Below are 72,089 nucleotides of genomic sequence, written 5' to 3'. Positions count from 1 at the left end.
AAAAATAGCAAAACAATAGAAAGTTGAAATATTCAGCCTAGAAAGTTTTTATTTTTTGGACGGGGCCCCAGTTCAAAGTGAGTAACATGGTATAAATTATTTAGTTTATTAAAAGATGACCCTTAGATCAAGCTGCCAAAGTCCAAATCTATCCTATAGCAATAGGTTATGATGTATTCAAGCAAACCTCAAAGAAGAAGCAATAAGGGATCCCTAACACTACTAATTAACAAAACATACACACACGCACCCCATTTAAAACATGCTATGTATCCCACTCTTCATGGGTCTATCCCATTGTTGATGCATTAAACCACATTAGGGCCATGGTATTAGACGAATTTTGTGAGGTTAGTTAGATAATTTGGACGAGTTTAGTTGTGGAAAGAAGGGAAGCAAATTGCCCAGTGATTGAACACCCACAATTAAAAACTTCTTGAGAGCCACATAAGTTTTAGATCAAGCTGATATTTGTGTTTTCCCTTCATCAAGGTTTATGTGAGCTTATGAACAGGTTGGATGGGAAATAAAACTCACGGTGGGATCTAGGATGGTTTCAATGGTGGGTGCGATTATCCCCACTGTTACCTGTTGTGTGGTCCACTTGAGCTTTGGATCTGCATCATTTTGGGGTTAAGCTATAAAATGATCTGGCAAAAAACTGATGGACAGCGTGGATATAAAACACAAACATCACAGTGGGCCCCACAGGACCTGCCACCAGAGAATCTGCTAGGAGAAAGTACTATATATTAATCTTTTGGTTTTGTTTTTTCATTTGAAAATGATAACTAAAAGACCATCTACCTTGAGCTTGGACCCTTAAATCTCCAATAAGATCTACTTTCCCATATACTGGACGTGTTTAAGTTAAACTCTAAGCATGGTCTAATTGAGCTGAGCCATGGGCGGCTCACCCCACTCCAACCCAAGATCTCCGTGTGCGTTTACCACTGAGCCATGCATTGAGACCCTCAGTAATCACTTTCCTAAAGACTCTTCTAACTAGGAATGATCTGGTGTGGGCTAGTACCTTGTCAAACTCCTAGTTGCTTGTGGACGTGCACAATTCATATGATCAATCTGGACCGCCCATTTGGCCCCACCCACTTTTCATGGCCCGCTTTGCAAAATAATGCGAACGGATGATTCAAACTGTTCAATCAGCCGCATGCAAAAAGGGATGGAAAAGATCATTCATAAAAAGTAATTCTTGCAGAGTAGAGGAAGAAGACCAGACCTAACCTAATTGATGGTCCAGATAGATGTATCCACGTGCAACCTGGTGCATGGCAAGGTTTCCATACACTTCATGGCCCACTAAATCTTTACTCTACTCATTCACCCAAAAAGAGATTAGCAACAATAACTCAAATTAAGAAAAGAGGGTTATTATCTTGTTAAAAAATTGTGGGTGCGCATGAAGAACATATAGTTAGTGGAGTAAAAAAGTGCAAGTGGCTTAAGACCATCAGTTGGTTGAGGTTTCACGTGATAGAACTTTGAACTCAAAAGGAGATTAGAAAAGAGAGACTACGGCAGTAAGATGGTCCACCACCTTCCATGTTCCTCAAGCAAAAAAATGAATGGACGATTTCGCAAAGAGACATAGTCATGGTTGTGACTGGTATTCGCTGTCGCTTATGGCACCACCCAAAAAAAATGAATGGACAACTTAGCAAAAAAGAGGGCACCAATGGAATCAGTGAGTATTAATAACAAGAGCATATATATGTTTTCTTCTTCTTTTTTTTTTCCTCACTCTTTGAAATCTCCCTCAAGCAAGCTTGTTCTAGGTAAGACTCCTTTAACGTTTGTGCAGTTTATTAGTGGCTAGCTAACCATATGAGAGATACCATAAGCATTGGGTTCCATTCTAGATACTATCATACTAGTGGCTTATTGGGGAGACCAACTTTTGCTCTACTCTACATGCTAGAAGCTAAAATGGGAAGACCTCTCTCTCTCTCTCTCTCTGTCCCCAACCATCCATATATTTGAGATAATATGTATGGGTGTCCATGATGATGGTAATGATGGAGACCACAGATGGATGGATGCTTCATTTAGTTACAAATCGATGCGACTAGGCAATAATATGGTACTCCCTAATGTTGATGTTCTTGGAATATGGTTACCAATGATGGACATTGATATTTGCATGGAAATAGCCATCAATTAGAGTTGTTGATATTCTCCCCAATATAGGAAAACCAGTTTAATAATCTAGAGATTAAAGAGCCATTTCTCTCCTCTCTTTCATAAAGAAAAATTAATATAATTTCATAAAATTAATCAACATGGGGCTCTTATTTTTAAGAAAATCTAAGAAGTCGCTGAATGTATTTCTAATCTTAAAATTTTTTTAATTCCTAATTTAAGGACCATAATAATAATAATAATAATAATAATAACCCAAAAGAAAAAACAATATCAAAAGAGAACAGCATGCACAGCTTCATGTACAACTCCTAGTCTTAAAAGGGTTCGTCTCCTCATGGGACCCACAACCTCTCTCAACCACTCTACACATGTGACATGTTTCCGCTAGCATTAGAATTACAAGCCCTTGTCAATTTCCTATATATATATATATATAAACAATAGTAACTTGCTCATATGATGTCAAATTTATGTATTTTTAGCATTGTTGAAAAGATTATTAGATAAGATTTTAAAGTAAAATTTACATTATTTTAATGTTGTTTGATCCTTTAAAAGTGGACACTATGCCAAAATTGTGAATTTGCGATGGATAAGATCCATTGCAAAACCAAATTAACGACGGATTTGGTTCGTCACATGGAACGTCATTGTTTACCACATCACAAAAATTAAACGACAGATGGAATCCGTCGCAAAAATAAAAAATTCATCGTTGAACTTTGGAAAAACCCACCTAATTATTCGCCATTAAATTTTTTTATGATGGATACAGTCCATTGCTGATCTTAGGAGAAGTGACGAACCTCAAATCCATAGTTGAAACGAGTTCCCTAATCTGATTGAAATAAAGGCAAATACAAAGGACTCGCTTGTACAAGTCCATTGCTAAAATTAGAAGGGGTATGAAAGGTTTAGTGTTTGAACCTGTGTGGAGATGGAAGGGATTACGTGTTGTGATCATGAGGATTTGTTGCTGCTTGTGATGATGAGGTTCTGAGTGCAACGAAAGCTAGAGAATAAAAGAACATCACACGCAAGTAAATCATCAATAGTCTTTGATTTAGCTAAATTGCGGTGAAAGTTATTTTTCTATCATTCACCTACTTTGTCAAAAAGATCAGCTCAATGGTACTTGGACCCGAATTGCCTATAACTAGGACATCACACCCAATGAAAAAGTCCTGCATTCGCCCGTCAACTGTAGGCCCACATTTGAAAGGCGCATGTTAGACTTTTTCATTGGGCCATATCGGGCTGGTTAAAGGCAATTCATGTCCATGGAATTTTAGAGAGGTGTGTGCAGCACGAACAGTTTGCTGGGCCAAACGAATGCTCAATGAAACATTGTACTTTCCTCATAAATAAATTCTAAATGTAAGGACAAGTATGTATTTTCATACAAACATTTCCAACTGTTCCTCTCTCACGAGTCACTTTGATATTATGACATTTGTCCTCCTTTTAATAGCCAACAAAGTGGATGGATCAGATCATTCATGAAAAAAGAAATCTAACCATAGATATAGATTTCCCATCTTGTGGGCCCCACTTTTGCTTCCCCATTCCTCTGATCAAGAATCACTTTAATCTGATGAGCATGGCTATTACATCCATGACCAACAAAGTAGATGATCCATATCAATTATGAAAAATGTTTAATTATGGATATGGACTGATTGTCATGTTGGACCCACCTCTGACAGCCCTTTCCTCTTAAAAAATCACTTTGATCTAACAATCTTAACCATCCAATTACAGGCTAACAACATAGACAGTGCATATCTTTATGATAAAATTTTTTCATTCATCGATCAAGAACATCCACTACGGGTCCACCTATGATTATGGATCAAAGATAGGACACATATGCACTTATACATTGTATTATGCAGGCCCCATAACTGTTCAACATGCGCGCGCACGCACACGCGCAGAGAGAGAGAGAGAGAGAGAGAGAGAGAGAGAGTTGCTGAAAAAATAGGTCCAATATTTTCTAAAGGTGAAATGATTATAACCATGTTTTAGAGTCTGGAATAAATAAATACTTCTTTTAGGATTTGGCTACAAAACAGCTAGCTATCTAATGTAGAATCAATCTTCCCAAGAGAAGTACATAATATTTTATTTTTGGGATGTTAAATAATGCATCCAAAGCTTGTAGTTTGTTATTGAGAACTTTTGATGAAAATTTAAAAAGAAAATGCTTTTACAAATAACAAGAATCCCTATAAAGGTCGTAACATGATCACATCTGTGTTTTTCATATTTTTTTGACAAAAAAAAAAAAAAACTCTCATGCATGCATTTTTCAAAAGCAACTTGACATTTACATCCCATACATGATAGATCAACCTATAAATTATTATTTGGATTTTTACCCAAAAATTCTAAGAATCTATTCTTTACCAAATAATGTCTGGACGATTGAAAATTGCATGGAGGTCCTTGTTGAGGGATAAAATTATAAAAATGCTTTCATTTTTTTTTAAAACTAGTGAAAGTAAAAACTTGTGGGCCTATGTGATATGTGTATAATATCTAACTCATCCCAATTATGCACCCCAACATGGTCATAGCATGATTGAAGAAAATCAGGCCGATCAAATTACCAGATGAACTACACTCGAATTGAGATATTATGTGTATGTTATTTTTTATGGATTGGCCTACCTTATTATTGGATCCACCTATTTTTGGTTTATCTAATAATCATGTTGATATACATCTGTTGTGTAAGTTGATGCTAATGCCTGGTGGGCCCCACGATTCTCAATTCCCCTCTTCGTAAAGAAAAAATAAATAAGGGCAGCAATGCAATTTCTCTTCTAAAAGAGCACAGCCTAGGAATAGCAGCTCTTCGAGGCACTCTTTGGTAAAATCCAAACCCTCAAGGAATTTCGCGGTAAAAATCCCTTTATTATTTTACTTTGAGAGGTAAATCTCATCCTTGGCTATTTCTCAATTTGGGAATTTTTTATAATATTTTCATATTTTGAGGTTCTTTTGGCAATATTACCTAAATATTTTGCTAATATATATATATATATATATATATATATATATATATATATATATATATATATATATATATATATATTTGTTTTAAAAATTAAAATGCAATAAAATTTGTGAGCCGACTATTCACATTATGTGAAGTGTATGTGTAATGCTTTATATATTCAATTGAAAAGATTCCTCTTCATGCATACATAATGTGCCACGTGTCATCATAATGGCCAATGATGATTCTTTCTTTCCTTGATATATGGAGGGCTGTGAATCATTCTCTTGATATCTTGTCTACTAACAGAATAATGTACCAAAGGAGATGAAAGAGTGTACCAAAAGTATGACAGCTTGGAAAATAGTGAGATTAAAATCACCCAAAGTGGAGAAAAAGGAGCTTGGTGTTGAGGGTCAAATATTGCATATCAGACCCAGTTCTTACCTGGATTTACAAACGTAGTATTGTTTAAAGACCTGATTTAATCGTGTTTGTAATGCAGGGTGTGTTTAAGAGCCTGGACTGAAAAAAGGTGGTAAATGCATGGATTTAACGCTCTGATGACACCCAAGGCAAGGGACGGACTCCAGGAGACGAAGATCGATGGAATTATGCATCAAGGATCCGAGGAAAGCAGGCCATTCACATTAAAGAGGTCCGAAATTGGTGAAAAATGCAAGATCACGGGGTTCTCGCCATCCGATCAGCTCAAAACTTTATACATGGCTCGAGGACCAAAAACTAACCGTACACGTCAAATTTCAGCCATTGGATCCTCGTGAAAGTGGCTGAACTAACAGATCAGTCCATAAAATCCTGATTTGGGGCCCACCCGCTGTCCAGATACGCTTTAACTTTGGCCCCCACGGTTCAAATGAAATGGAGAACAAGATGAATGGTGTGGATTTCTCATAATCATTATACAGTGTATATACTACACTTTTTGCACTAAGAGTGCATGGCAACACAGACTCTGTTTACGTGAACTCTTTTTCTGTCATGAAACAGGGGCGCCGGTCGATCTCTATGGGCCACCATCATGGTCCAGATGACTGATCCAGACAGTCCATGAGAATCACAAGGGCCATATCATTCATGCTTAGGTGGCAAATTTCCAAAAAAGTCCCGAAGATCCATTCTTGATCGTCCAAAAGCAAGATGGACGGTGAAGGGATCTGATACAATGGGCCATGCAGAATTTTAAGAAAACCCACCCTTCCTGACCAGTTTTTCGTCAGGAATCCAATGAACGGGGTGGATTTCTCTAAAAACTATAGTGTGGGGCCCACCGATTGTCACAGCGTTTCCTGCTTACGCATGGACGAGCGTCCGTGAAAAACGGCCACAGTGGGCCGTTCTGTGATCACTATCAAGGCCGGATCAGTGATCCGGACCGTCCAGAGGATTCTCAAGATAAGGAAGGTTCCAACCATGATGTCAGACGGGTAAGGTAGATGATCGGCCACTCGAGACGATTCGTCGAACCGGAACCATCCCTGCTTCGCACGCTGCGTAGAGCAAGCTTCCCAGCCGGCTTGTTTGCGGACTCCGGATCTCCACCAGTCCTGGCTGCGTAAGGAGTAGCTCCGCGTCCTATTTCTGGTAGGATTCCCGGAGGACAGCTCTATAAGGAGCGTGTGATCGAGAGAGAGAGGGGTATCCACGGTGGGCAGGAGAGTGGAACGTGTGCTCGGTCTTGGGTTTTGACGTGAGGAAGAAAAGGAAGAAAGGAAGAAAAAGTGAAAGAAGGAGAGCGCTGGAGCAGGGTTGCTGAGCCGCGGGGAGAGTGCAGCCGTGGAAAGAAAAGGGAAAAAGAGAAGTTGGCTGCTGGCAGCGTCACTCGAGCTGGACCTGGACCTGGTTTTTCTTGGCTCTTTTCTTTCTCCTTCTTCTATTTTTGATATTTGAATTTAGCCCATTCATGTGTGGCTAAACCTCTTAGCTAGGGCTAAGAGGTGAAGCCTGTAGCGAGATGGGAGATTCTACTTTGAGCCTTTAAAATTCATAAACTGAATTTGATTTAGTTGATTATTAAAGGAATATTTTTCTTAGTCTTTAATGGTCTGTTGTGACTGAAATTACAATGGGTTTGCAATGGCTTTGAATATTTCTTTTCTCTTTTGATGTTTATGACGTCAGGAGGCCCTGTTGTTCACCATCGTCTCCTGGGCATGGTAGGATGAACAATACCCTTCCTGATCTTCATACATTGTTGGTTGGTTGGTAATTAGTTTAATTCTGTTATTTACTTTGTCTCCTGGGCATGGTTTGCTGATGGAATCCATTCTAATTCATATACCTTTCATCTCTTGAAAACCAGATCAAGTAAAGTTCAGTTTAAATTTCATAATTCTTGATGCAGGCATAAGATCTCCCTGATCCCTACAAGTGGATCCTCTGAATCCCTAGTTTCCTTCCTCTAAATTCCTTAAGTTTTACATTAATCTCTCACCATTATTCATCAATTTATATTTGATTTAGATTGCATCTTAGGCTAGTTCTATTTCTAGTTAGTTTCAATTTACGTACAAGTTTCAGTCCCTGTGGATTCGACCTCGGTCTTACCGAGTTTATTACTACATCACAACCCTATACTTGGGGAGTGAACAAGTTTTTGGCGCCGTTGCCGGGGACTGATAGTTACGATTTTCTGAAATTAATTAGCTTTAGAATTAGGATAAGATTAGGATTTTATTAACTTTAGTTTTAGATTTTTTCTATTTGATTTTTAGAACTAACTTGTTTCCTGTTTTGTAGGATCCTGACATAAGTCCATAAATTGGTAATTCCTCCATAATCTCCTTACTTTTTCTATCTTTTAGAATTAGGGTTTGAATTTTATAGATTTTTTTTTTTAATATCCTCCCATCTGTAGGAAATAGTTTAAAACTAGGTTATTTCTTAATTAATTTTCTATTTTTATTAACTTTCTAATTCTAACTCTTTTAGAATCCCTTCTTTTAGAAATTAATTTACTGTTATTTTTCTTCTCTTTTTAAGAATCTAACTTATTCTTGTTTTATTTTGCAGGTTTTTAACTTAGGACTCCAATTTGGTAATTTCTTTCCAACTCTCTCTTTCTTTCTAGATTTTCTTTTCCTTTTTTAGGATTAGGCTTTGAATTGAGGGCTGCGAGTGTTTCATGCCCAAGTGGGCCCGTGACAACACTCGACGTCTCTTGACTGAAGGAGGAGTGGTTGAGGGGTTGACTATCCATCGCAGGATTAGACACCGCTCGAAATCCCCTGAGTTAACTGAAGTTATGGCTGAAGACCAACCTCCTCTACTCCCACCCAGGGTGGAGGATACCCAAGATGAGAATGAGGTGCAACAGGCACCCCCGCCTCGTACTTTACGAGATTTTCTACAACCGGCGGGAGTGAGTATGCCCTCATGCATGATTTTTCCTGAAAACACAAGACAGATGGACATCAAGCCAGGAGTTATCCAACTCCTTCCCAAATTCCATGGACTTGAATCTGAAAGTCCATATTTACATTTGAAAGAGTTCGATGAGATAATAGCTACATTATGTTTTCCTAATGTATCTGAGGATACAATTAGGCTGAAACTCTTTCCTTTTTCCTTAAAAGAGAAAGCTAAGACGTGGTTACATTCACTACGTCCTAGATCCATTGGCACATGGAACGACATGCAGAGGGAATTCATAAAAAAATTCTTCCCACATCATAAAACGATTACCCTCAGAAAAGCGATCATGAACTTTGCCCAAAAGGAAGATGAAACATTCTTTCAATGTTGGGAAAGATTCAAAGATTTGGTCAGTTCATGCCCACAACACGGATTTGAAACGTGGCGCATTACAAATTTTTTCTATGATGGACTGACATCTTCCATGCGCCAAATGGTCGAGACAATGTGTAATGGAGAGTTCATTAATAAAGATATCGACGAGGTATGGGACTACCTCGAAGTTTGGCTGAAAAACACAATCTTGGGACTATTACCCAAAGTCGAACACCACGTCTAGGCCGACTCAATTAAAGGAGAAAGGTGGATTATACCTCTTGAAAGAAGAGGATGATCTCAAGTGTAAAGTGACTACGCTCATAAGGAAAGTTGAGGCCATGGAAGGAAAGAAGGATAAGGTCAATGAAATTGTTTGCGGCATTTGTGATTGCAACATTCACACAACTCTGAAAACTGTCCTACAATACCGCCTTTCGAGGAGTGTTGAATGAACAAGCCAATGCCGTAAATAACTATCAAAGACCTTTTCGGACCTAACTCCAACACATACAATCCTGGCTGGAAAAATCATCCAAACTTTAGTTGGAGGAATGGACAAACGGCGACTCCTCCAGGTTTCTTCAATCAAAATCCAAATCAAGTGAAACCTCAAGAGGAACCGGTTCAAAATCCCATACAAGAGCCGGCTCAGGCAATGCGTGGAATTACAGATTTTATACAAAAGATAGATTCTCGTATGACGGTTATAGAAAAGGGGATGCTTCCTGCACAACCTCTCCCCAATCCTAAACCGCAATACGAGAATAATGATCCCAGCTCTTCAAATCAGATGGGACATGCTAAATCCATCACCACTCTTAGGAGTGGGAAGATCATTGATAAAACTCTTCCGGTTAGGCCCGAAAAGCCTCAAGAACCAAAAGAGGACAACAATGATGGATCCAGGGATGCCCCACAAAAAGTCGAACCGGAACTTCTAGAGAAGCCGTTGCTCCATTCCCCAACGGTTGGTTTCACCAAAACCTCTCTCTAACTCTCGGATATCCTAGAGGTGTTGAAACAGTGAAAGTCAACATTCCTCTACTTGATGTCGTTAAACAGATACCTTCATATGCCAAATTCCTAAAAGACTTATGCACGACCAAGCGACGGAAAATTATTCAAAAGAAAATCTTCTTGACTGAGAAAGTGAGTGCCATCTGGAAGCAAGACGTGCCGCAGAAAATCAAGGATCACCGTAGCCCAACCATATCATGTGTAATCGGGAACCATCGAATTGATCACGCACTTCTTGACTTAGGAGCGAGCGTCAATCTGATTCCCTACTCGGTATACAAACAGTTAGGTTTGGGTGAATTAAAACCCACCCTAACCACACTACAACTTGCTGATCGCTCTGTTCGTGTACCAAGAGGGATCATTGAGGATGTGTTAGTCCAAGTTGATAGATTTTACTACCCTGTAGACTTTATCATCCTGGACACCGAACCCATCATAGACATGAGCACTCAGATCCCTGTCATCCTTGGTCGCCCATTCCTTGCCACATCAAATGCAATTATCAATTGTAGGAATGGTATCATGACTATGTCTTTTGGAAATTTGACATTGGAGTCAAACATTTTTTTTAATAACGGCAGCAACTCAGAGGATGATGACGATTTCCACGACATTAACATGATTGACTCTTTCGTGGAAGATACGATACCCCGACCTTATCCTCCGACCATCTAGAGACGTGCCTGGCCCACTCCCATGATTTTGATGATGACATGATTAGGGAGACGTGCGCCTTGCTTGATCCTGCGTACTTGAAGTTAACCGATGGAGGCCACAATTTGAAGAATTACCACAAACCGATGTAGTGCCTCTACCGTCTAACCTCAAGCCGCCGAAGCTTGACCTAAAACCTTTTCCCCTGATTTGAAATATGCATATTTGGGTCAAGATGAGACATACCCGGTGGTGATCTCGGCCCACCTGGAGAAAGAACAGGAGAGTATGCTTATATCTACTCTCATTGAGCATAAAGGAGCCCAGGATGGACGATAGCGGACCTCAAAGGAATCGATCCCTCGATTTGTACTCACCACATATATCTTGAGGATAATGCAAAACCCGCTCGGCAACCACAACGTAGACTAAATCCAAACATGAAGGAAGTGGTTAAAACCGAGGTTCTTAAACTATCGGACGTGGGTATTATATACCCTATATCCGATAGTCATGGGTGAGTCCAACTCAAGTGGTCCCTAAGAAGTCCTAATCACCATCGTAGCCAATGCTAATAATGAACTCGTGCAACTAGAGTCACTACCGGTTGGAGAATGTGCATTGACTACAGGAAGTTGAATACGTCACGAGGAAAGACCACTTTCCCTTACCATTCATTGATCGGATCCTGGAAAGGTTAGTGGTCATTCCTATTATAGTTTTCTTGACGGGTATTCGGGCTACAACCAGATAGAGATAGCCCCTGAAGACCAGGAAAAGACCACATTTACATGTCCCTACGGCACCTTTGCCTATCGAAGGATGCCATTCGGACTATGTAATGCCCCTGCCACTTTTCAGCGATGTATGCTTAGTGTTTTTTTTGACATAGTGGGGCAATATCTAGAGGTCTTCATGGACGATTTCTCTGTTACGGTCCATCTTTCAGCAAGTGCTTGGAAAGTCTTAAATGTGTGCTGAAAAGATGTGAAGAGAAGAACTTGGTACTCAATTGGGAGAAGTGCCATTTCATGGTTCAGAAGGGAATTGTCCTTGGGCATATCATCTCGTCCAAAGGAATCGAGGTAGATAAGGCAAAAATAGATCTTATCTCTAACCTACCTCCACCCAAGAACATCAGAGACGTGCGATCCTTTTTAGGACACGCAGGATTTTACAGGCGATTCATAAAGGACTTTAGTCTTCTCTCTCGTCCTTTATGTAATCTTCTTCAAAAGGATGCTCCGCACGAGTGGACTGAGAATGCCCGGAAGCTTTCACCAAGCTTAAGGGCACGTTAACCACCGCACCTATCATGCGTCCACCGCTGGAGCCCTCCTTTTGAGCTTATGTGCGACGCTTCGATTATGCTCTTGGGGCGGTCTTAGCCCGAGAAAAGATAAGATGCCTTACGTCATTCATTATGCGAGTAGGACTCTAAATCCTGACCAAGTGAACTACTTGACTACAGAAAAGGAACTCTTAGTCGTAGTGTTCGCCTTAGACAAATTTAGGTCCTACTTCCAAGATCATTATCTACACAGATCATGCGGCACTTAAGTATCTTCTTTCTAAGAATGATTCTAAGCCCCGCCTGATACGATGGATCCTCCTACTTCAAGAATTCGATTTGGAAATTAAAGATAAAAAGGGAGTAGAGAACGTAGTGGCTGATCACCTTTCTCGCCTTGATACCTCTGAGTCCCTTGAGACGACGCATATCAATGATATGTTCCCTGATGAACAACTGTTCAGAGTCTCCCATTCACCTTGGTTCGCTGATATTGCTAATTATCTTGTTACAGGTGCCATACCGACACAGTGGACTGCGCAAGATAAGAAGAAATTTTTTTCCGAGGTGCGCAACTTTTTCTGGGATGATCCTTACTTATTTAAATATTGCCCAGACCAAATTCTAAGGAGATGTGTACCAGACGATGAGCATCGAAGTGTCATCTCCTCTGTCACTCTCAGGCTGTGGTGGTCACTTTTCGCTAAAAAGACCACGGCCAAGATTCTCCCAGTGTGGCTTTTATCGGCCCACTATGTTTAGGGATACTCATGAGTTTTGCAAAGCTTGTGAGCGTTGTCGAAATTGGGAGCATTGTCCGTCGAAATATGATGCCTTTGAATCCCATTCTTATCATTGAAGCATTTGATTCTTTGGGGCATCGATTTCATGGGACCATTCCCCAATCGTTTGGAAATCAGTATATTTTGCTCGCCGTGGATTATGTCACTAAATGGGTTGAAGCGATTCCGTGTCGAAAGAATGACCATCGCACGGTCATTAAATTCTTAAAAGAGAACATCCTTTCTCGATTCGGAACGCCTCGAGCCATCATTAGTGATGGGGCTCACACTTTTGTAATAGACCATTCGAGAGCTTAATGAAGAAATACGGTATCTCTCATAAGGTGAGCACCCCATACCATCCACAGACAAGTGGACAAGCCGAGATTTCTAATAGGGAGATTAAACACATTTTGGAGAAAACGGTTAACCCTGATCGTAAGGATTGGTCAATCCGATTGATCGATGCCTTATGGGCATACCGTACTGCCTTTAAAACTCCTATTGGAATGTCTCCCTTTAGACTTGTCTATGGGAAAGCTTGTCACTTGCCTGTAGAGCTGGAACATAAAGCATACTGGGCGATCAAAAATCTTAATTTCAATCTGGACAACGCTGGCTCGCTACGCAAACTGCAATTGAATGAACTTGAAGAAATCCGGAACGATGCATACGAGAATTCGAGAATTTACAAGGACAGGATGAAGGCGTTTCATGATCAACATATTCTACGAAAATCATTCACGCCAGGCCAGAAAGTCCTTTTGTATAATTCTCGATTACATCTCTTTCCGGGTAAGCTTCGATCTCGTTGGACCGGCCCTTACATTGTTGTTACTGCTTATCCTCATGGGGCCGTCGAGATAAGAGATCCCGACAATGGCAAGGAGTTTAAAGTAAATGGACATCGTTTAAAGCCATTTGTTGAGAAATTTGATTCAGAGGACATGTCCATGCCTCTGACTGATCCTGTTTACCAGGACTGATCTCCTAGTCTGATGGAGGTATAGGTAGGTTTATCGCTTTCATAGGATTATGGTAGTTGCTTTGGTCTGGCTGAAGACGTAAACTTAGCGCTCCTGGGAGGCAACCCAGCTCTTCATTTTCTCATTCATTAGTTCAATGTTTGTGGGTAGCATTGCCGCAAACCCTCACGAGACTACAACTCGTCCACTAGGGGTAACCTAGGGGTTTAAAGGCTTGTTGCATGCGCTAAATGTAATCGAGAGCACCTGCGAAAGTGGTATAGGTAGGATTTTATTTTTGTTAGTTTTGTGTCACTTTCTCTCTCGTGCTGACCGGATTCCATGCTGCGATCTCTTGGAAAGCCTTTTGATTCTTTCATCCAAGTACTATCTTTCCATCACTCCTCTTATATTTTTGTTGTCCCATGTGCATTGCATGCTTATTTTTTTACATTGAGGACAATGTAGATTTTAGGTTGGGGGTGGGAGATTAGGTTTCCTAATCAATATTTTCTTAGTCTTGAACAAAAATTGTGAAATTTTTAAAATTTTTCTGGACTTTCTTGTGAATTCGAAGGGCTTTTTGACGGCCATCTAGGGCACTTGGAATTTCAAGATACGTAATGTTGGTAATTTAAGACGCTTGGATTCAATATCTGTTGGATTTCATAGTTAAGTTTGAATTGTTAATCCAAAATTAGAAGTTGTAAACATTGATTGAGTTATGATCTCACATGTCACATCTCGCTTTCACGTTAAGGTTTCAGTTTGATATTGAAGGATTTACTTGGTACTCACTAAGCTTGAAAGGAACTAACCCGAGAAATTGAAAGGATTGGGCGAATGGTCTACACCATAGGTTTGCTCCCTATAGGTGTAGATTTAATTCCTTATGAATAATATGAAAAAAAAATTGGGTGTACAGTCTTCATCATAGGTTTGCTCCCTGTAGGTGAGGATTTGATTCCCCTTCTTGGCGTTACTTTTAATGGAAAAATCAAAAGTTAAAAGAATGAAAAGATAATTTGTGAGGCAAGTCTTGGTTTAAGTTTTGGTTACCAATGATATCCTGAAACAGAGAAGTGAATTTTAATGATGATAAGCTGAGATTACACTGTATGCTCATAGATCTCAATGATTAGAATTTTTCTAATTAATGGAATAATACCTTGAAATTGATTATGAAGTTTACCGTGTGCTTGAGTCTAAGAGAAAGTAATATCCAACATTCATGAATCTGAGAATTCTCATATCTGGATTATTTTACAAAAATCACTCGAGTTTATAAAAATTGTTCTATAATTCTCAACTTATTTTTCGCATACTTTGCTCGGGACTAGCAAAATGCTGGTTAGGGGTTGTGTTGAGGGTCAAATATTGCATATCAGACCCAGTTCTTACCTGGATTTACAAACGTAGTATTGTTTAAAGACCTGATTTAATCGTGTTTGTAATGCAGGGTGTGTTTAAGAGCCTGGACTGAAAAAAGGTGGTAAATGCATGGATTTAACGCTCTGATGACACCCAAGGCAAGGGACGGACTCCAGGAGACGAAGATCGATGGAATTATGCATCAAGGATCCGAGAAAATTGAGAAACTGAAGCTTAAGTGGCCTGAAAGTTAGTCAGAATGCAAGATCACAGGGTTTCCACCATCCACTCGGCTCAAAACTTCATACACGGCCTGAGGACCATAAATTAACCGTACACGTCAAATTTCAGCCATTAGATCCTTGTGGAAGTTGCCCAACAGAGAGATCAGAGGATAATAACCATTAAGAAAGCATCTTGGACATCCTTGGGAGATCTGGACCCAAACTGAACTGATGGAAAGAGCACGAAAAACGGTGGATATTGTCAAATTTCACTTCTTTTGGATGGTGCAATCAGGAAATACTGACGGCAGAAGATATAACAAAAAAGAATGGCAAATCTGTAAATAGATGTGCCATGCATGGCTTACGTGAAGCCCATTGTTTTTTTAACGGTGAATGTTGTCCATACATTGGTTAAGCGTGTGGCCCACCCTAAAGTCAGATCTACTTTAAACTGGAAGCCATGAGCTAACACTATGTATAGGAGCTGATGGAGGGAGTGGATCTCCAAGAATGTCATCATAAGTGGGCCCCACCAATTTTTTGTACAAAACATGCAAATAGTGAAAAAAACGTCCAGTGACGTACGTGCCTGTGATTGGGTTTTGACAGTGAACTCCATCCATCATCCTTTTTCATGATCTAGATCGTCCAATGTGTCCAAGAGGGGTGGCTTGACCCTCTCCTAGGTGGAGGAATTATAGAAGATAGCATGAAGCGGATTTCAACCATTCAAACGGAGGACATACGACTAGAAGATCTGGTACCATGGGCCGCATCAAACTCGAGACAAATCAGCCTGTCCCGAACGGTTTTCCGAGGAGAACGCAATGGACGTGGTGGATTTCTCGTCTGACACTGATTTTGGGCCCCACCATCGAAACAGTGCAAGTGCCATCCGCAATCCCTGTTTTAGCGCCGGACACTGGGCGTTCCTTTTTTGGCCATTGCACGATCATGGCAATGATCGGATAGAAGATCTGATCCGTCCATCATGTAGCTCATTCAAAAACGTCCCAAGGGATGTTGATTTTACGGACAGATTGCAAGGAAAATGGGAGTTTGGAGGCTCCGAATTTGACTGCGTAAGGGTCATTCACGCCATCGACTTTCCAGTTCGGTGAACTGCTGTGCGTAAAGACCTCTTCCGCAGCCTATTTCTTTTGGGACTTCACAGCAGCTCCAAAGGAGTCCTTTCATCTTTAAAAAGGAGGAGACGTGCGGGAGAGAAGAGGGAATTTTCAGGCGGACGGCTGGAGCGTGTGGAGGGAAGTTTGGCATGGGCAGCCGTGGAGGCCAAGAGAGAGGGGGAGAGGTGGCACGTGAGTGTGGCTTGGGCTGGACGTCAGGGGCAGAATTGAGAAAAAAGCTGGCACGTGGAGTTTGGCTTGGCTGGAACAAGGAGGACGATTGAAAGGGAGATGGGAACGTGAAGACAGGGAGGAGAGAGAGAAGTTTTTTTTTACTTTCCTTGCTATGGTTTTTCTTCCCTATTCTTTTTTTTTTTGTTTATTTGTTTATTTGTTTATTTTAGCCTATTTATGTGTGGCTAAACCCCTTAGCTAGGGCTAAGAGGTGAAGCCTGTAGCGAGATGGGAGATACTATTTCAAGCTTTTAACTTAAATTCATAAACTGAATTTGATTTGTGTTAATTATTAAAGGAATGTTTTTCTTAGTCTTTAATGATCTGTTGTGACTAAAATTACAATGGGTCTGCAATGGCTTTGAATATTTCTTTTTTCCTTTTTGATGTTTATGACGTCAGGAAACCCTGTTGTTCATCATTGTCCTATGGGCATGGTAGGATGACAGTACCTTCCTGATCTTTATACATTGTTAATTGGTTGGTAATTAGTTTAATTCTATTGTTTACTCTGTCTCCTGGGCATGGTTTGGTGATGGAATCCATTCTAATTCATATACCTTTCATCTCTTGAAAACCAGATCAAGTAAGTTCAGTTTGAATTCCATAATCCTTGATGCAGGCATAAGATCTCCCTGATCTCTACAAGTGGATCCTCTGAATCCCTAGTTTCCTTCCTCTGAATTCCCTAAGTTTTAGATAATTATTCCTCAATTATTCCTTAAATTCTATTGGATTTAGATTACATCTTTTTGCTAGTTCTATATCTAATTAGTTTCAGATCACGTACAAGTTTCAGTCCCTGTGGATTCGACCTCGGTCTTACCGAGTTTATTACTACATCACAACCCTATACTTGGAAAGCAGGCCATTCACATTAAAGAGGTCCGAAATTGGTGAAAAATGCAAGATCACGGGGTTCTCGCCATCCGATCAGCTCAAAACTTTATACATGGCTCGAGGACCAAAAACTAACCGTACACGTCAAATTTCAGCCATTGGATCCTCGTGAAAGTGGCTGAACTAACAGATCAGTCCATAAAATCCTGATTTGGGGCCCACCCGCTGTCCAGATACGCTTTAACTTTGGCCCCCACGGTTCAAATGAAATGGAGAACAAGATGAATGGTGTGGATTTCTCATAATCATTATACAGTGTATATACTACACTTTTTGCACTAAGAGTGCATGGCAACACAGACTCTGTTTACGTGAACTCTTTTTCTGTCATGAAACAGGGGCGCCGGTCGATCTCTATGGGCCACCATCATGGTCCAGATGACTGATCCAGACAGTCCATGAGAATCACAAGGGCCATATCATTCATGCTTAGGTGGCAAATTTCCAAAAAAGTCCCGAAGATCCATTCTTGATCGTCCAAAAGCAAGATGGACGGTGAAGGGATCTGATACAATGGGCCATGCAGAATTTTAAGAAAACCCACCCTTCCTGACCAGTTTTTCGTCAGGAATCCAATGAACGGGGTGGATTTCTCTAAAAACTATACTGTGGGGCCCACCGATTGTCACAGCGTTTCCTGCTTACGCATGGACGAGCGTCCGTGAAAAACGGCCACAGTGGGCCGTTCTGTGATCACTATCAAGGCCGGATCAGTGATCCGGACCGTCCAGAGGATTCTCAAGATAAGGAAGGTTCCAACCATGATGTCAGACGGGTAAGGTAGATGATCGGCCACTCGAGACGATTCGTCGAACCGGAACCATCCCTGCTTCGCACGCTGCGTAGAGCAAGCTTCCCAGCCGGCTTGTTTGCGGACTCCGGATCTCCACCAGTCCTGGCTGCGTAAGGAGTAGCTCCGCGTCCTATTTCTGGTAGGATTCCCGGAGGACAGCTCTATAAGGAGCGTGTGATCGAGAGAGAGAGGGGTATCCACGGTGGGCAGGAGAGTGGAACGTGTGCTCGGTCTTGGGTTTTGACGTGAGGAAGAAAAGGAAGAAAGGAAGAAAAAGTGAAAGAAGGAGAGCGCTGGAGCAGGGTTGCTGAGCCGCGGGGAGAGTGCAGCCGTGGAAAGAAAAGGGAAAAAGAGAAGTTGGCTGCTGGCAGCGTCACTCGAGCTGGACCTGGACCTGGTTTTTCTTGGCTCTTTTCTTTCTCCTTCTTCTATTTTTGATATTTGAATTTAGCCCATTCATGTGTGGCTAAACCTCTTAGCTAGGGCTAAGAGGTGAAGCCTGTAGCGAGATGGGAGATTCTACTTTGAGCCTTTAAAATTCATAAACTGAATTTGATTTAGTTGATTATTAAAGGAATATTTTTCTTAGTCTTTAATGGTCTGTTGTGACTGAAATTACAATGGGTTTGCAATGGCTTTGAATATTTCTTTTCTCTTTTGATGTTTATGACGTCAGGAGGCCCTGTTGTTCACCATCGTCTCCTGGGCATGGTTGGATGATAGTACCCTTCCTGATCTTCATACATTGTTGGTTGGTTGGTAATTAGTTTAATTCTGTTATTTACTTTGTCTCCTGGGCATGGTTTGCTGATGGAATCCATTCTAATTCATATACCTTTCATCTCTTGAAAACCAGATCAAGTAAAGTTCAGTTTAAATTTCATAATTCTTGATGCAGGCATAAGATCTCCCTGATCCCTACAAGTGGATCCTCTGAATCCCTAGTTTCCTTCCTCTAAATTCCTTAAGTTTTACATTAATCTCTCACCATTATTCATCAATTTATATTTGATTTAGATTGCATCTTAGGCTAGTTCTATTTCTAGTTAGTTTCAATTTACGTACAAGTTTCAGTCCCTGTGGATTCGACCTCGGTCTTACCGAGTTTATTACTACATCACAACCCTATACTTGGGGAGTGAACACTTGGCATTTAAGGAAATGCAGGCCCCACACGCCTCTCATGTGGTGCCTAGTTCCCAGGATAGAGGGCACACATGTCATAGATCACGTCCATTCATTCGGCAGTGAGTATTGTGAGCCATGCATATGGACCACCGGCTTTCCTTTAACAACACTCCCTTTTTAGGATGCAGATTTTGTGCCAAAGCCTTTAGCGGGAAGTTCCTGCAGGTTAGGTGGGGTCCATTCATTTTGAGAGCTTATTTTAGGACTTGTTATGTAAAAATGAGGCAATTCAAAACTTAAGTAAGCCAAACGGAGGAAAAATTAGGAAAAGAAATTCCTACAGTTGAAACCTTTCTGGGCTCCACCTTGATGTTTATATGTCATCTAAGCTATGTTATATTTGATGTATTAAATCGAGTCAGATATCGGGTTTATCGATGCCATCGACAGCCTTTCGATGACATCGAATAGTTCGATCGCGATCTCATCAATGTTTTCTGGATTTTCTTCAGTTGATTGTTGGACAAACTGGGCATTGTTTCAATGCCATCGAGAATTTCTGAAAAATCATGTTATCTTTGGACAGTTGAGGTGTTAGTTCAATGCCATTAACAGGTGTTCAATGCCATCGAAGGATTAGTTTTGACACCATCTATGACTCTTCGATGGCGTTGACAGATTCTATACAGATTTTACGCAAAACTATAAATTTGCGGGATTGGTTTCCGATTTCATTTGGGATTCTTTATAAGGCTATATATGTGTGTAAACGGGATTGGGAGGTATTCTAAGGGTTTCTAAATAGTCCTAGGATTTCAAAGAGGTGTAGCAAGGGTGAGATTCGCGGTTGTTTGAATTGGATAAACATTCTCTTTTTGTAATTTTTGCTTTCATAGTGATCATCTATTGCTTTGTGCCGTGATTTTTTTTTTCCAAAATGGTTTTTTCACATTAAAATCCTTGTGTTTTCTTTGTATTTGCTTGGTTCTTTTGAATTGCTATCCTAGATTCATCTCTATGTGCTTCTGCGATCACCCAACAAATTGTTTATAAGGTCATTCCCACTAGGATAAAGTGAAAACACCCAAAAAAATCATTCTGATACAAAACTTTTGTGGCCATATGAATATTTCAACAGTATCAACTGCATTTCCACTAGATCCTTTAGAGTGGTTCATTTGAGTTTTGGATCTGCCTTATTTACGGTGGAATGAGCTTTTAAAACGGATATGGACAAGTTGGACTTCTCACAAACATCACAGTGGGCCCCACCTAGGCTTTCACATGGAATCTGCGTCCTCCTTTTTACACGGGCTGTGAATGGGACCTGTCATGCGGGTCCGGCCGGCATGCTATCATAACCCAAGTACGAAAAATATAGGAAACATGTGCAAGTGAAAGAGGCATTCCGTAGATCTATTTTCTAACCAAAAAAAAAAAAAAAAAAATGTGTGAAAAAAGTAAAGGGTGCTTTTGTTCCCACCAAATACTATGAAATTTATAACTAATCAGTCAACCTCAGTACAAATTTTCATGAAATTTCACGCAGCAGACAATGTAAAATGATTTTTTGTTTTTACTTATAACTGCCCTGCCTTTTAAGGCAATTGGCTCACACAAGCCTTTCTACTTTAAAGTATTTAAAGTAACTGGCTTAAGTTCTCCGCCGTTAAACATCTCCATGCTTGTGTATAATACCATGTTGATTACATTTAGGGGTGTACGTGAACTGAGTTAGCTCGGTTCGCTGGCTCGACTCGACTCAAAAAAGCTCGATTCGACTCAGTTCAAAGTTGAGTTCGAGCCGAGTCGAGCTGATTTTTTGAGCTCGAAAAAATTTCAAACCGGGTTCGAGCTTGCCCGAGCTCAACTCAACTTGGATCGAACCCCAACTCGAAACAAACTAGTTTAGTGACACGGTTACGTATATACTGATGTTGTTCACCAAGTGTTTGATGAAATGACTCAACGAAGTGTCGGCTAGTGGAAAGAAGGTATGTATATAAAACAAATATCATTTTTTCTTGATTTTGATATTGCCTACAAGGTGTTAGATGAAATACTTGTAAATAGCTCCTACTGTTTTACATACAATGAAATATTGAAAGTACACAGCATGTGTTTGTGAAAATGCTACAGAGGCTCGATTTTGGCTTGAACTAGCCTGAGTTGCTGACCGAACCAAGCCGAGCTCACTAGTCAGACTCAAGGACTGAGCCGAGTTCGAGCTAGGGTTAGCTAGTGGCCGAGCCGAGTTGAGTTGAGCTAAGGCCAGCTCGACTCGGTGTACACCCCTAATTATATTTGATTTTAGAATTATATTTTCTAGAAGGTCAAAATGCCCTTCAGTTAAATCAAATCATAACTACTCTACTGCTGCTCATGACTGCAATGAATTGAATAAATTAATGTGGGACCCAATTCCATCCGTACATGGGGCCAACCCTAAGAGCGTGTTTGGTACAGGGAATAAATTGGCATTGAATTGTATTAGATGGGATTAACATCATTATTGCATAATGATTGCATGTATGGAAATACCATGGTATTTTAGCTATTCAATCCCATGTTTGGGATAAAATTCTTGCTACGGGAAAAGATTGGATTAAGAAAAATCCTGTTTGGTGGACTATGGAATTGTAATCAACGGACCAAATTCACAATGGATGTCGTTCACTTAATGTCAAATGTAAACAGTATATATAGATGAATGACATGGATAAACACATGCATCAATGTGGGGCCCACATGTGTAGCAAATTTCAATATCAATAGAAATCACATGGGACCAAATGCAATTCCATCCCACCTAATCCCAACCTTTCTCATCTTCCAAGGGCCTGTTTGGCCGGATCGATCCCACAGTATTAGGAGGGATGGGATCGCGATATCCCAGGATATACATGACGAGCCAAATAGACCCGGTGAACTTGTCCTGGGATATAAGCAATCCCATGTATATCTTAAAACAATCCACGACATCACCATCGTTACGTTAAAATTGATCCCATCCCTTGGTTAGACAGATTGGAAGGTAAATCCTGGGATATACCGGGCATGCCAAACAGACCCAGTGAACTTGTTTCGGGATATAGCAATCCCATGGATCTTAAACCAATCCACTGACACCACCATCATTACCTTAAAATCCATCACATCCCTTCTAATCCCATGGGATTCGCCTAGCCAAACAGGCCCCAAATGGCGATGGAATTTGCACGGGACCAAATGCAATTCTATCCCACTTAATCTCATCTAATATCATGCGCCAAATGCCCCCCTAATGTTTGTGAGAAATCAATATTTCCTAGCTCATCTTAGGGCATGGGCTCAAAAATGAAGTAGATCCCCATGATTCAAGAAGGCTCTACGATGGCCTCAAAATGTTTAATGGTGTTGTTCAATCCCATTATTTCCTATAGTTTGGTTCACCTCTACTTTGAATCGGCCTCATTTTTTAATCCATACCATTAATGAGATGATAAACATCAATGTGAGTGAGCATGTGGGTTCGAATACCTATTGTGGTGTGAGTGTGTGTGAAATAAAAGGTTAGCTATTTCTCCATTCTATCACCACCCTTCTTAACTTTTTATTTTATCTATTTTCTCATCTCATTTTGAGGCGTGGGCCCAAAAAAACTAGCTAGATCCAATGCTTGAAGTGAGTGCCACAGAGGCCCCAAAATGTTTCCACAGTGCTGTTCATTCCCACCGTTTACTGTCATGTGGCCCATGACCTGATCGCTTTGGATCGACATCATTTTTTAGCCTATGCCCTTAAATGAGATGGCGAAATAGATGAACCGAGTGGATTTCTCACAAACAGTAAGGTGGTCCCCACTATATATGTATGGCCGTGGAGTTATCACTCCACCTACAATAAGGTTAGCGTATCTCATATGCTTGTATAAGGCCATGTGCCACCTGCAACAGATGTATGTGAGATCTATACCGTTTATAAGACGGGCCCCATGTGTAGATGCCCTTCACCAAAGAACTGGCTGCTCCACTCATCAAATGGGCCACAAATCAGAAATTAAAGGATAGTTCAGGAACACTTTTCATCCGTCCATTTATTGTAAAAATTGTACCTCACCTGATAATCGTGGACTGGATTGCCTCTAGTTCTTTCAAGGGCATTTAAACGGTGTGGATGCAGTCATGTGCAACTTAGATCCCACACGTGCTGCCACATTGGCACATAGATTGGCATGTAGATAGCCATCCTTTTATACCCATGGTCTCGGACACATAAGCAGGTTGGGAAGTGACTCCAACACCATCCAGCTAAGTAGTGTCAAGCACTGTAGCGCCCACTTATTTTATATCTACACCCACCATGATGTACGTATGGGATCTACATCGTCCATCTATGTCCATTTTGTAGGTTCATATTGGGACATGAGCAAAAAAATGAGGGATCCAGGCCTAAAAGTCCGGCGGGTTCAACCCAACCGTCCCATGACCAATCCGACATTGGGTTGGGATCATGTGGGATGTATCGGGTTTGGTCTCGAGCTTGGGCTATACAAACAACAACCCGATAAAGGTTGGGTTGAGCTTGAGCTTGGGTTGCCAGACCCAACTCGAACCCAATCGACATGTAAGTTATAAATTATAATTGAGTATATATCGTCTATGTTGAAGGCATAGAAAATTATGTGCTACACAACATAATTTCTCTCTCAAATAAATTATGTGCTACACAACATGACTATTAAAGGAATAGTCTTATATTTTAACTTGTTTGTTGAGAAAAAAAATAAAATTATTTATAATAAATAACTATATATATATAATTAATAAAATCTTAAGTATGAAAAATAAGACGTGTATTGAAATATTATGAACTTGTATCCACCCAACCAAGCCCGCTTAAGTTAGGCTTGGGTTGAGAATTCCCAACCCCAAATTGGGTTGGATTGCGTTAGGATTAAGGTATAGGAACCTTCGGTTGGGAAGGGGCTGAGCGGCGCACCAACCTGCCCGACTTTCAGCTCTAGGCAGAATGCACCAAACGAAGCAGTGGGGATATTGATGCGTACTGTTGAAAACTTCCTAGGCCCCACCGTGATATATGTGTCTGATCAACTCCGTCCATCGGTTTTGCTAGTTCATTTTAGGCCAAGACCCAAATGAGGCAGACACCGACTGTAGGTGGACAGCACCAAATGAAAGTGTGGATATTAATGGCCAGTTAAATCTTCTTAGACCTGTGATTCAGATCCACCTCTTTTTGGGCTCATGGCCTAAAATAAGATGGAAAAACTGATGGACATCATTGATAACACACATACATAAACGTGGGGCCATCAATCTTCCACATGCGCACCCCTTCAAATGAGGTGTAACTGTGAAAACCATCACCCCTTCAAATGAGGTGTAACTGTGAAAACAAAAGTACACGAGGGGCAAATCGTACCTTTTTTCTTTTTACATGTTAACTGCCTTAGTATAAACCTGAAAACGAAAGGGCCGAGGCAAATCCAACTTGTCTCTTTCACACGGTAATCCTGTTTTTCTTAGTTGATTGACAACCACAGGTTAAATGAGTGTTTCTTTCTGTGGCAGGCGTTTTTCAGTCAATAGCCCTGAAAGTAAGGGTTATATTGAAAAAAAACAAAACCCGCAAAAAAATGCTAAGCCCGCACAATGGCAGCTAACTACACGACCACCACATATTCAGCATGGCAAATAGTTGCAAGATCCAAGCCGTCCATTAGGTGGGTCTTGCACGTAGATATTCTTGTCCAAAAATAACGGTGGTCTGTCACCAGTTGTGACGTGATATTAAAAATAGGTGGACGTAGGCCAAATTCTTCACAACTGTACACTTGCATTATTAAATTGTGAACCATCTAACCGGCAGACTGACCTAATTCTTGGGCCAGGGCATACATATAACGATACCCCTATGATGAATGGATTGGATCTCACACCTGTGCACCATGACGGCACACATGTGATGTCTACATAAGCTGCCTGCAAGGTTCAAATTATTCAAAAGACTCCCTCTAAATTTCTAGTAGGCCTGTTTGGATGTAATATTAAATTGAATTATATCACATTGTATGATAACGTTAAACTATCAAATTTTCAACTTCAAGTCGAAGGACATTTCATCAGTATGAATGTTTATAATTCAATTCATTTCCTCCTCCAAACCCAACAAAAACAACAAGAACAGCAAGATAAAAAAGAAAAGGTTATTCATATTAAGAAATGTTACATTAAATCTTACATATAACTTAAAATTAAAAATCACACGAAGAAGAAGTTGTATTAATGCAAAACACCTATTGAAATGTGACTGGCGAGCGGCGTTCCAAACAGACCAATCAGACCCATTTACCGTTCCGAATCCGTGACGTGGTTATGGAATTTGTTGATGTAAGCACCTGCCTTGTCGTCTATGTCCAGCTCGGCGACATAGCTGCCCTGATCTTCGTCACTCCAGCACATCCTTCCTTTGTGGACTCCATCAACTTCTGTATAATGCTTTCTAGACTTGAAGATATTGAAGAGTGCACCTAGGCATGAAACAGAAGTCCTCTCTCCACCATTCCTTCTCTTTCCTGCCATGTTGAAGATTTTGAAGAGTGCACCAGTCTACTATTACTAGAGCTGGTTTTGGTTTTTGCAGTGACCGAGGCAATAGAGGACTTGGGGTTTTATAGACCCTTGTAGTAGTGGGGAAGTCTCTGAGATTGTGGACCATTATAAGAATTTGGATGGTCCTCATTGATTGATGATTTCACATAGTCGAGCGACGGTCTATATTGACTGAGAGCTAACCCAGTCAAGAACAAAAGAAAAGGCTGATGCTTTGGGTGTACTTTTTCTCGTCGGTAACTTACCACCTCTCTTTTAAGAAATTAAGTTTGGTATGACGCGGGAGTACTTGTTGGTATAGCATAAGTTGGGATCACAGATGATGGTTTTGGGTATGTTTCAATGATCTAAGCTGTTGTTATGGTGGGTCTTAGTTTGGATGAAGGATTTAAAAATTTTCAGTTGAAATAATTCAACGCTTTGATATTTATTTAGATTTGAATATGGACCACTTAACTAAGATGTCTATTGGACAGTTGATCCCAAGTTCTGAATCTCTATTATTAGAGATTTTGGAGATATCCACCGTCCACTTCGTGTCTGACGAGATCAATGGTTTCGATCACTGAATAAGACCCCACGAGCGGCTGCTATAGCTGCGAGGTATACCAGGACAGGTGGGACGTACTCAAGCAAACCGAATTGCACAAGAAGCCTTGTTGTCGTGCCTAACTTTCGAGAGCATTCCTATCAGTTTCAATTTTTTTTTTCTTTTTTAATTGAAAAAAATGGTTTAGGAGGTTGCAGGATCACGCAAAATGGTAGATTTCAATACCCACCATTGGGCATATGACCCACCCACATTCATAACCATTCATCTGGTGGGCCCATAGTGGATGCCCTGCATCATGAAACTTGGAACGACTGGAAGACTCTGCCAATGGGCCCCATCTAATTCAAGGACGTCTGCTTGTAAAATAAGAACCGTCCATCTCTGGACCACCATTCCCAACCTTTCAACATCCGGTCGTAGGATTCCATTCAGGATGAGTTAGCGTGGGATCTTCTACTGCAAATTCAAGCCATTCCAGACCTTTCAACATGCGGTCGTAAAATTCCATTATAGAATCTTCTAATTGTAAATTCAAGGCTCGGATTGGCTGACTCAGTACTAACCTATCTAACCATGGGCCCAAGTCAGGGAGCCACCACTGCTGACTTGACCAATAATAACCAATACGCATGCAGGATGTTGGTTTTGGTGGGACCCAGATCTTTGTTTATGATTTATTTTTATGTGGGGGTGTGTTAGGTTTGGTGGGTGTAACTAACTACAGTGGGAAGCGGCTTCAAGTCGCGGAATCGCTTTCCTTGAGTTTGCAATTCGGTTCCTGTCAATACATCCCAGGATACAATTAAGCCCATATCTCTTTTCTTCAATCTTTAATAAATGGAGCCGGATTCTGCCTGTTTAGAAGAGATGTATACCTGTTCAAGGTGATCTTTCAGATGCAGGGATGAATGTGATGAGGTCGAGCACGATCTTCTTCAAAGATAATTACATCCACAAGGAAAAGAACAAAAAAAAAAAGAAGAAATAAATTATAAAAAATTCGTAATTATTGATTCATTAAATAAACAAGTTTACAACCCTTTAAATAGGGAGAAAAAAGATTCGGAGAAATTTCATAATCATATTACAACTAAAACTCATAGATTTCACAATTTTCAGCCAAAAATAGTAAGTGTCCTATTTCGCTTCACCAAGCTGTTCTCTTAATTATTCTAAAGCACTTTTAAGGTTAGGGTAACTCCTAAAGCCCACCGGATGAAGAGTTATAATCAAATTAAAATTTACTATTTATAATAAAAATGGAATTAAAATAGAGAAATGACCATCGATCTGATGGTATTTCACAAATCTGTCTTGCATAACCCGACATAGCGGGGTTGGGTGGCTAAAGTAGCTCGTTCTACCCCGAAATCATATTTTTATGTTTGATAACTCATTCCGTATTGTGAGATAAGCCCGATTTAAGGTTTAATGGTCTGAATCATTTCTGCCGTCGACCATGCCTTTTCTGATCCATCTTGGCAGTTTCCGCAACCCGCTCTACATCAAAATTTATAACTGCTTTGATGATTAGCCATTGATTGATGGCCACATCAATTTAAGTGATTCATATTACATTATGCAAGTCAAGATAGAAATTGTTACATCTATTATTCATTTGCTTGATTATACATTATTATTCCACTTTTGGAGTTGACAGGATACTATTGAACGTGGCCAACACGGCTGAGCTCACAAGCCCACTCGAATGGTACCAGCTCTAATGAGTGTTGGCCTTTCGAATTCGAAAGGAGAGGGAATGGTAGGCTCTAATGAGTGCTGGCCTTTTGAAAGAGAAAGGAGAGGGCATGGGCCACATGTCTGGTCGTTGAAAGGAAAGGAACGTGGCTCATACATTGTGTGGTGCTATGGTGCAAGTGAAGGTAAAGATAGTTGCATCCTGTGCCCTTTTGCCTGAGTATGCATTGTTATTCGGCTTTTGGAGTTGAAAAGGTTCTATTGATTGAATGTGGCTGACACTGGGTTAGAATGTCCACTTCATAATGAATCGTACGGACTCAAAGTTAGTGCAGGTCAAGGAGAGGACATGATCTCACATGTTGGACACCAGCCACTGGCTAGTGGTCGGTGCTATGTGGACCCAATCATAATGTATTTGTTTAATCCACGCTGTTCATCCATTTTGAAAGATAATTTTAGGGCTTGATCCTAAAAATGAGGTAAATATAAATCCCAAGTGGACCACACCATGAGAAAACAGTATTGATTGAATGTCCACCGTTAAAAACCTCCTGGGGCCTCTGTAATGGTTATTTGACATATAATCTGTTGATTAGGTCATACAGAATTGGATGTAGGAAAAATATATATCAACTTGATTCAAAATTTTTGTGGCCCCCTGAGAAGTTTTTAATAGTGGGCGTCCAATCAACACCGTGCGTTCCACTTGAGATTTGGATAACCTCATTTTTGGGCTCATATCATAAAATGACATGAAAGAGTGGGTGGTCGGCATGTACGAAACACATATCATGGCGGGCCCACAGAGCACCGAACCACTGGCCATTGGCTAGTGGCTGGGGGAGTAGCCAATTCCTTTTTCCACATGTCATGTGGGAAGCAGATAGGTTGGTGTACCACACACCACCTGGCTGGTGTGGTACGTGTCGTAGGAAGAGTACAAGTAATACTTTAGCTCCGAGTTGTACAAACGGTTTAAAGGAAATCAAAGTTACATGGGCACCACAATGTTGTATTTATTATATCCACCCCTTTCATCTATCTAGGGAGATAATTTTAGAACATAAGCCCAAAAATGAGTCATATCTAAAGCTTAAGTGGACCACGCCACAAATAACAGTGGGACAATGATTATCAAGGTTAAAATATTCTTAGGGATTATGATGACATTTATTTTCCATCGAATATGTTCATAAGATCACACGGTCACACAAACTTGGATGAAGAGGGAAAACAAATATCATATTGATCCAAAACTTCTTTAACCCCTTGAATGGTTTCAACTATAGACGTTCAATCCCCACTGCTTTCTGTAGTGTGGTTCATTTGAGCTTTGGATTTACTTTATTTTTTGGTTCAAGCCTTAAGATGAGCTTGTCAAATGGACGGACGGTTTGGATATAACACATACCTCATGATGGGACCTACAGAACTTGGCTATGTTAACACACCATCGAAATCGGTGGTGCCAATCCGCATCCCCACGTGTCTACTCAATGAAATCGAAGAGATGCGGCGTGGGTGGATCCCTGACTATGGGGTCCATCATGATATATGTGTCATGTATCCACGCTGTCCATCCATTTTGTTGGATCATTTTAGGGAATGAGCTCAAAAAATGAGCCACTAGAAATAGTTGTGATTGGCCATTAGAAACTTCTTGTGGGCCGGACCATCCAATTCAATAGGTTTGAGACGTATGGCTAATGGTGGTATTTTGACTCGGCAACACAAACAACTTGGGCAGTCTTGAGTTGAGTCATGAGTCGATCGGCCGAGTTGGTGGTTGACTTGAACTTTGGACAACTAGATCCAAGGGACTCGGTTGGATATTTATCGACCCCTCCAGGGCTGGGGAGGGTGATTTAAAAGATATGTAGGCTTCACTAGGATGTGTGTATTTTATCGATGCTGTTGGTGCAGGCAGATGTGATGATGTGAACACCATCTTCCTTAGGGATAACTACGAATCTATAAAGCTTTCTAGACTTCTCAAAGAACTTCCTTGAGTTCTCTAGACTTCTCAAAGAACTTCTTCGAATCAACGAGGGATAAGAATAGCTCATAATAAATTTGGAATAACTTTATTGATGATAAAAAAATGAAATTACAACTCCTTAAATAAGGAACTCAAACTTAGAATGGAGTTTAGACTTGGACTCCAACTCAAACATCTTAAAAACATGACTTATTATAAATAATAAACTTACTATTTATAAACAACCTCTATTCCTATCAGATTTTGTGGTTTTTGGCCAAAAATAGTGAGTATTGAATTTGGCTCAACTGTTTTACTCTCCTAACTTTTCTAAGCACTTTTCACGTCGGGGCATAACTTTTACAACTCAAAGAATCAAAAGTTATACTCAATAAAACTCATTATTTATAGTTAAAAAGAAACTAAATGAGACTTTTGACTGTTGGTTTGATGGAATCTTACACATCCGGCCTGGGAGACCCAGCATCGAGGCATTGGTTGGCTTAAATAGGTCCACCTACCCCAAAATTATATATAATATATCCAAAAGCGCATCCTAATTTGCGAGATAGACTGATTTAAGGTCTGATGGTCCAGATAATTTCCACCTCTGATCAGGCTTTCTCTGATCCATCCTTACCATGAAAGTGTCTGTGTCCCACTTTACATCAGTCGTCCATCCACATTTCCAGCTAATTTTAATTTTTAGGCAGATTCTAATCTCAGGTGGACCTCGTCACAACAAACAGTGGTGATTGAATGTCCACCATTAAAAACTTCTTAGGTACCACCAAAGTTTTGAATCAAGCTTATATTTGTGTTTTCCCTTCATCTTGGTCCGTGTGACTTAATCAGAAGGTTGGATGGCAAATAAGCATTATAATGGGCATTAGGAAGTTTTTAATGGTGGGTGTTCAATCACCACTTTCCTGTGGTGTGGATCACCAGAGACTTGGATTTTCTTTATTTTTGAACTCATGTCCTAAAATGAGCTGGAAAAATGGATGGACGGCATTGATAATATACATACATCATGGTGGAGCCCACGGAGCACTGACCAGTACTGAAGGTTGGTAAAGGCAAGGTAGTAGGCAAGCTGCTTCATATCCAAGTGGCCATCTATTCTCAATACCGACAAGTAGTGCTGAACCGGATCCAACTCGAAAGTCACTAATCAAAATCACTATAAGATTTTATTTTATTTAAAAAAAAAAAAAACTTAGAATTAGTAAAAGTCAAATGAAATGCTAACCTGCATGGTCCTGCCAACTTTGATTGGATGTGCTTCTGCCACAATATCATCTCCAAGCTTAGAGGATTGGAGGTGATTGATACTGAGCTGTACTCCAGCAACCCTCTTGAACCCAGATGCCATGTGGGCCCCCATGCTTGCTAGGGCCTCTGAGATGAGGGCTGATACGCCTCCATGTAATACCTTAAAAGGCTGATCATGACCATCCAACCGATCAATGGTTGAAAATTAAAAAATAAAAATAAAAATAGAGGAGACGCATGTTATAGCTGTGGTTGAAAGATACACGGTACCTGGCAGCATATCGCGGTCACCTTCAGCCGTCCGGTGACCCTTGTCGGTGATAATTCATCGATCTCAAAGCCTAGCGAATGGAGGGGTGGATCGAGGGACGCTGTCTTCGACGTTGATTCCATCTCTTTGAGATTCTTGGGATCTCTTTATTTCTATCTCTCTTCTTCTCTTTCTTGGGAAAGAATTGTTGGGATCTCTTTTTATATCTTTCTTACTCTCTGGGATTGTTGGGATTGATACTCTCTCTCTCTCTCTAGGATTGTAGGGATTTCTCCCTCTTTTTATTTCTCTTCTTTAGAACTGTTGGGTTATCTCTCCCCTTATAATCCCCTTTCTTCTCTCCTGTGTCTCTCTCATGCGTGGTCTCTCTCTCTCTCTCTCTCTCTCTCTCTCATGCGTGGCCACAAGCGTGCTCCTCGTACCTGGACTTCTGGTGTAAGGTTCTCTCTCTCTCTCTCTCATGCGTGGGCCACAAACATGCTCCCCGTACCTGGACTTCTGGCGTAGGGTAGTTTTGGCATTTACGTTCCTTAGCCCAAAGTTCTTCCCACCCAGTTCATTCAAAAGATGGGCCATACATGCACCTACCACCCTGTTTTGTTTTTTTTTTCAACGAAGGGATGTTAGGAAAACCGTCCACTTTGGGGTGGGGTACATCTGTCTGTAATCAAATTACATACATCGTTTGGATGGGTATATTTATCTATAATCAAATTGCAGGCTGTAATCTAATTACAACTTTTAGTTGTGATTTGAAATATGAGAAAAAGTCATATTTTAAATTACAGGTAAAGAATTTCAGGTAACAACTATAATTTTAAAAATATTTTAAAGCAGGAAGAGTTGTGGATCATCTTCCAACGAGGACAAATTTCTCCATCTTTCTCTCTTTGTTGTAACTAGGGTTGAAATTTCTCATAAAGTGGGATATTGTTATACCTTAATGCTATATCTGAATTGGTGGGTTCACTTATATGGCTCATCAAATGATTTGTTTATCGTAAAAGTTAGCCACATGCTTTATCAATTGAACTATCCTAATGATATATCTTACATAAAAATTTTATGTCATTTAATTATTTCTAAAGAATTTACCAATCCAAACTCTGTTGTGAGTGAATACCTAAATAAATGCTACAAATTTCAAGTTATCCGCACACAAATAAGTATTTTCTTGTAATCAAATTATAGTTTAAAGCCAAATAGAACTATAAGTAAACACTTTACACTTGTAATCAAATTACTTGTAATCGAATTATAACTTAATGACTTTATAAGCATCCAAACACCCTCTTATGAAAATGGATGGTTTCATATTAATTAGATAGAGCACACGTATATGTTGGAAAAGCTACATGGGCTTACTATAATGTATGTGTTTTATCCATGCGGTGCATCAATTTTTATAGCTCATTTTTGTACATGAGCTAAAAAATGAGTTAGATACAAATCTCACATGGACCACACCATAGGAAATGGTGGTGATTGAATGGTCACCATTAAAATGTGCTTGGGGCTAGCTGAAATGCTTATTTCCCATCCAATCTGCTGATTAGGTCATAGACCTGGATGAAGGAAAAATAGAAATATCAGCTTGGTCCAAAACTTTTGTGCCCCAAATGTTTTTAGTGGTGGGCATTCAATCACCACTATTTCCTCTGGTGTGGTCCACCTAAGACTTGGATCTATCTCATTTTTTGGATAAAGCATTGAAATAAGCTTGCAAAATGGATGGACTGCATGGATAAAACACATACATCATTGTGGGACCCACAACACCTACTAGTACTAGAAGTGTCACTATGGAATCCAAGTCCGATTTCAATACATCGCTTGTTCACAGCGTGTACCATCTGCCGTGATGTCTGACAAGTGATCCACTCACTAACATAATCATAACCTTATATTCTGCATGGGATGTAATAAAAAAAATGATAAATAATCTTATATTATCCGTGGGTTGTAATAAAAAAATTATAATGGTACAACGATGGTAGGTATGCCTATGCATATATCTATATATTATATATATTATATCTAATTGCATTAATTTTGGACAATTTTATCCTTACAAGTGACAACTGAGTTTTACAAGAGGCATGAATCATGTAGCTGCAGTTCTCTTTATTTCTTCTTTCAATCCATGTAAGCTACATTGACCTGTCAACCTTTTTAGGTGTGACCTTATGATTAAGTAAAGCATTACACAAAAGCTTGATAGAAATTCATGGCTTGCTTGGAATTCAGATCAGCTGGTATGGAATTGCAATGGCGATGTGTCAACTTATCACTAATTAGTTATATTTTACGACAAGTTATTAGATCATCGCAAATGTTTGAGTCATTGGCGACGGGTTAACGTTTTCATCGTTAAATAGAATTTGTGACATCATATTTGCAACAAAATTAACGACGAGCAACACTCGTCGCAAAATTCTTTTAATGACGAGTTTAGGGTTTTTAACGACGAGTTGACTTGTCGCAAAAAATCTAAATTGTTGTAGTACCATGCCAATTTCAACATTTGGAAATGATGGAAAGAATTGAATTAATCTATATCCCATATCATTCGGTCCCAACAATAGATACATCCACTATAATTGTGGACCTTACGTTAGGTACATATCTTTTGCTCATGCAATCCATTCATATACACCTAAGTTAAATATACTAACAAGGGGCTGGCATTTGTTGAAAACTGGCGTATTGATTACATATATAACTATAAGATTTGACCGTCAAAATACCATGTGTTTCCGTATATGTAATCATTGTGCAATAATGATGTTACTTCCCTCTAATGTAATTTCATACCATTTAATCCAAAGTTCCAAATAGCCTTAATGATTATGTGACATAGCTTAGATTAGGTTATTCACTTAAAAACTAGTAGGATGGAGGACTTGTATGGGCCATAGCAAAGAAAATACTAAGAATCGGTTGCTCACCGGTCTCCTCTTTTTCTCGCCCCTCATCTGCCCTTCATTCGTACCCTTAATTGTCTAACAAAGGTCCACTAATCTAATAGGCCGATGATCAAATAATCATAATTTCCTTTTATACATGGACCATTCAGATTCGATGGGAGCCAACACTACAAGAAAAATATCCTTTACCAGCGGCCAAAACCGCCCCTAAACGGCTCAAAAACCACCAGTATAATAATTACCGGCGGTTGGATACATGGCGTTGCTATATCTTTTACCGGCGGTCGCACCTTGTTAGCAGCGTTTTTGATGGCTGCCGCTAAAAGCCACACTTTACCGGCGCTTACTCTCCTTTACCGGCGAATTTTTGATTGCGGGTAAAAACTATAAAGCGCCGGTAAAAACTATAAAAACGCCGCTTAAAGATATAATAATGCCGCTGAAAAGAAACGCCGGTAAAAGTTGTAACAAGTGCGATTACAAAATTGAAAAAATGCCAGTAAATTATTTACAATGTAAAAGAAAAGAAAAAAAACAATTAAAAATTCTGATAAGCTGAATCTTCTAAATCAAAAGACCTTTACGGGCTTGAATTATCATTCAAACACAACCTGTAAATCATTTACAACCAGCCCTCATTTTTCATAGATGAGAAAAAAAACAGCACAGAAAAGGTTTGAAACTACTTACCCAAAAGCCTTCAATGTAGCCAACAATCCATGAATTCCCATGTTTTCCATGTTATTATCATCATGTCTATATACCTAAAGTATAAATAAAAATGGAAGTTACGACCATGAGAAGAACTTCTTAAAATCAGAATACAAATAGAAAAACTACATGAGACAAATTTTTCAGGTTGGTTACAGTTGCCATGTAACCATTCAAACCGGTTGCTAGAATGTGATAGCAGATATGCCCCATAACCTGCGTGAATGTGTTTCTTTATTACGCATAGGTCATCAATATAACTGAAAACCACAAGAAGCTATTTTTCTACAAACAACTCGATGCACTGTGTTCTCAATGATTTGACTAAAGTAGAAAACCCACCCTATCATAGAATATGATACAAAGCCTGCTCATCAGACTCTCTGCTGAGAATTACATAAGCAAAAGATCAAAAGCACAACAGAAATGGTTGACGGGGAGAAGATATCGGTTAGTTGGCTCGTAAAAAGAGTCTCCCAAAAACAAATTTCATGAGTGAGAACAGAGTACGAAGCTCAACTTCTTCCAACCAAAATATAGCACACCAGAACTGGGTTACGAGATCAAGTAGATACCTAGATCCCTGCCAATGCAGCATCTGCAGCAGCAACAGATATAGCTGAAATGAGTTTTTCAACATTTTCAGCTTGAGAAAGATCTAAGCGTCCATTGAGAAAAGCACAGAGAGTGAACTCACCTGATAGAACATATGAGAAGAAAGGTGCTGTCAAAACATCCATTTTTTGTTACACTTATAAAGTGATTACATTAGTCAAGGCACAAATTTATGAAACAGGGAAACAAAATAGCTTGTGGTTCACATTCATCTTACATGCCGTGATGCATTTATCTCTGAAATTCCTGGTTTTTTTTTTCCTGTATTTTCAGGCCTATGGGCATTTTTTTTATTATTGAGTTCTCTCTTTTATTCCTCAAAACAAGAATAATAAACAATCCAAAAGAAAGAAAACAATAGCCACAATAAGAAAGCTCACCATCTCTCCTAATCTAGGTAGAAGACCATGCCACTTAGGAATTGCATGTGCACGCTCTACATATGCAGCATTTGTTCCAGTACCCAAGATTACAGCAGCAACAACATCATTATTGCAGTATCTACTTCCAGCCAGTGTTCCAACTGTATCATTTACCTATATTGAAGGCAACCAGTAAGTACCATTAAACTGAGTTGCAGGGTTACCACTAACACATGAAACGTTAAAAGTTACATGTGAAATTGATACATGGATATGGCATATACTAGCACAGGACATTTATTTGGCACATAAATTAATGTCAGATTCCTGGCAGGGCTCAAGCCAGGATTCATCAAGAACAAACTTACAAGTTTCGTAGAGAATGAGATGAACAAGAGATTGGTAAACTTCAACACTGCAGGTTCATTATCTTTATCCTTAATATTCTAGTAGACTGACATATTAGTAGACCTATTCAGAAAGAAGGTACTTACAAAGAAGAGAGTGTGTGGTCCAAATGGCTCCTTGGATTAAAAAAGAAAGTAATAATTACAATACATGGATTGAACTGAAGTTCCAGAGCATGATATTCCCTTCTAATCCTCCCCACAAGGGTCACCACCGACAGATTTCCCCATACAGTTTAGCTGTGGTGGGAAGTTCAGGTTACATCCTAGGTTGGAACACAGCTACTTGTTTTAGTCATTGTCTTCCTCTCTTGTTGGCAGCAAGTGTCACTATATGGGGGGCAAAAGAACACCTAACCATCAGCATGAGAACAACCCTGCCATTGGTAAATATTATCAGAGACTAGCAACCAGAGCTGTAGTATGAAACTATATACTTGATTTAGTGATTTAGTATGAAAACTTTAGCATTACACCAAACTTCTTCATTCTGTCCAAATTCAAAAACCCGCCTTACCATCTTCCAACCCAAAATAGTCAAATAAATTTGAAAGAAATAAATAAATAAAATCAAAAATCAAAACTTATCTGAAATTATTACTTTGCAATGCAGTAGTATGTCCAAACAACATGGCATGGCCACAAGCTTATAATCACTGCCGAGTTCCCGAATGCGATCACAAGGAAAACAACAGGGCCGATTGGAGTTGCTGCAAATGAACTGTTCGAATCGCATTAAGAAAATTCCTTAAAAATAAAAATAAAAAATGACTGCTAAAATGTGCTTGATCAGCTGTAGTATGAAAACTATATGCATTCAAGAGGTTTGCTAATTCCACACGTGGGGACTGCTGTCCCTGTCCATCCACACTTAGCCACACATGTGCTTGATCAGATTTTTCCACCAGGTAGGGTACATTGTCTGTAGGACTGTAGGACTTGTGATCCTACTCTTGCAAGGAACCTTAGAAGGCTTTCTTAATGTATTATGATATTTTCTGTGTGTGACATTAAACAATCATTATGTGACCATTTTTTAATACCATGCTGGTAAAGAATTAGCTTTACCTGCAGATGATCTCCAATTTTGGCAGCAGTATATCCCACGTTAGAGACACATGAATCCAATCTAGGAAAACTATCAAATAGCCCATCTACACCTTTTTCTAGCTGAAAACATGAATTTAAAATTGTAATTAAGCCAAATGTACATCACAAAATTATCTACTTTCAAAGTTACAATATCAAAATTAGTTTTTTTTAAAAAGAAGTCCAAACGTTGTATATTTTTCATTTCTCAACAAGATGAGAAGTGTCATTAACCATGAAGTGAGCAAGATAATTACAAATCAATATGCATAGGGAACGTGTAAAGTTGCAAGTCCATCCTTCAGCACATGTCACCAATGCAATTGCTCAATCATTCACATCTACACCTGCCCTCAATGCACCCAAAATCCAGAACAGTTGAGCAAATTAAACACAAAATATTTCATCTGTCATGACAAACAGCAAAAGCAAAGTAATGGGGAGAATGTTTATGCAAGAATGAGTTCAATCACATCAGGTTATCTATTGTGCTGAACTTCAAGAAATACAGAGAAAATCCAGAAACTTTCACACAATGTGGCTTTTAAATAGATACAAAGATGCAATTACACAGCACACAACTTCTATTAGATGAGATGTTCATTTATTTAGTTTCTTTCTTAGTTGTGAGCACTGATGACAATAGATTTCAAACACATTAACCATTTATATTGGGTCTAATTAAGAAAAAAATGTATGCAAGGTTTAAAAATCAGTTTCAATGTACCATATTGTCACCACTAAAATCGGGTCATATCTCCCTCTATCAGGCCAATACAATGGATGAAACTAGTTCCATCAGGCAATACATACTGGTTTCAGATGATACTTAAAATCAGTTCTATAGCGCTTTGGGTTACATGGGCATCATGTAACAGGGGATACACACAACTTGGGTCCCATCATCATCGCCTTCTCCTTGCTTTTTTGGGCTGGCAAAAGTTCAAAGTTCAATGATGGGATGCTTAATATCAACCCTCCATCCAAGTCTGGGTCCCACCCAGTTAGCACATCATGACCAGGTGGAACCTAGAATACTTGTTTTATTTGTTTTACAATGCATTTATTTATCATGCCTATTCAAATTACTTGAAAATCCAAAAGGAAAAAAAAAAAAAGAAAAAAAGAAAAAAAGAACTATTTAGCAGAAACAGATGCAGCTTAAACTACAACAAAAAGCCAGGAAGATTACAACTATCTAGCTTGAAAGATCCAACCTTATATGTACATATATAAATACTTAAACATCCATCCAACATTAAAAAAAAAAAAAAAAGGATTGATGGCGGTAAGTATGCAAACCTGCTGAAATGTAGCTAATCATATGTATTTTTTAGCTTCATCTCAAACCTGTGAAATATTCAAGCACAATTTGAGAGAGGGAGGGAGATGGGCATACATGTCAATTCTCAAGGACACTAAAAACTGACAAACTATCATCAATTATAAGATGCTAACCCTTCTCCAGAAAGTAGAGATATTTAAGCAAGTTATCTTTCAATGATTAAAAGATATGTCGCTAAAGTGTTTGATTTCACAGATATTCAAAGCATGTATTTTTACTATTTGTCAAAAGATAGGGATATATCAGCCTTTTCACTTCACAATCCCACAACCATTTGATGGGCTACGGACTTGGTATTTCATCTCATGAAATCAAAATAACTATTAAATAAGGGTAGCTAATGACCTGCTTCTTCTTTTTCAGCGACTCCTCTGCAGCAGCTATCTTATCTGCACACGCTTTTCAAGATCAGATAGCATGCTCTTTTCTCTCTTCCCTGAAAAACCAATGCAGTCTCGCATATCAATTAACAGTACTTTTTATGTGTAAAATAAATTTCTAAAATTGCGATGTTTCCTAGCATTCACAGTTGGAAAGTAGCCATCAGTCACATGGCAGCAACGTTGCTTTCCAGTTGAACTTGAAAGGAATATTACTGTCATTTGGAGCTCAGGTCATGAATGATGAGGGAATTAAGATTTGGTTATTTCCAAATTATTAGACTAACAATTGCAGAGCTTTGCCAAGCAAACACGCATGTGCAATAAAGCTCATGTACATGCCACAAGTGTGCCAACATGGCACATGGATGCAAAATCCAATCCATCCATTAGGTTGGTCCAACCCTGTACATGTTTTCCCAAAAAATAAATCTGGTCCACTCAATACATAGGCTGCAAGATATATTGGGGCCTATGCGAAGATTGGAAATGGGTGGATGTGTTAGAGAACTTCAGCCAAGATTTTCAGAGCTGTACATTTGTTTGGATCTCGGATCTATCATGCCATGCTGACACATGAGCTTTATTACAATAGAGACCAAGAACCATGCAGGTTAGGATGGGTGAGTTGGTACAAGTTGAAGGCTCTAAAAGGGCAAGAGGAAGGCTCAAAAGGAGGTGGATGGAGGTAGCAAGAAAAGTCTTGTTGATCTACAATCTAACTGAAGGACTAGCCCTTGAATGGAATGGTGGAACAAGATTCATGTAGCTGAGTTGGGGTAAGGCTTAGATGATGATAATGATAATTGCAGGAGTTACAGGAAAGGAACTCATGAGATATTTTTTGTTTCAAAATTACAGGTATGGCATTTCCATAAGTGGATTTGCATAAGGGCTACATCATATTGAAAGATTAAGACCTCCATGGCCAGACTGCTCCTTGTCAAGGGAGACATAGTTCCATTTTCAAGGAGGGGCTCAAAGGCTTGATATAAGCAACAAACAATGAAAACAAGGAAAATGAGAAAGAAGGAATATGTGTTAAGGATTTGGAATAGAAGAGCAACGATCCCCACTTTCATAAATAAGGCAGATTTCTCTTGTTTTGAGCTTGTTTTCTGAAGCCAAACTACAATGTTTGATCTATTTATACTTTGTAAGTCTAGCTTCTTGAGTTTATTATTTTGATTATCAAGCACTGCAATCTCGTTCCAGCAGTGGCGGTAGTGCTGAATATGTAACAATTAAACCTCTCCATCAGCATTCTCTTGTAAGAAAAAACAAATAAATTTGTCTAAAGTTGGTTAACACAGATGGAAGAATACCATGTGCAGCTGATGGAAAAAAAATCCATCTAAAATTGTTGAAGAAAGAAGTTAAACATAATGATCAAGATGGAACTATTAGATCAGCTTATAAAAATTTAAGCTCCCATTGCTGTGAGTGATGGTTTCCCAGTCTGGTTCAGTGTCAGCTTATAAAAATTTAAAAGCCTGCAAGTGTGCTTGCAACATTCAACCTTCAAGCATCGCACATGCAACTACGAAAAAGTGTGCACACACCATAGCCTACATTTGTTACCATACATTTGGCCTATCACTAAAATTTCTACAAATACAAAACAAAACAAAACAAAAGGGCGGTAGTATATTTGTTGATTTTTGAATATGTTGCACCTGATAGCCATTTTATTCAGCTTTCAGCTGACCGACCTATCTCAATTTGAATAGTATTATGTAGATCAGATTCAGCAGAGACAAAACTTAGCCTGAATTTATTCAGGATGAAATCCTCTAACTATTTTTACATTTTTACAAAAGAAGTGAGAAATGTTTTGAAGTAACAATAAGGTTAAGGTAATCATGAAAATCTGGGAGCAAAAATATTTGAATAGAACCATTGAATAAAGAGTTTATTTTCCACTTACCAAGAAGAGCATTTACTAGACCCCCAGAACTGGTCTCTAGTGACCAAGAATCGTCGCCATTCCTAACAGCAAAGAATGGAAGCCTGTTAATCACCATCAATATTCGTTGTTTTAAAGGCCTTATGTCTTTGTTTTTCCATCCCATATAGATGCTGGAAATTAGCGCCTTGAACAACATCAACAAACACAAAGCAATATGACAACATTCAACAATCGAATTTCAGTGGCTTAATAAACATTAAATGACACAACAATCAGATATTCACTAGTTCAAACAGAAACTATATTACACAGAGGATTTGTTTTTCTTTTTGCATAGCACATTAACAACTCATTATTTGCACACGCATGTAAGGTGTAGTTCATCTGAATTGATAATCAGGTGAGCCCTGATTGGACATTTCCAGCCCTTGGACTCGAGCACTTCCTTTAGGGGAAAAAAAGATAGTGAGAGGAGCATAGGTTGATCTGTTGTAATTTTCCCTAAAAGTCCTCAAATTCAAAGGCTGAAAATCCTCAAAGGCTGGCGGTCCCATGATCAGAAAAATCTATAAATGAAGTTTACCTCATGGTTGGAATGGTTGCCTTATTTTCTATGTCCTGCAAAACTAGTGAAGAGGTGGATGTAAGGCCTCTGTTGGTGCTTTGATTGACCCCATTATCCTTTCCAGTATTAGCATTCCTCCCACTACCAACATCTGATCATATGAAATTAAGTCAAGGACTTAAAACTTGGAAATATGACAATGGTAAAAATAATCAAAAAGAGATCATTCCAGTAGCTGATCAGCATAGTGCAAGTTCTGAATGAACAAACCTGATGGTGCAAATGCAATATGATGCAATCGTTGATCAAAAAAAAAAAAGAAAAAAAGAAACTAAGGTCTTCAGCTCTAACCGAGTAGCATGAATTTTACAGTAGTAAAAGAAGGTTTGTCGAGAAAAGGTTGGAAGCCCCATGAGTCTCCTTAGAGATTAAGGCTTGCTAGTCTCCAACAATCTCCACCATAAACATGGAACATATACACTTATATACGTAAGAAAAGGATTCAAATGAACATATCCAATAAATGAGAACTGAGAAAATAAAAATCACCAAGAAAATAATATTTTTTTTAAAAAAAAGGAAAACTAAATTCATACATTTTGGTGCAGTTCCCATAGAGACAATTCCTGTACGAACCTGGCCCCCATGGTCCCAACTTGATCTAATTTTAGGCCTGCAAGTCAAACACAAGCCTATTTTTAAGTCCACCAAATGAACAGGACAGGCCCAGTCCAATTTTGACAGGCCCACCAATTATACATGTCTTAGTCCTCCCACCTAATGAATCACGCAACAAACATGTGAGTTTGCACATAGGAAATGCCTTTTCAGCCTTGAACGTATCCAAAGCCGCATCTTCTCCAGCAATCTCACCTTGCCAAATCACTTCCTGCAGGTTCATAAAACAGTCAATCAAAAATTATTGAGTAGGAGTATTTTTCACAACATGGGCATGGATTATATGGATGTGACCATGCCAAAAGAAGAACAGAGTAAAGGGAACTGCAGAAATAATCAACCATGCTTTTGGAATGAGAGGGACCTTGGATTCATCCTTCATGTCAAATGTAGACATCAAAATTCCTGCTCATGATGGAAAAATAGATTATTATTATTATTCAATAAAGATCGACATAAATCCGGTACTACAGGCAGATTACGATACACATCAGATGACCCATTTCTTTTTGACAGTCCAACCTTGTTTTTTCTTTTTAAAGTACATCAGGACAACAAACTCAACTGATTTTCTGCTCCCACTTAAAGTTAGACAGTTCTTTAAAACTTGTAAAATCTGATAAGGATACAGAAATACATATATGAAGTTATTAGTGCAAAAGTCTACCTAAAGAGAAAACCAATTCACTGAATGCAATAGCCAAGCTATTACAGTTGCATTCACTGAAATAGCACACTACAGAAAATGTAAATGTCACAATTTGGTGAATCCTTGAGGGAGAAACATCACAGTTGAATGCACTTACAGACTGGGTATTGATGATTTGAGTATTTTTATGAGTTTGCCAGGATCTAAAGAACCAACCTGCAAAAAGATTATAAAGCTTTGGCAAATTTAGCAAATGCACGGCTAATGTAAATGGTGATGCCAAAGTTGAAACAAGAATGGAACCTGCAAGGGAGACATTATTAAGTGATTGCAACATTCTCATTTCTGTTTTGATAAATAAGCTCACTTGTCATTTGAAGCCAGTTTGATGGACTTTCTGCTTTCCACCTAATATAGAGTGGGGCTTCCACAGTTTCTGAATTGGGTGCATTTTTGCCATTGAAACAGGGCACAATTACCTAACATAGAGTGGGGCTTCCACAGTTTCTGAAATCTTGACTCTCTTGGAATCAAATATCTATTACAATGAGTTCATACAATGGACCAAAAGGTGAAGGGACTGAACTTGCCTTCTCTAGATGATGGCGAAGATAAATAACATCATGCATTGCCTTAATAGCAGCAACCCGAGATGATAACAACACAAAATAAATGAGTTAGTCATAGGGCCAGATTTGAACAAAATCTACATGAGCTAGAAGTAAAATTGCATGGTGTTAACAACAAAAACAATAACAATTATGACACGATGAAATGGTTAAATGTGAAATAATATTTTTTTAGAGGAAAGATGTTGGCTGATTTCAGGAAATAACTGAGCCCATGGGTGCAGCATCAGTTGCAAGCTCGCTGTTTTGCAGGAGTCAGCAAATTCTTCTTTTCTACTTCCTACAATATCCCTACACCTCATGGAATTTTTTGTTTCTTGAATTTTATTTATTTATATTATTATTTTATTTATTGCTGCCATGGTTTCCATGGTTATAATCATATTGTCGTCATGTTTGCCATTGTCATCATTTTCATATGTGGCACCTGCTTACTTATGTCTTACATGTTTGACTTGAACATTTTACAGGATATGAAGCACCGAATTTGAGGTATGGCCATCTATGTTCTTGACCTAATTGTTTAATTTTATGACTGGTATCATGATATGATAAACATGGTTTTCTTGTATTTATCTTATGGTTATACATATTAGAGTGTATAGGTCCAGTTGTTAGTGTTTTGGTGAAATTTTCAGAATTTAATTTTTTGCACTAAGCAAGTTTGTGGACCAAATCAACTAAAATCATATTATTTGTCTTTTTTATTTTTTATTTTTTATTATAAAGCTATGCTACATGTGTGTTCGCAAACGCTTGTTTGCTTTCAATCAGCACATTCGATATAGCTCTCTTTGATTATTAACATGTTTTCTTGCTCCATTTTGTTTACAGAAAGTAGACCCTTTTTTCTGATTATAGAAAAGTAAGTAGACCTTTCTTCGGACTATAGAAAGCAGACCTCTCTTAAGCCTTTGACTTATAAATGGTGAGGAAACTCTAGGGGTTTCTTCTTTAAGTTACTCAACATTCATGGTCATTACAAAGTAGATTGTGGATCTTTTAAATGGTGGAATGTGGGGTCCTTCCAATTGAGTCGGTGAGTTGTATGGAGGTTGCTCCCTTTAGCTTGTATGTGGGGAATATGGAAAGAACAAAGTAGGTGAGCTTTCTTGTAATATCTTGTCATTGATATTTGTAGTGAAGGAAAGAATTGAACACTTCATCATAAGTTAGGACTGGTACTGAAGCTTTTAAGGAACCAATGCCTCAATATTGGGTGGTGGTTGGAACTTGGTCATTTTTAATTATGTCAAGCATTGGGAGAAGATTGACCTGTTGGTGCCTAGGCTTGTGAAAATTGAATATGGAAGTTCAAGGGAGAATCTTAGTGGCTTGGTAGTTGGGGGTGTCATTAGAGAAGAAGCTTGTTGGGTTGGTGCAGCTTGTTTCAATCCAATTCCCGCAACCCTGTTACAGTACAAAGCAACGGGCATTGATTAATTACAGAAGAGATACCAATATTGGGTCATGAAAATAACTCTTGCAACAAAATGTGAGGTAAGACGAGCAAAATTTCAAGACCACCATAAGTTCTTAGAGGTATCCATGTTAAACATACCCCTCATGTATGCATGTATCCTACTCGCATATCAACCAAGACGTGCTTTACAATATCCATGTAACTTATGAAAGAATACCAATAATTTGTCTAATCATCATGTGAACCACCAGTTACTGTCATTTAGAATAAAAACTTGCTCGTGATCTACATCCAATATCCACGTGTGGATTGCTTGATGAATAGACCATCCTGATTTTTGTATGGACATTTTGATGGTGAGCCTCTCTACCTAGTGTTCAAATGTCACACAAGCTTGCCACATTAGAATTTGCATTACATGTGAAGATGCAAATAGAGAAGGGCGTGTTAAGGGTTAGAAATACTAAAATATGATGAACTACTGACATACTCATAAATCATAATGTACATTGCATTGTGGCTTAGATTGTACCATGATTTTTTTAAAAAAAAATGCTGGCCTCGCATGTGGAAGTATATATCATAAAATGCTCTGGTTCCACGGCTCAGTTTAGACAGATTGTGTTTCAACTATAAGATCATGTGTTTGAGTGCCCATGTGGTGTGATGTGGGTGTGTGACAGTGTAAAAAAAAAGTATATTGTGTAAGTGCAGTGTTTATGAGTCCAAGAGTCACTATGTTATGAACCCCAATGGTTTATGAGTTCTAATGCTTTTGGCAAGTTGGTTAGGCTCTTAGCAATTGGTAAAAGAGCCAATACCACATATTGTGTTTGGGTCACGGAAGAAGCCCGTTGCAGTTGCACAAAGTAACTGAGGACTAGATTAAAAGTAGCTCTGGTCTCGTGACTATTTGAAAACCAGTAGATTCAACATGTCGTGTGAGTCTTTAGAGGACAGGCAGTACAAACCAGTGATTTTGCCATGATGTATGTAATGATGTTTATGTGGGCCACTCCTTGGGAGCAATGTTGGTTAAAAGTCCACATTGATAGGCAATGATGGTTGAATGTCCACATTGTGAGCTTCCATTAGGCCTTGCTAGGCCCATTCTCACCGATTCCGATTATCGAGGCCGATTATCGATCGATTCCAATTGTCATGACCGCTCGCCGATTCCGATTGACGTGACCGATTTGCCGATCCTGATTATTGATTGATTCCGATTGTCATAACCAATTGCCGATTCCGATTGACCTGATCGATTTGCCGATCCTAATTATCGATTGATTCCAATTGTCATGACCGATTGCCGATTCCGATTAACGTGATCGATTTGCCGATCCTGATTATCGATTAATTCCGATTGTCATGACCGATTGTCGATTCCAATTGACATGATCGATTTGCCGATTCTGATTTTGGATCGATTTCGATTGTCATGACCGATTGCCAATTCTGATTGACGTGACCGATTTACCGATTCTGATTATCGATTGATTTTGATTGTCATAACTAATTGTCAATTCTGATTGACGTGATCAATTTGCCGATCCTGATTATCGATTGATTTCGATTGTCATGACGATTGCCGATTCCGATTGACGTGATCGATTTGTCGATTCTGATTATCGATTGATTTCGATTGTCATGACCGATTGCCGATTCCGATTGACGTGACTGATTTGCTGATTCTGATTATCGATTGATTCCGATTGTCATAACCGATTGCCAATTCCGATTGTCGTAACCAATTTACCGATTCTGATTATCGATCGATCCCAATTGTCGTGCCCGAGTATCAAGGTCGATTCCGATTAGTCGAGGCCGATTGTATAGGCCGATTCTGATTTGTCGAGGCCGATTGTATAGGCCGATTTCGAATTGTCGAAGCCGATTGTATAGGCCGATTTCGATTGTCGAGGCTGATTTCAATTGCTAAGGCCGATTGTCGAGACCTATATGATATATATGCGACTCGTAGCTGAGGCCCATTGTGATGTACTCGTGGCCTATGTGCAAGGCTCATTGTGATATGTAATAGGCCCATGATGCATGGCCCATTTGATGTATTTAAGGCCCAGATACATGGCCCATTTGATGCATATGAGACCCATGTGTAGGGCCCACATGTCATGTATTTGAGGCCCATGGGCAGGGCCCACCCGTTGTGTATATGTGGCCCTTAAGTAAGGCCCCTCGTGTTATATATTAGGCCTTTGTGTGAGGTCGTGGCCCATTATATGTTTTGGCTCTGTGTGGGCTATTCCTTGGGGGCAATGTTGGTTAAATGTCCACATTATCGAGGCCGATTGTTGATGTCGGTTATTAATACCGATTATGAGTATATGACTGCATATCATCATGATACATGCCCATACGCATCATCTGCACGTTTGTTATGAGATGTGGTTGATAATTGCATATGTCATTAGGTAAATTGTGATGAGACTCCATGATAGGCTGATGTTATCTCACGTGAGCGCACGGTATACACAAAATTGATGCATGACTGGATTGTATGACTCATGCATCTTGCATTGTATGCCCTAGCGACATCAGGGCCGTAGCCTCCACAGGCATATCGTGGATGGCCAGACGAGACACCGAAAATCTGTTCTACATGGGGTGCTATAAATATCCTTAGGTGAAAGTCCCAGAACCCTCTTGGTTCCAGAGGTTGCTCCAACGTCTAGACTGGGTGGATGCATGAGCGCATAAGGGTTGTCTACCATTAGGCCACGTCTCCCACTGTATCGTGGTCGATTGGAAAGGGGTACGACCTTACCTGCCCGAGATGAGGGGGCAATGCTAAGCTGAGTCTGACCAGCTCGAGGAATGGGTCCGCTATCGACGAGCCGGGCTCGATATTGGCAGGTGGATAGTGAGGTCTCTTCCACTCACCTTATTGCGCGCGATGGGGCGGAAATCTGGTTTGGAGTGTAATAGACCCTGGTAATTTTTCAGAGAGTAACCATACTGATATGTGGACTTATTGAGAAGGAATTGTATATTCATTCATTCACTATCCACTCGGGCTGGTGGTGCGTAACTATTTGTTACGTGTACCTTTGCATGGCGAGGATTTCGGTTGGGCGCGCGACTAACCTGAGATTAGGAGTTTACCACATCGAGTCTGACTATCCAAATTTAGGTATGGGGCTGATTTGGATAGAAGTCCTTTGTGGTGGACTCCGTAGCCTACGATACTACGTACTATCATCCCGACTTCACATTCCAGCATGGTCATTTCATTCGCACCGCATATCACATTGCATTCGTAGTACTTAGCATTTTGGGTTACTATGTTTCTGTACTTATATGGCCTAGACGGACTTAACAGGATTTACATATTGCATTGTACTCTCGGCGTCTGATATTTGGCTCTTTTTTACTCTTCATTTGTATAGTTGATCTGTATTACGTATTTTGATATTGTTTGACTCATGGACTTGTCAGTATTTTCGCTTATTCTGATAATGTATGATTCATGACCTTGCGCTTATTTCGACATTTTATGATTATGTCATTGCATTGAATACTTGGCACTGACCTTGTGCATACACTTACACTGCCCTCTAAGCTTTCTATAAGCTTATCCATGATAGATGAGTGCAGGTGATGTTAAGTTGCAGGAGTGTTGAGCTTGGAACGTACAGCGGTCTTCGGGAGCTTGATTTTCGATTTATGTATTTCCCTTTCAGCATTGTACTCAAATGATTACATTAGTGGATATATGATGATGATGTTGCCTTTGTGAATTGGGTAATCTTGTGGTTATGCTTATTATGAGTTAAATGTACAAAAAAAAAATCCTTCTTATAGGATCCCAGAATCGAAATCTAGCATATGGACGTTAGGAACCGAGAATGGGGTACTACGGAGGCTGTCGGCACCGGATTTGGCGATCGGGATTCTTGTGAATCTAATTTTTGGGTTTGGGGCGTGACACATCGCTTGTTCACAACGTGTACCATCTGCCGTGATGTCTGACAAGTGATCCACTCACTAACATAATCATAACCTTATATTATGCATGGGATGTAATAAAAAAAAAATGATAACTAATCTTATATTATCCGTGGGTTGTAATAAAAAATTATAATGGTACAACGATGGTAGGTATGCCTATGCATATATCTATATATTATATATATTATATCTAATTGCATTAATTTTGGACAATTTTATCCTTACAAGTGACAGCTGAGTTTTACAAGAGGCATGAATCATGTAACTGAAGTTCTCTTTATTTCTTCTTTCAATCCATGTAAGCTACATTAACCTGTCAACCTTTTTAGGTGTGACCTTATGATTAAGTAAAGCATTACACGAAAGCTCGATAGAAATTCATGGCTTGCTTGGAATTCAGATCAGGTGGTATGGAATTGCAACGGCGATGTGTCAACTTATCACTAATTAGTTATATTTTACGACAAGTTATTAGATCATCGCAAACGATTGAGTCATTGGTGACGGGTTAACGTTTTCATCGTTAAATAGAATTTGTGACATCATATTTGCAACAAAATTAACAACGAGCAACACTCGTCGCAAAATTCTTTTAGTGATGAGTTTAGGGTTTTTAACGACAAATTGACTTGCCGCAAAAAATCTAAATTGTTATAGTACCATGCCAATTTCAACATTTAGAAATGATGGAAAGAATTGAATTAATCTATATCACATATCATTCGGTCTCAATAATATATACATCCACTACAATTGTGGACCTTACGTTAGGTTCATATCTTTTGCTCATGCAATCCATTCATATACCCCTAAGTTAAATATACTAACAAGGGACTGGCATTTGTTGTGAAAGCTGGCGTATTGATTACATATATAAGTATAAGATTTGACTGTCAAAATAACATTTGTTTCCATACATGTAATCATTGTGCAATACTGATGTTACTTCCCTCTAATGTAATTTCATACCATTTAATCCAAAGTTTCAAATAGCCGTAATGATTATGTGACATAGCTTAGGTTAGGTTATTCACTTAAAAACTAGTAGGATGGAGGACTTGCATGGGCCATAGCAAAGAAAATACTAAGAATTGGTCGTTCACCGGTCTCCTCTTTTTCTCGCCCCCTCATCTGCATTTCATTCGTACCCTTAACTGTCTAACAAAGGTCCACTAATCTAATAGGCCAATGATCAAATAAGCATAATTTCCTTTTATACATGGACCATTTAGACGGTTTCATTTGAATTACTTATATATTAAGTACGCAACATCCAAGTGCCTGTGTATCATCCATGACATTCTTCCAGAGTATGAAAGGTTTTCTCTTTTAAGTTTGCTCATGCTCGAAAGAAAGGCCTCTTTTTTGTAACACGCAATAATAGTACAAGTCAGGGCAACCTTTGGATTAAAGTAGCCCATTGATCTTGTGGGCCATTTCATGTCGTTATCACTCCTACCTAATTATATATCCTACCCATCTGATTATATTGGAAATTACAGTAGATTTAATGGGACCGATCGAATGGTCAGGAACAAAGGAGATTTCAAGGCTGTTTACCATCCATTGTATGGTCCACCACAGGAGTGATTTGGATCACAAAAAAGATAGGGCCCACATGAAAGTGTGTTGCTCAATAATCCAATCCTTTTCCTTCTTAAGTGAACCACCATTTATTAATTGTGGCAATCCATCCATCATAAAGGAGGGCGTACACCTATATCAATCCAGACCGTCAAATCATGTTCTTCAATGCCGATGGTTCTTAGCATGAATATCCCACTGACCCAATAATCCTAACCATCCAATTCATGGCCATTAAATAGATGATATGGACTGACGTGCCTGGTGACGTATACGGTGAGTGAATTGCCACAATTTCATTCCATTTGAATGGGTCATGATCTGACAATATGGCCATTATTAATATCTTTAAAATTCCAGCAAATACATGGACCATTAAATAATTTCTCAGCCCATTGCGGGTAGGTGGGCTGGGATTGATTGGGACATATATTACATAAGATTTGATACTCTGTAAGTGTGTGATGATCCAGACACATGCACTAAGAGATTAACCATGCGCCATACATGTTCCAAAAATTGAACGGTCCAAATTGTTATCCTCGTTGAGATGGGTCATAAGTCTAACTGGTCGATTGGTGGACATAACTAATGGTTTTAAAAAAAAAAAAAAAAAAACACAGTCAATGGGCTCAAATTAACTAACGAATTGTCATTAATTTAATGGTCACGATGGTCTATTCAATATTGGGAATATGGCCCATCTACAATGGGACCCTCTATTCAGACGGTTTGGATTTGTCACACGTATGACATGTGTGCCACGGCCGAGTACATGCCCATGTGGTGGGCATATCATCTAACTCATCCGGCATTATCTCGCAGCAAGTAGCGGTTTCATTTTTTTTCCACGGAAGGAGTTAGGTGGGCCATTTCTTATTTACGAAAGCGAATGGAGTAGTTAGAGTGGGAATTCACACGCGAGCGGCCGTTAGGATCCTGATCCATCAGCACGTGCGAACGTGAAACGTGTGTGAGATCCGGCTTGTTCGGTCATGGGCCCCAGTGGGGCACAAAAGCTAGGCTGGTTGGGCCATTAGGTGGGCCTCATGCATGTGAAAAAAGGAATTTGATGAAAGGTTGATCTTTGGCCACGATTCTATGATATTCATCAGCTGGGCCCACCTTGTATGTTCCACGGTCCGATCATCAGGTGGGCCGTGTTGAATTTGGATGGTTGGTCACTGATTTATAACTAGGCTGATTTCGGTATCACGAAATCAGATGGACGGAGTGGATTTATCACGAAAATCTATTTAGGCCTCTGGTCACACCTAATCCCCTCCCGGATATATGTAGTAGCCGGCCGTCTCTCACCACGAACGGGCAGTTCCGTTGCCGGGCCCACTGTTATGTATTTGTTTATCCACACCGTCCATCCCTTCTCTCATATCATTCTAATTTATGAGTACAAAAATGAGGCAGATCTAACGATCAAGTGGACCACACCATATATGACTCTTGCATTTAATGCGACCTGCATTTAATGCTTGTGCACTAAATGTAACCCAAGCTTATTATTTGGTGTGGTACACTTTAGGGTTGGATCTTCCTCATTTTTCTGCACATACTTTAAAATGATCTGATAGAAGGGATGGACAGCGTGGATAAACAGATAAATCACGGTGGGCCCGCCCACAGAACTGCCCGTTCGTGCCTAGAGACGGGCGGGGGTTGGGACGCAATCCCCGTCCAAGAGGATGGATATTTTCGTAATTTGGTCAAATATTCTTGTAAATCGAGCAAAAAGGATTGACGGCGATGGAAGTGGATTGCGTCCGAATAGAGGTGTACACAAACCGTGCTAGCCCGGTTAACTCGCTCGACCCGGCCCGAAAAAACTCGACTCGGCCCGACCCGGAACTCAGTTCAGGTCAGGACGGGCTAGTTTCTGCAGCCCGAAACTGAGTTCGGGCTGAGTTCGGATACGTCCAAGTTCGGCCCGACTCGGCCCGAAACCCGACTCGCCCCGTCCCGACTCGGCCCGACCCGTCCCGACTCGGCATACGTATATATATATACCCCTCTAAAAAAAATCTAGGTCGTTTTCCCTTTCCCTTTCCCTTTTGAGAAAACGCCCGACCCCAGCCGTCCCCACCAAACCCTATCCCCTGCTCGCTCTCTCACTGCCCGACCCCACCAAAACTCTCTCTCTCTCTCTCTCTCAGCTCTCTCTCTCTCTCGTCCGACCAGTAGAGGCCGTCCGCCTCTCTCTGCTCGTCCGACCAGCAGAGGCCGTCCGCATCTCTCTGCTCGTCCGACCACCAGAAGACGTCCGCCTCTCTCTGAAAGTCCGACCAGCAGAGGCCGACCACATCTCTCAGCTCGTCCAACCAAGAGAAGTCGTCCGCCCCCTTCTGCGAGGCCGTCTGCTCTCTCTGATCGTCCGACCTGCAGAGGCCGTCCGCCTCTCTCTGCTCGTCCGACCACCAGAGGCCGTCCGCCTCTCTCAGTCTCTACTCGTCCGACCACCAGAGGCCGTCCGCCTCTCTCTGCTCATCCGTCCGTCCAACCACTAGAGGACCTCCGCCTCTCTCTCTCTGCTCGTCCGTCCGTCAAACCGTCAGAGAACCTCCGCCTCTCTACTCTTCTCGCCATCCGTCCAGCAGAGCTCGCTCATCTTTCCGTCTAACTGCAACGAGTATGATTTCTCTCTCTCTCTCTCTCTCTCAATGTGAATTCCAAATCTCTCTCTTTTTTGTGTTTATTTCATAATAATAGGAGATTCTGAATCCAAGATTCATGGCATGATCAAATCTTGCTTCTTTTGATATATAGAATAGACATTTCAAGATGATGATTGGAACTATTTCGTTTCTTTACTTGCTAGTTGCTAGTGACTCCATTTTTTCATGACGCTAGGACTATTGTATAGCATGATTTTTACAATCTAACATTTGTCCCAGATGAAAGAATGAATAAACGGTTGAAATTGATGAGTGATGACTGATCATGACACATGTCACATAAAATAAAGAAATTACATTCTCACCTGAACGGCTTATTGCTGTGAATTTAATACGGTTAAAATGAAACATAACCAATGGTCCTTATTCACTGAACAAATGGTCCATTAATCAGAGTTTAGAACTCTTTGATCAATCTAATTTTGAAATTATGACCAATCTACAGTTGGTAATATTTAACTTGATATGTAGATTTGGACAGTTTAACTTGAGTTATGCACATGGCAATATTTAAGTTCTTAGTGCATGTATATGAATCATTATACTCTCCAGCAACCAAGAGAGTATCTGCATAACTCCTTGGCAGTTTTACCTTAAAATCCTATAGTAATTCTTATTTTAACAAAGTAGTAAAATCGAGAATTGTGGGCTATATGATATATGTATGACATCTAATCCGTCCAACAAATACAATCCACCAAGACAATCAGATTAATTTAAAATATGTGTGATTTAATCATAAGGCGGGTCCACAAAAATATGCACCACCCTATCTATTCAAAATTCACATGTAACTCATATGATGAACGGGTTGAAAGTCATATACATAATACATGCCACATGGGCCCTACAAATTTTAATTTTTCCCTATTTAAAATAATAATAATAATAATAATAATAATAATAATAATGAAGGCATTTTGGCCGTTTCTCTCCCAAAAAATACTACCCTGATAGCATTATAGAATGAAATGACAACTCCTAAGAAATTTCATGGTAAAAAATCATTTTTCCTTTAAATTTTCCTCATGGTAAAGGAGAAATTCTACTGATTTTCCTGCCAACTGTTTTGAAGTCACCCTTCTATGGACTGGGAGATCCCTGATGTGTGTCATTGGTGCCGTGTGGCCCATCTAACATTCAAAATGAGCGGTATGGATATTGCCTTGGTACGCACTCAGCTTCTGTATGCATCACACATGTACCTAAATCTTCTTTTGCATTTAAATAGGACTTCATGTATGAGTATATAGTATATACTAGAAAGCTCCACATGAAATCTTTTATCACAAATGTTTTCTGTTTTTGTTAGTTAGTCTTAATCTATGTTTATACCAATTGTTTATTAGATACATTTTTAATTTTTTTGTTCTTGTTGTTGTAGTATAGGATAATCAGTTGCCCATTTGAGGATTTCTATGTTGCCAAACATAGATTGAGTGTGTTCATGGATGCATAGAAATTCTCAAATTGTCCCTTTTTGGACAGTTCAATGTTGGATAGATAGTAATGTTTTCATTTATTCTAATTTAAATGCACATGCTTGTTTCGGTTCGTCTCTCCTAATTCTCTCTGGATGTATTTCTTGTATTTATTTCCTCATCAAATATCCACACTTTATGTGGATAGTTGACGTGTGAATCAAATCCAAGATTAATATATTCTGGAGAGATAAGGGGTGCCGAAATTTTGGCGTGGCATTTAAATTGAATAATGAAAGCATTACTATCTATTCAATATTGAATGGGTAATTGATTTATCCTTTTAGAAAATTCTTTACTAAGGTCTACTCCGTTACCCTATTGAGGATTTCTATGTTGCCAGACATAGATTGAGTGTGTTCATAGATGCATAGAAATTCTTACGTAATTGTTCCTTTTTGGACAGTTCAATATTAGATAGATATTAATATTTTCATTTATTCTACTTTAAATGCACATAATTGTTTCGGTTCGTCTCTCCTAATTCTCTCTGGATATATTTCTTGCATTTACTTCCTCATCAAATATCCACACTTTGTGTGGATAGTTGACGTGTGAATCAAATCCAAGATTAATATATTCTGGAGAGATAAGGGGAGATGGTGCCGAAATTTTGGCATAGCATTTAAATTAAATAATGAAAGCATTACTATCTATCCAACATTGAATAGGTAACTGATTTATCTACTTAGGAAATTCTTTACTAGGGTACAAGGATAAATGAAATTGTTTCATATCTTTAGATATGGCTGGTGAGGATGAAGTCCCAACTCCCCTTAATGCCAGTGCCGGTGTGTCAGCCACATCACCACTTGTTGTTGAGGGAAAGGGGTCTTCAGCTACAAACAAAGGAAAGAAACGGTCAGCTGTCTGGGATGATTTTGAAGAAGTAGTAGTTAACAATGTCCCCAAGATTAGATGTATGCACTGCAAAAGTCTATATACCAAAAGTGTCGGGGGGTCGACGTCTCATTTAAACAGACATAGACAAAGCTGTGCAAGGAGACCTAGACTTCCACGTTCAGGCCAACAATTGCTATCGTTTACAAAGTCCGAAGGATCTGCTTCTGAAGGTACACTTACCACTCATAAGTTTGAAAAAGAGAAACTAAAGGAGTGGTTTGCAAAGCTTATTATCATTGATGAGCAGCCATTTAAGATGGTAGAGAGTGAAATATTTATGGGATACAACAAATACCTTAATCCTCAGTTTGAGAAGGTCTCCCGTGTTATTGTGAAGAGGGAGTGCATGAAGATGTATGCCAGTGAGAAAATGAAGCTGAAAGCAGTTTTAGATTCGGTTTCAAGGGTAAGTTTGACGTCTGATATGTGGACGGCGCAAAATCAAAGAAAGGGTTACATTTCATTGACTGCACACTATGTTGATGAAAATTGAAAACTCTGTAAGAGAATATTGAACTTTCGCCACCTTCCACCTCTCCGTTCCAGTTTGGTTATTTCAGATTGCATTTACAACTGTCTACGAGATTGGGGCATTGAAAAAAAAAGCCAGTTCAATAACTTTAGATAATATTTCAACAAATGACAGTGTAATATCATTCTTACGTAACCAGTTCAAGGCAACCGATAATTTTTTTTGAGGGAAAAATATTTCTTGTTCAGTATTGTGCACATATTCTCAACTTAATTGTACAAGAAGGGTTGAAATCAATTGACCAAACTATAGAAAATGTGTGAGAGAGTGTGAATTACATAAGAGGCTCGCTGTTAAGAGTGAGTATATGGAATGACATCATCCAATGTTTAAATTTGAAGTCTCTAAAAACATTAAAGCTAGATGTATGCACGCTTTGGAATTCCAATTTTGAGATGTTGGATTCAGCTTTGAAATTGAAACATGCCTTTCCAGAATATGCAGCGCATGATAGAACATATGCTTGGTTGCCTACTGATGATGATTGGAGCAAAGCAAAAGAAGTTCACAAATTTTTGAAGGTTTTTTATGATCATACGAAAATATTTTCTGGCAATAAGTTTCCTACAGCAAATATGTTTCTTCCATCTGTGTGGAGGATCAAGGATGCCCTGAAGAAAGCTGCTGATGACGGTCCATTTTTTCTCCAAATCATGACAGGTGGTATGCAAATGAAGTTCGATGATTGTCACCTGATAATGTCTTTAGCTGTTGTTCTTGATCCTCGGCGCAAGATGAGTTATGTTAAGTATATCTTCACGAGGATTTATCCTACTGAAAAGGCAATATCTGAAACCTCGAAGGTTCGTGACGCAATTGAAGCATTGTACAATGCGTACATAACCACAGTGTCCACACCAAGCGTTTCTGAAGTTAGATCGCAAGTTGCTTCAAGCTTTGACGATGATGATTTCATGTCTTTCTTAGAAAAAGAAAATACAGACACAAGCACGAAAGAATCAGAGTTAGACATGTATCTCAAAGAGTCGGTCATACTACGGCAGGATTCAGAGTTTGATGTTTTGGAATGGTGGAAATTGCGAGTTAGTGAAGGAAAATATCTTACACTATCGACGATGGCACGAGATATTTTATCAATTCCTATTTCAACAGTGGCATCGGAATCTGCGTTTAGCACAGGGAGCAGGGTCGTGAGCAAGACTAGAAGTTCCCTTGCACCGGATACAGGTAGAAGCATTAATTTGTACACAAGATTGGTTGCGTCCAAGTCTAGGAGGTGTTCTTGATGAAGAAGATGAGGAGAATGTGAATGAAGCCGCAACACATGAAACAACAGCAATATGATGGATGTTTGGGATGGATGTTATGATCTTCTTAGTTTATTTGAATTTGCAAATGTTGTAATGGGTACTCTTTTGACTTTTATTTTTATTTATCTGTTATGTTGAAGGATATTATGCAAGCTGCGCAATGCATTTCTACATCTGTCTGCTGACTTTTATTTTTATTTATCTGTTATGTTGATGGATGTTATGCAAGCTGCGCAATGCATTTTTACATCTGTTTACTGACTTTTATTTTTATTTATCAGTTATGTTGACTTTTATTATTTTTTAATCCATAAATTGCTTTTATCTTATATCGATATTTCATCATTGTTAAAGAGCCTAAAATACTTTTCCAACACAATATGTAGATATGTCTTCAAGCGAACCATCAGTTAACGTTTGGGACTATGGTTCCTTAGTCCATTCTCCAAAGTCTGGAAAGTTCAAGATTTTGTGTAATTTGTGTGGAGCCAAGTTTGTTAATAAAACTAATTGGCTTAGATTACACTTATCCTGTCGGGGTGGAGATGCAAGACCATGTCCTAAAGCCTCAAAAGAAATCCAAGTTATTTTCCAAGCAGTTCTTGATTCAAACAAAAAAGCTTCCACTCCTCAATCCAAACTTTCTGAGGCAGAGAAGGAAGCTAAACTATTAGCATTGGAAGAAGAACAATTTCAACTCGCCTTAAAGCGCAGTATGGAAGAAGCTTCTACACATCAGCGATGTCCTCCAAGACCACATGATGTCGAAGCAGGTTCAAGCTGCACGGGTAAAGAGAAAAATAGTAAGAATTCAGCTAAGTTTCTCTCCAGTCTGGGTGCGTTTTACAGGACGTTGGGAACTACGTATAAATCTTCTCACAAACATAGTTTGAAAAATCTAATTCAAACTATACAAGAGGAGGGCGATAAAAAGCTATCTCCACCTTCTGAAGAGGGAGAGGTGAATGAGTACGTATACGAAGATTTATGTAGCAGCTCGGGCTCAGATGAATCTCCTCGACAGTAGTTAGTAGTGTATGACTGTATTCAGTTTGTATGAAATGTTTTATTTTATGCTTTGTCAAATGCATGTAAATATAGTAAAATTATAATATATCCTCTCTCTCATGAACTTGTAAATTATAGTGGGACGCGGATTACCTACCAAAGTCCTTCCCATAAACTTGCCATAAGGTTCGAAACTGGCCCGAACTCGCCCGATTGCTGCCGGGCCGAGTTCGGGCTGGTGATGTTGGCCCGGTGACCAGGCCCGGCCGGGTTCGGGCCTGGTGCGGCTGTTGAATGGGCCTGGACGGGCTGAGGCCAGTTCGACTCGGCCCGACCCGTGTACACCCCTACGTCCGAACCTCGGTGGAATCAATAAGCCGTACGATCAGAGCGCTTGTGGTTCCAACGTGATGTATTTGTTTATCCACGCTGTCCATACAGTTTCTAAGATAATTTTAATATATAAGATAAAAAATGAAGAAGATCCAACGCTCAAGTGAACCACACCAAGTAGTGAGTTTGGGTTGAATTACTGCACAAAAAATTAAACGCAAGAATCATCTATGGTGTGTTCCAATTGAGCGTTGTATCTGCATCATTTTTAGGACCATATATTAAAATGATATGAGAAAATAGATGTACGGCGTGGATAAACAGATACATCACGTTGGGCCCCACATGAGACTTGGTCACACGGCTTATTGGCCCATCCAGGTTTGGACACAATCCGGTTCCGACGGCGATAAGCATGTGCCGATGGTTGGTCAGTTTTACATGGGTTAGTGGGAGGCAGGAGATCCGGGGATGAGGATTCGGTGGATCGGAGAACCTCCGGGATCAGTGGATCCCTGGCTGTATGTCTCACTATGGTGCACGTATTTTATATCCATGCCGCTCATTCGTGTTGCCAGCTCATTTTAGGTTACGAGACCAAAAGTAAAGTGAATTCAAATATCAGGTGAATCACAGTATTAATTGAATGCCTACCGTTGAAAACCTTTTGGGACCATAAAGTTTTTAAAACAAACTAATACTTGAGTTTGCTCTTCATCTAAATTTGTGTGACATTATCAACGGATGGATGGCAAATAAACATTACAGTGGGCCATAGGAAGTTTTTTAGGGTGGGGTTCAATCACCATAGTTTCTTATGGTGCGGTCCACCTGAGATTTGGATCTAATCCCTGAAATGAGCTGGAAAAACGGATGGCGTGCTTGCGACTGTGTTAAGAATGGTTGGGTGCTCTTAGCATCAGTACGTGAATGGTGTCCTGACGCACCATTTTGTTAAAATGGGCCCCATGGGTCGGTGATCCAAACCATAGATCTGATGGGCCCCACCGTGAGTGAGGGTTCTGAAAAATTCTCCCAGAGTTATCTAACCCTTCAATTAGTGGACTTAAGATAGATGGCCATTTGGAAAGTACATCAATGGTCAAGAATAAGCTAAAATATTAGATGGTTAGGATCTTCTCATGTGGAAGGATTTGGACCATCTCCATCTGTGTGTTAGTAGGGGGCCATCGATGGCCAGTATCAGCCCCCACTAGTGTCCCTGATTCTCATGCTCGGGTACAAACCCTTCTAAAACTCAGGCCCGACCAGGCCCATGGCAGCCTTAGACAAGCTCTGTCGTTGGGCCTAGACATAGCCCACGGGTCCAAAATTGATAGCAGAACTGGTCCATGGCCCATGCCAACCCAAGCCCAACCCAACCTCAAGACGACTCATCTTGCAGCCTGACCGGACTTGAATTCCAACCCCAGGTGTCCAACCTGAAGTCCTGTATGCTCAATCCGGCCCAAAAACATGTGATTATTACAAACCTGACCTAACCTGTCCTGAATTTGCTTGAGCCGAGCTCAACCCAAATTCAAATCAGTTTGGTGTTTTTCCACCCCTAACCAACCTGAAGACCTTGACAACCCGACCCAACCTAACCCAAATTCAATTTAGACTACAATTTGAATTGAAAACTTAAATTTGAAGTCTTCATAGGTAGAATGCTAAACACCTAAAAGTAACTGCGGTTGAGGTGAGGTAGAATAGTTAGGCCTAGTGCCTACTCCCTTAACACTAACCTTAGGACTCTTCTTTTAGTTTCAATGCAACTTACTTTCATTCAAAATCCCATTTTCTTCTAGACTTTTTGAAAGCAAGTTTTCTTATTCAAGCTGACCCCACAGGGGAACTCACCAGGAGGGATATAGCAAGGGGAATGAAAATGGTTTATAAAATTGCTACTAGCTAAAATTTTAGTATTTACAGTATGTAATTTGGATTTGAATAACTCTATGTGGTTTAAATTTGCAGGTTCTAAGTAACAGCTTTGGTTATGAAGATGGAATGTGCAAGGCACCCTTCTTTGCCCGTGCAAATGTGTATAGTGTCAACTTTATGGAATTGGGATTGTTAGAATTATAGTTCTAGATTATTACTTGAAAATAAATAAGCAAAGTAGTAAGTAAAAGTAAAACTACAGCAAAGGGTGCATGAGAAGGAAAATGTAGAATTAAGGAAAGTAAAAAAGCAATATAAAGAAAGACAATGAGTTGCTTGGATTAGTGAAAGGGTAGACATGTGAAGAGGGGGAAATGCTTTGAAACTCCTTCAAAGAAGAACACGATCAAAGCTCTTAAATCTCCAACCATACTCTTTCAATCACACAACGACGGGCTGATCAAATATATGAAGGAAGAATCATAGAATCATATTAGTCCTTATTTAAAGAAGATATTACTCCTTATTTAAAGAAGATGATTGGATCCCGTCGATCCGCACCTTAGTTCTAGCATTTTCTTAGATGGAGCTTGGGGGAAAATTGGTCTTAGGGCTTGTTTGGCCGGTCGGATTGGAAGGGATTGGATGGTATTGGAAGTTAAATCCTGGGATTAACCGGGCGTGCCAAACGGAGTCGGTGATCTGATCCCAATCCCATGGGTCTTAAGACAATCCACTGACAACACCATCATTACCTTTAAATCACATCCAATCCACCCTAATCCGTTCAAAATTGCCTGGGACGTGTTTGGTCCGAGGGATTGGAAGGTTTAATTCGGGATTAGCCGGGCGTGCCAAACAGACGGAATATAGCCATCCAGGGATATAGTAATCCCATGGATCTCAAGACAATCCACTGACAACGCCATCATTACCTAGAAATCCATGCCATCCACCCTAATACCATTCAATCCCTTCCAATCCACCCGGCCAAACGGGCCCTTAGAGAAAGGGTCTTTATGCCTCCGTGGTAGGCTTATAAGAGTTTCAACACCAAGTCATGAGCTCGAGAATCCGTTGCAGCAGTGAAATTCCAGGGTGGGGTGTGCGTGGGTGTGAGTGCACGCGTAAATAATAAAAATTCCTACACTATTTTCAATGCCCACATTTTGAATGCTAAAATTAGATAGTGCTAAGAATTTCATGTAGAGCCCACTTTGATGTATGTGGCTTATCCATGCCAACTTTTCGAATGCTAAAATTAAAGTGGGGTAAGAATTTCATGTGGAGCCCACTTTAATGTATGTGGCTTATCTACGCCCACTTTTTTGAATGATAAAATTAAAGAGGGGTAAGAATTTCAGGTAGAGCCCACCTTGATGTTTGTGGCTTATCCATGACAGCTTTTTTAATGATAAAATTAAAGAAGGGTAAGAATTTCATGTTGAGCCCACTTTGATGTATGTGGCTTATACACGCCAGCTTTTTTAATGCTAAAAATGAAAGAGGGGTAAGAATTTCATGTAGAGCCCACTTTGATGTATGTAGCTTATCCATGCCATCCATCCCTTCCACGAGTTCATCTTAGGGCATGAAGCCAAAATTGAGTCAAATCCAAAGCTTAAGTTGGCTACACCATAAGAAATAGTGAGAATTGAAATCCTACGGTTCAAAACTTTTTGAGGGCCTTAGAAGTTTTGGATCAAGTTGATATTTATGTTTTCCTCTTATTTATATCTGTGGGACCTTATGAATAGGTTGGATGATAAACAAGTAATTTTGTGAGCAGTACAGAGTAATTTTTTTTTCAATGGTAGATGTTTTACAACCAATATTTCATAATGGTGTAGGCTACTTGAGCTTCCGATCTATCTCATTTTTGGGCTCATGTAATAAAATATTCTAATAAAATAGATGGATGGCATGGATATATCACACATTATGATGGGACTCACAAATTTAAGTCAATCATTTTCAAACAGCGTTTTGAAGAGAGAAATATTCATTACTGGGTTTCTACATAGGAAATAAAAAATCAAACACCCCCTAAAAATGCTAAGGTGAGGAAGAACCAAGTCTCTTCAAAGCTCAACATAATATATCAGTGCCATACATTGCAAGTATGCATTTTTCTCTAAGAACTATATGATATTTAATACATGGAGATCTCCACAAGCTTTTTAAATGGCTCTCCAAGGTATCAAATATTGAAATGCTAGTAAGTTTTCCACCAACCATATTTAAATTGTGAGAGATAGCTTGCAAGATTTTGAGCGAACCCAATGCAGCGATGCGGTGCCCTAAAGTAATATCTCCAAAAGGTTACGAATTTTGTTTCTCTTTCTCTCACTTTCTATTCCAACCGTTGGTGGGCATACATTAAGGGCTAAGGTCTACATTCATGGACCTAACACTACACACTTTGATGGGTGTGTGAGAATCTTGTCTATAAAAAATAAAAAAGAACCAATTTCATAAAGTTGTGTTTACACTATTAAAACCGTTAACAAATGATTAAAAAAAGAAAGGGAAGGGCCAAAGAGAGATATCTTGCATGATTTGAGTAACTTAGTGGGATTTGCCTAATTATAGCTGGAGTTAGGGCTAAAAGAGTCTCAAAAGGGAGACAGCTTGCAAGCAGTGTTAGATGTGAGGGAGCACTTTTGAAGATTGACGATCAGCTAAAGCTGGTTGCAGGTTAGCTTAAGCTACAAGGCATGGCCAGTGCCACAGCTGGTGTTCTGGACATCTAACATGTGAGAAAGGTAGGCCCCACTATAAAGATAATTAGACCAGTCCAATCATCAGGAGAACCACCCTGTTTGACAAAAAAGAGATATACAGTTCAAATCACAGCTGTGTGATTTTTACATGCATGTGGCCCACTTGATGATTGTACAAGTGTTTTTTTTGGGTACATATAAATTTCACGGTCTCTCCCACCTTTTGCACTGCTGATATACTTTACATATTGGCACGTGGGATATATATATATATATAGGCATGCTCACCTACGCATGTGTGCACCTTTGCACACGTGTCATGGGTGTCAAATCCGAACGGTCCATAAGATTTAAAATCCCATGAAACCTCAAGGGGTGAATTTTCACCCTGATTTAAGATTCTGGTGGGCCATAGCAAAGAGAAATTCAAATCAAGGGAAGAAACTGTTTGCATTTTTTATGGCCCACTGAAGTTTAGGTTCGAAGTAAAAATTGGTACCAGGGGGTTTCATGAGGTTCTGTTTCATGTGGACTGTTCAAATTTTTGAGACTCATCAGATACGATGAATTCTCAAAAAAGTTGGTATGTAGTACTAGGAAGTGGTTCGCAGGTGAGCGTCTCTCCACACACACACACACACAAACGCTCACCTGCGAACCAGATCGTACGTACTAGGTACAAACTTTTTTGAGAACCCATCATACATGGTGTGGATCCAAAATCTAAACCGTTCATGTGGAGCAGCACCTCGTGAAACCTCCCGGGCCCAAGTTTTACTTTGATCTAAAACTTTGATGGGCCATGAATGATGAAAACAGTTTCCTCCCTTGATTTACATTTCTCTTTGCTATGGCCCAACAGAATTTTAGAACGGGGTGAAAATTCTTTATATGAAGTTTCACGGGATTCCGCATCACATGGACTGTTCAGATTAGACACCCATGGCACGTGTGCAAAGGTGCGCATGTGCGTAGGTGCGCAGGGGAGCATGACTCTATATATATATATATATATATATATATATATATCGTGGCTTAAGCTAACCTATAATGGCTGTAGGTGGTTATTAGTGGCTTTGAAAAACCTAACCCTAATCACTGACTACAGATAATAACGTTTCTTTTCTTCTCTCTTTTATTTGGACGGAGAGGTTCGTGGATCCCTGAATATGGAGCCCACCATGATGCGCCTAGCATATGTCTCCATTCATCGGTTATGCCAGCACATATTAGGGCATAAGTCCAAAAATGCAGTATATGTAAAACTCAAGTGGACGACAGTACAAGAAATAGTGAAAATTGAAAGCCCACAGTTAAAAACTTCCTAGAGCCGACGCCTGGGACCACAAATTTGGGTTAAGGGACAACATAGATACCAGCCTAATCCAAGACTTTTGAGGCTCACAAGAAACTTCTAATGGTCGATCAGAACTATTTCTTGTGGCTCATTTTTTGAGCTCATTCCCTAAAATGAGCCGACAAAACGGATGGGCAGCGTGGATACATGACACATATATCATGATGGACCCACAGTCAGGGATCCACCCAAGCCGCATCTCTTTGATTTCATTGAGCAGACACGTGGGGATGCGGATTGGCACCACCGATTTCGATGGTGTGTTAAAGTCGCCAGGTTCCATAGGTCCCATCATGAGGAATGTGTTATATCCAAACCGTCCATCCATTTGACGAGCTCATCTTAAGGCTTGACAGATCCAAAGATCAAATGAACCACACTATAGTAAGCAGCGGGGTATTGAACGTCTGCAATTGAAACCATTCAAGGGGTTAAAGAAGTTTTGGATTAATATGATATTTGTTTTCCCTCTTCATCTAAGTCTGTGTGACCGTGTGATCTCATGAACAGATTGGATGGAAAATAAATGTCATGATAATCCCTAAGAATGTTTTAACCTTGATAATCATTGTCCCACTGTTATTTGGGGTGTGGTCCACTTGAGCTTTAGATATGACTCATTTTTGGGCTCATGTTCTAAAATTATCTCCCTAAATGGATGAAACGGGTGGATATCAAAAATACAACATTGCAGTGCCCATGTAACTTTGATTTCCTTTAAACCGTTGGTACAACTTGGAGCTAAAGTATTACATGTACTCTTCCCACGACACGTACCACACCAGCCAGTTGGTGGTGTGTGGTACACCAACCAATCCGCTTCCGACATGACATGTGGGAAAAGGGATTGGCTACTCCCCGGCCACTAGCCAATGGCTAGTGGTCGGTGCTCTGTGGGCCGCCATCATACGTGTTTCATACATGGATTCGGTGTTTCATACATGGATTCGACCACCCATTATTCCAGATCATTTTATGATATGAGCCCAAAAATAAGGTTGATCTAAATCTCAAGTGGACGGCACGGTGTTGATTGGACGCCCACTATTAAAAACTTATCGGGCGCAAGAGTTTTGAATCAAGTTGATATATATTTTTCTTACATCCAATTCGGTATGACCTAATCAAAAGATTATATGTCAAATAACCATTACAGAGTTCCTAGGAGGTTTTTAATGGTGGACATTAAATCAGTACTGTTTTCTCATGGTGTGGTCCACCTGAGATTTATATTTACCTCAATTTTAAGATCAAGCCCTAAAATTATCTTTCAAAATGGATGGACAACGTGGATTAAACAAATACATTATGATGGGTCCACATAGCACCAACCACTAGTCACCTTGGCTGGTGTCCAACATCCGTGTCCTCTCCTTTTAAAGAAAGACCTGCACTCACTTAGAGACCGTACGATTCAATATGAAGCGGACATTCGAACCCGGTGTCAGCCACATTCAATCAGCTGTAGAACCTTTTCAACTCCAAAAGCCGAATAACAATGCATACTCAGGCAAAAGGACACAAGATGCAACTATCTTTACCTTCACTTGCACCACACATTGTATGAGCCACGTTCCTTTCCTTTCAACGACCAGACATGTGGGTCCATGCCTTCTCCTTTCCATTTCAAAAGGCCAGCACTCATTAGAGCCTGCCATTCCCTCTCCTTTTGATTTTGAAAGGCCAACACTCATTAGAGCTGGTACCATTCATTATCGAGTGGACTTGTGAGCTCAGCAGTGTCGGCCACGTTCAATGGTATCCTGTCAAACTCCAAAAGTGGAATAATAATGTATGATCAAGCAAATGAACACAAAATGTAACAATCTCTATCTTGACTTGCATAATGTAATATCAACCACTTAATTGATGTGGCCATCAATCAATGACTAATCATCAAAGTAGTTATAAATGTTGATGTAGAGCAGGTTGCGGACAATTTCATAGCCAAGATGGATCAGAAAAGGCACGGTCAACGATAGAAATGATTCAGACCATTAAACCTTAAATCGGGCATATCTCGCAATACGGAATGAGTTATCAAACATAAAATATATAATTTCAGGGAATAACGAGCTATTTTAGCCACCCAACCCGGCTGTGTCGGGTTGCGCAAGACAGATTTGTGAAATACCATCAGATCGACGGTCATTTCCCTATTTTAATTTCGTTTTTACTATAAATAGTAAATTTTAGTTTGATTATAACTCTTCATCCGGTGGGCTTTAGGAGTTGCGCCCAACCTTAAAAGTGCTTAGAATAATTAGGAGAACAGCTTGGTGAAGCGAAATAGGACACTTACTAGTTTTGGCTGAAGATTATGAATTCTATAAGTTTTAGTTGTAGTATGATTATGAAATTTCTCTGATCGCTTTGTATCCCTATTTAAAGGGTTATAAACTTGTTTATTTAATAAATCAATAATTACGAATTTTCTAGAATTTATTTCTATTTTCTTGTTCTTTTCCTCGTGGATGTAGTTATCCTTGAGGAAGATCGTGCTCAACCTCATCATATTCATCCTTGCATCAGAAGCTGAAAGAGCACCTTGAACAAGTATACGTCTGTTCTAAACAGGTAGAAACCAGCTCCATTTATTAAAGATTGAAGAAAAGAGATATAGGCTTCATTGTATCATGAGATGTATTGACAGGAACTAAATTGTAAGACAAATTTGCGAAATATATGATTTTGGGGTAGAATGATCTACTTTAGCCGCGCAAGATAGATTTGCGAAATATCATCAGATCGATGGTCATTTCATTATTTTAATTCATTTTTTTACTATAAATAATAATTTTTAGTTTGATTATAACTCTTCATCCATTGGGCTTTAGGAGTTATGCCTAACCTTAAAAGTGCTTAGAATAATCAGGAGAACATCTTGGTGAAGCGAGATAGGACACTTACTATTTTTGGGTGAAAATTGCAAATTTTAGGAGTTTTAGTTGTAGTATGATTTTGAAATTTCTTTTATTATTTGGTATCCCTATTTAAAGGGTTGTGAACTCGTTTATTTCTTGAATCAATATTATTACAAATTTTTTAGAATTTATTTCTATTTTCTTATTCTTTTTCTCGTGGATTTGAGAAGTCTCTCGACTCCTGAGAAGACCTGTGGATTCGGAGTAATTATCCTTGAGGAAGATTGTGCTCGGTCTCATCACGTTCATCCCTGCACGGGAAGTTGAAAGAGCACCTTGAACAGGTATACATCTATTCTAAACAGGCAGAATCCAGCTCCATTTATTAAAGATTGAAGAAGAGACCTGGCCTTCATTGTATCCTGCGATGGATTGGCAGGAACCGAATTGCGAACTCAAGGAAAGCGATTCCAGCGACCTGAAGCGGCTTTCCTTTTGAAGTTAGTTGGACCTACCCAACCTAACACACCCCCACATAAAAATAAATCATAAACAAAGATGTGGGTCCCACCAAAACCAATACTGCATGCCTATTGGTTATTATTGGTCAAGTCAGCAGTGGTGGCTCCCTGACTTGGGCCCATGGTTAGATAGGTTAGTACTGAGTCAGCCAATCCGAGCCTTGAATTTACAATTAGAAGATTCTATGATGGAATTTTACGACCGCATGTTGAAAGGTCTGGAATGGCTTGAATTTGCAGTAGAAGATCCCACGCTAACTCATCCTGAATGGAATCCTACAACCGGATGTTGAAAGGTTGGGAATGGTGGTCCAGAGATGGACGGTTCTTATTTTACAAGCAGACGTCCTTGAATTAGATGGGGCCCATTGGCAGAGTCATCCAGTCGTTTCAAGTTTCATGATGCAGGGCATCCACTATGGGCCCACCAGATGAATGGTTATGAATGTGGGTGGGTCGCGTGCACAATGGTGGGCCCTGAAATCTACCATTTTGCGTGATCCTGCAACCTCCTAAAACATTTTTTCAATTAAAAAAGCAAAAAAAATGAAACTGATAGGAATGCTCTCGAAAGTTAGGCACGACGACAAGGCTTCTTGTGCAATTCGGTTTGCTTGAGTACGTCCCACCTGTCCTGGTATACCTCGCAACTATAGCAGCTGCACATGGGGTCTTATTCAGTGATCGAAACCATTGATATAGTCAGATATGAAATGGACGGTGGATATGTCCAAAATATCTAATAATAGAGATTCAGAACTTGGGATCAACGGTCCAATAGACATCTTAGTTAAGTGGTCCATATTCAAATCTAAAGAACTGATCAAAACGTTGAATTATTTGAACTGAAAATTTTTAAATCCTTCATCCAAAGTAAGGCCCACCATATCAACAGCTTAGATCATTGAAACATACCCAAAACCAACATCTGTGATTCCAACTTATGCTATACCAACAAGTACTCCCGCGTCGTACCAAACTTAATTTCTTAAAAGAGAGGTGGTAAGTTACCGACGAGAAAAAGTACACCCAAAGCATCAGCCTTTTCTTTTGTTCTTGACTGGGTTAGGTCTCAGTCAATATAGACCGTCGCTCGACTATGTGAAATCATCAATCAATGAGGACCATCCAAATTCTTATAATGGTCCACAATCTCAGAGACTTCCCCACTACTACAAGGGTCTATAAAACCCCAAGTCCTCTCCTGCCTCAGTCACTGCAAAAACCAAAACCAGCTCTAGTAATAGTAGACTGGTGCACTCTTCAAAATCTTCAACATGGCTGGAAAGAGAAGGAATGGTGGAGAGAGGACTTCTGTTTCATGTCTAGGTGCACTCTTCAATATCTTCAAGTCTAGAAAGCATTATACAGAAGTTGATGGAGTCTACATAGGAAGGATGTGCCGGAGCGACGAAGATCAGGGCAGCCATTTTGCCGAGCCGGACATAGACAACAAGGCGGGTGTTTACATCACCGAATTCCATAACCGCGTCACGGATTCGGAGCAGTAAATGGGTCTGATTGGTCTGTTTGGAACGCCGCTCGCCAGTCGCATTTCAATAGGTGTTTTGCATTAATATAACTTCTTCTTTGTGTGATTTTTAATTTTAAGTTATATGTAAGATTTAATGTAACATTTCTTAATATGAATAAACTTTTCTTTTTATCTTGTTGTTGTTGTTGTTGTTGTTTTTGTTGGGTTTGGGAGAGGAAATGAATTGAATTATAAACATTCATACTGATGAAATGTCCTTCGACTTGAAGTTGAAAATTTGATGAGTTTAACGTTATCATACAATGTGATATAATTCAATTTAATATTACATCCAAACAGGCCTACTAGAAATTTAGAGGGAGTCTTTTGAATAATTTGAACCTTGCAGGCAGCTTATGTAGACATCACACGTGTACCGTCATGGCACACAGGTGTGAGATTCAATCCATTCATCATAGGGGTATCATTATATGTATGCCCTGGCCCAAGAATTAGGTCAGTATATCTGCTGGTTAGATGGTTCACAATTTAATAATGCAAGTGTACAGTTGTGAAGAATTTGGCCTACGTCCCACCTATTTTTAATATCACGTCACAACTGATGACAGACCACCTTTATTTTTGGACAAGAATATCTACGTGCAAGACCCACCTAATGGACGGCTTGGATCTTGCAACTATTTGCTATGCTGCATATGTGGTGGTCGTGTAGTTAGCTGCCATTGTGCGGGCTTTGCATTTTTTTATGGGTTTTTTTTTTTCAATATAACCCCTACTTTCAGGGCTATTGACTGAAAAACGCCTGCCACAGAAAGAAGCACTCATTTACCCTTTGATTGTCAATCAACTAAGAAAAACAGGATCACCGTGTGAAAAAGACAAGTTGGATTTGCCTCGGCCCTTTCGTTTTCAGGTTTATACTAAGGCAGTTAACATGTAAAAATAAAAAAGGTACGATTTGCCCCCTCGTGTACTTTTGTTTTCACAGTTACACCTCATTTGAAGGGGTGATTGTTTTCACAGTTACACCTCATTTGAAGGGGTGCGCATGTCGAAGATTGATGGCCCCACGTTTATGTATGTGTGTTATCAATGATGTACATCGGTTTTTCCATCTTATTTTAGGCCATGAGCCCCAAAAGAGGTGGATCTGAATCACAGGTCTAAGAAGATTTAAATGGCCGTCAATATCCACACTTTCATTTGGTGCGGTCCACCTACAGTCGGTGTCTGCCTCGTTTTTTGGTTCTTGGCCTAAAATGAACTAGCAAAACCGATGGACGGAGTTGATCAGACACATATATCACGGTGGGGCCAAAGAAGTTTTCAACAGTACGCATCAATATATCCCCACTGCTTCGTTTGGTGCAATCTGCCTAGAGCTGAAAGTCGGGCAGGTTGGTGCTCCGCTCAGCCCCATCTCAACCCAAGGTTTCTATGCCTTAATCCTAACCCATTTTTGGGCTGGGAATTCTCAACCCAAGCCCAACCTAAGCGGACTTGGTTGGGTGGATACAAGTCAATATTTTCATTATTACATTAGTTTATAATATTTCAATACATGTCTTATTTTTCATACCTAAGATTTTATTAATTAATTAATTAATTATATATATAGTTATTTATGATAAATAATTTCATTTTTTTGTCAACAAACAAGTTAAAATATAAAACTATTCCTTTAATAGTCATGTTGTGCAGCACATTATTTATTTGAGAGAGAGAAATTAGAAATATCTTGTTAACCTGAGTCATTAGAAATGGTGTGGACCAATGAGAAACAACGGTTTTTTCTCAACAAACAAGTTAAAATATAAAACTATTCCTTTAATAGTCACGTTGTGCAGCACATTATTTATTTGAGAGAGAGAAATTAGAAATATCTTGTTAGCCTGAGTCATTAGAAATGGTGTGGACCAATGAGACCCAACGGCACTGGAATTTTCTATGCCTTCAACATAGACAACCTACACTTAAT

The 72,089-nt window shown here is 39.6% G+C and overlaps 2 protein-coding genes and 1 non-coding gene across 8 annotated transcripts; all 3 read right to left on the bottom strand.

Annotated features, from left to right (window-relative positions):
* Window positions 1–8,870: 8,870 nt before the first annotated feature.
* LOC131226423 (small nucleolar RNA R71) lies at window positions 8,871–8,977 on the bottom strand. The gene has a single exon (XR_009161809.1). It is a non-coding gene; the product is annotated as a small nucleolar RNA R71 (small nucleolar RNA).
* A 22,491-nt stretch (window positions 8,978–31,468) lies between these two features.
* On the bottom strand, window positions 31,469–32,112 carry LOC131225262 (1,4-dihydroxy-2-naphthoyl-CoA thioesterase 1-like). The gene is made up of 2 exons (XM_058220763.1): window positions 31,804–32,112; window positions 31,469–31,702 (listed from the first exon to the last, which is right to left on the bottom strand). Exons 1-2 carry the CDS (start codon window positions 31,924–31,926, stop codon window positions 31,484–31,486), a joined length of 342 nt encoding a protein of 113 aa, XP_058076746.1. The 5' UTR covers window positions 31,927–32,112; the 3' UTR covers window positions 31,469–31,483.
* A 4,341-nt stretch (window positions 32,113–36,453) lies between these two features.
* LOC131225260 (uncharacterized) lies at window positions 36,454–43,960 on the bottom strand. Of its 6 annotated transcripts, XM_058220758.1 has the most exons (8): window positions 43,658–43,960; window positions 43,157–43,197; window positions 42,988–43,003; window positions 42,133–42,265; window positions 41,568–41,650; window positions 37,895–37,964; window positions 37,428–37,547; window positions 36,454–37,203 (listed from the first exon to the last, which is right to left on the bottom strand). In XM_058220758.1, exons 1-8 carry the CDS (start codon window positions 43,782–43,784, stop codon window positions 37,122–37,124), a joined length of 672 nt encoding a protein of 223 aa, XP_058076741.1. In that variant the 5' UTR covers window positions 43,785–43,960; the 3' UTR covers window positions 36,454–37,121. The 6 variants fall into 6 exon arrangements, 5 of the variants coding, with proteins under 5 accessions (XP_058076741.1, XP_058076744.1, XP_058076745.1 ...); XM_058220761.1 differs by lacking the exons at window positions 36,454–37,203; window positions 37,428–37,547; window positions 37,895–37,964 and adding exons at window positions 39,047–39,265; window positions 39,606–39,696; XM_058220762.1 differs by lacking the exons at window positions 36,454–37,203; window positions 37,428–37,547; window positions 37,895–37,964 and adding exons at window positions 39,047–39,265; window positions 39,606–39,649.
* Window positions 43,961–72,089: the final 28,129 nt, after the last annotated feature.

Source organism: Magnolia sinica, chromosome 14 (genome assembly GCF_029962835.1).
Source record: "Magnolia sinica isolate HGM2019 chromosome 14, MsV1, whole genome shotgun sequence".
Classification (NCBI taxonomy): domain Eukaryota; kingdom Viridiplantae; phylum Streptophyta; class Magnoliopsida; order Magnoliales; family Magnoliaceae; genus Magnolia; species Magnolia sinica.
Note: the sequence above shows the minus strand (reverse complement) of the source record. Positions and strands in the feature narration are given on the sequence as shown.

Coding starts and splice junctions, on each gene's coding strand:
- LOC131225260 (XM_058220758.1), bottom strand. CDS start 43,784: ATGAGAATGTTGCAATCACTTAATAATGTCTCCCTTGCAGGTTCCATT. Junction 43,198..43,657: donor GCTTTATAATCTTTTTGCAG/GTTGGTTCTTTA, acceptor CATCATGAGCAG/GAATTTTGATGTCTACATTT. Junction 41,651..42,132: donor GCAACCATTCCAACCATGAG/GTAAACTTCATT, acceptor GGTGATTAACAG/GCTTCCATTCTTTGCTGTTA.
- LOC131225262 (XM_058220763.1), bottom strand. CDS start 31,926: ATGGAATCAACGTCGAAGACAGCGTCCCTCGATCCACCCCTCCATTCG. Junction 31,703..31,803: donor TGACCGCGATATGCTGCCAG/GTACCGTGTATC, acceptor GGTCATGATCAG/CCTTTTAAGGTATTACATGG.